Raw genomic sequence first — 72,089 nt, 5'->3', positions numbered from 1 at the left:
TTGTCTATGGCTGCTTTGGTGCTACAACAGATGGCAGAATTGAGTAGTTACAGCAGAGATTACATGGTTTACAAAGCCCAAAATATTTACTATCTGTCCCTTTAGAGAAGAATTTTGCTCATCTCTGCTCTAGATGGTTACAAGAGCTGAGTCACAGAGAGCACCAGGTCAGCAGCTGTGATAAAGACTCAACTGGAGAATAAAGCTTCTTTGGGCAAAGAGAGAGCTGAGGTGGGGTCTTCATAACAATCAATGCTCTCTTGTAACTCCTATGCACCAAGGCAGCCAAGATATGTCTACCTTCAAATAATGATCCTGTCTGGGAGTCCCTTGACATATTTTTAGTGGCTCTTCCACATCTACTTTCCCCTTATATGGTGGTAGCCTCCAAGGTTCTTGCCTTGGACCTCCTCTTTTCTAACTCACACTCCTGGGGCATTTTCATCAATCTTCTTAGCTTCAAGTAATTTGTATAGGCTGATGACCCCCAATTCCACATCTCCTAAACCTGAGATCTGCATACCCACTGCCTTTGGAACAACTCTACTCCTCAAATGCAATGCATATATGAACTCAACCCCTCTTTTTGTAAATGAAATTATCAATTAGTTCAGACTGCTTTAGTTAGGTTCCTAGCACCACCCTTACTAGCTACTAGTAACCCTTGGGCAGGTTACTTAAACTCTCAAATACTTGGGTTTCCTCGTGAATAAAGTGGAGATAATAATAGTGCCTACTACACAATGTGGTGACAAGGATTAAATGAGACAGTGTATGTAAAGGACTTAACACAGTGCTTGACACAAAGGAATAATAGCTCAATAAATATTAGGAGTAGTGAAATTATCAATAGACTATTTTATGTCCAATATTAGTAAGGAGCACTTCCATTAAATGTCACTGTAAGAGATACTAGATGAGACTTAAAGAGGGACTTTTAAACCAAATCAGTGGGAGGGAGGATGAAAGGAAAAGAAGAATTTCAGAAAAGTTTAAAAGAAAGAATCAATAAAACTTGTCGATGATTAGATGTCAGGGGTGAGAGTAAATCATCCATTTTACCTCCCACCATCCACAAGTTTATCCCCTCTTCATCAAATAAGAATATTCTGCAACAGAGCAAAGAGTGCTGTTCTGAGCTAGGACTGGTAATAAGAGTGAGAATTAGATGCTTCTTCAGATTTCCTCTCTGTCCAGCTTTCATGTATTTGTCCTCACCTAGTTTCTTCATCAGTTTTCTTATTCATCAACTAGTTTAGCAAAAAGGATGAGAGCACAGGCTTTGAAGCCAGGCAAACCTGGACTTGTGTTTCAGCTCCTCCTTGATAAATGTGGACCACAGTTACCTAACTCCTCCAAATCTCAGCTTCCTCATCTTTAAAATAGGAGTGATGATTGTATATAACTTGTTGGTTTGTGCAAAACTTAAGTAGACAATGTATGCAGAGCTCTGGGCACAGCACCTGGAAAATAGCAAATGTTGCATATATGCTATTTTTATCTTATAAATAAACATAATAAAATAGATAATCTTTGAAACCCACAAATATAAAAATGTCGAGAGGGGACCTTCAAGGTGGTGGAAGAGTAAGACGTGGAGATCACCTTCCTCCCCACAAATACATCAAAAATACATCTACATGTGGAACAACTCCTACAGAACACCAACTGACTGCTGGCAGAAGACCTCAGACTTCCAGAAGGGCAAGAAAATAATCACGAACCTGAGTAGGGCAAAAGAAAAAACAGAGACAAAAGAATAGGGACAGAACCAGCAACTCTGGGAGGGAGCTGTGAAGGAGGAAAAGATTCCACAAACTAGGAAGCCCCTTCACGGGCAGAGACATGGGGAGGGGGTGGGCAAGGGGAAGGCTTCAGAACAACGGACAAGAGCTCAACAACAGGGGTGCGGAGGGCAAAGCAGAGAGATTCCCACACAGAAGATGGTGCCGACCAGCACTCACCAGTCTGAGAGGCTTCTCTGTTCACTAATCAGGGCAGGTGGGGGCTGGGAGCTGAGGCTTGGGCTTCGGAGGTCAGATCCCAGGGAGAGGACTGGGGTTGGCTGCGTGAACACAGCCTGAAGGGGCTAGTGTGCCACAGCTAGCCAGGAAGGAGTCTGGGAAAAAGTCTGGAACTGCCTAAGAGGCAAGAGACCATTATTTCGGGTTGCATGAGGAGAGGGGATTCAGAGCACCATCTACATGAGCTCCAGAGATGGACATGAGCCGCAGCTATCAGTGTGGACCCCAGAGACAGGCATGAGATGCTAAGGCTGCTACTGCAGCCACCAAGAAACCTGTGTGCAAGCTCAGGTCACTATCCACACCTCCCCTCCAGGAAGTCTATGGAGCCTGCCACGGCCAGGGACCCATGATACAGGGACAACTTCTCCGGGAGCTAACACCTACCCATCTCAAACTTTTCCAAAATATAGCAGAGGGAGGAACACTCCCAAACTCATTCTACGAGGCCACCATCACCCTGATACCAAAACCAGACAAAGATGTCACCAAAAAAGAAAACTACAGGCCAATATCATTGATGAACATAGATGCAAAAATCCTCTACAAAATACTAGTGAACAGAATCCAACAGCACATTAAAAGGATCATACACCATGATCAAGTGGGGTTTATCCCAGGAATGCAAGGATTCTTCAATATATGCAAATCAATCAATGTGACACACCATATTAACAAACTGAAGGAGAAAAACCATATGATCATCTCAATAGATGCAGAAAAAGCTTTCAACAAAATTCAACACCCATTTATGATAAAAATCCTCCAGAGGGAACTTTCCTCAACATAATAAAGGCCATAAATGACAAACCCACAGCCAACATCATTCTCAATGGTGAAAAACTGAAACCATTTCCACTAAGATCAGGAAAAAGACAAGGTTGCCCATTCTCACCACTATTATTTAACAGAGTTTTGGAAGTTTTAGCCACAGCAATCAGAGATGAAAAAGAAATGAACAGAATCCAAAACAGAAAAGAAGAAGTAAAAGTGTCACTGTTTGCAGATGACATGATACTATACATAGATAACCCTAAAGATGCTACCAGAAAAAGACTAATCAATGAATTTGGTAAAGTAGCAGGATACAAAATTAATGCACCAAAATCTCTTGATTTCCTATACACCAATGATGAAAAATATGAAAGAGAAATTAAGGAAACACTCTCATTTACCAGTGCAACACAAAGAATAAATTACCTAGGAATAATCCGACCTAAGGAGAGAAAAGACCTGTATGCAGAAAACTATAAGATGCTGATGAAAGAAATTAAAGATGGTACAAATGGATGGAGAGATATACCGTGTCTTTGATTGGAAGAAACAACATTGTGAAAATGACTATACTACCTAAATCAATGTACAGATTCAGTGCAATCCCTATCCAACTACCAATGGCTTTTTTTCACATAACTAGAACAAGAACAAGAAACTAGAACAAGTTTCACATAACTAGCACAATTTGTATGGAAACACAAAAGATCCCGAAGAGCCAAAGCAATCTTGAGAATGAAAAATGGAGCTGGAGGAATCAGGCTCCTGGACTTCAGACTATACTACAAAGCTACAGTAATCAAGACAATATGGTACTGGCACAAAAACAGAAACATAGATCAATGGAACAAGATAGATATCCCAGAGATAAACCCATGCACCTACGGTCAACTAATCTATGACAAAGGAGGCAAAGATATACAATGGAGAAAAGACAGTCTCTTCAATAAGTGGTGCTGGGAAAACTGAACAGCTACATCTAAAAGAATGAAATTAGAACACTCCCTAACACCATACACAAAAATAAACTCAAAATGGATTAGAGACCTAAATGTAACACCAGACACTATAAAACTCTTAGAGCATAGAACACATAGGAAGAACAATCTTTGACATAAATCACAGCAAGATCTTTTTTGATCCACCTCCTAGAGTATGGAAAATAAAAGCAAAAATAAACAAATGGGACCTAATGAAACTTCAAAGCTTTTGCACAGCAAAGGAAACCATAAACAAGACGAAAAGACAACCCTCAGAATGGGAGAAATTATTTGCAAACAAATCAACAGACAAAGGATTAATCTCCAAAATATATAAATAGCTCATGCACCTCAATATTAAAAAATCAAACAACCCAATCCAAAAACGGGCAGAAGACCTAAATAGACATTTCTCCAAAGAAGACACACAGAATGCCAAAAAGCACATGAAAAGCTGCTCAACATCACTAATTATTAGAGAAATGCAAATCAAAACTACAATGAAGTATCACCTCACACCAGTTAGAATGGGCGGCATCAGAAAATCTACAAACAACAAATGCTGGAGACAGTGTGGAGAAAAGGGAACCCTCTTGCACTGTTGGTGGGAATGTAAATTGATACAGCCACTATGGAGAACAGTATGGAGGTTCCTTAAAAAATGAAAAATAGAATTACCATATGATCCAGCAATCCCACTACTGGGCATATACCCAGAGAAAACCATAATTCAAAAAGACACATGCACCCCAATGTTTATTGCAGGACTATTTACAATAGCCAGGTCATGGAAGCAACCTAAATGCCCATCGACGACGAATGGATAAAGAAGATTTGGTACATATATACAATGGAATATTACTCAGCCATAAAAAGGAAAGAAATTCGGTCATCTGTTGAGATGTGGATGGATCTAGAGACTGTCATACAGAGTGAAGTAATTCAGAAATAGAAAAACAAATATCGTATATTAACACATGTATGTGGAGCCTAGAAAAATGGTACAGATAAACCAGTTTGCAGGGCAGAATTTGAGACACAGATGTAGAGAACAAACATATGGACACCAAGGGGGAAAAACCATGAGGGGTGGGGATGGTGGTGCGCTGAATTGGGCGATTGGGATTGACATGTATACGCTGATGTGTATAAAATTGATGACTAATAAGAACCTGCAGTATAAAAAAACAAACAAACAAAAAACAACTAATACTAAACTTTTGGGGGGTTATTTGTATGGAAATATGTTAATATAAATGTTTCAGACATTACATGAAATTTCTAAAAATCTTGTATGTTCTGGTACAATGTTATAAGTCATAATTCTAGGTATTACTTTAAAATGTATATCTCAGAAATAATTAAATTTCCTTGTCAATTGCATTATTATGAACTTTCATCAAATCTTTAACCGTGGTCATTTTAAGTCTTTTGTCATTTCCAGACAGTTCTGGGTGTACTCTGATGCTTTCGCAAAAATGTTCCTATAAAACGGTTTCATATTCAAGGAATTCATGGAAAAGCCTCTGACAAGTACAGGTTTCTGGTAACTGACTATACTTCTGAACTGAATGAATAAGCATTTTCAGAACTCTTATGGAAAACTAATGAATTCATAAAACTGCTAACAAAAGTCAAGATGAAAAAAATTAATTACATGGGACTGAGTGAACTGATGAGGATGATTATAATTTTTGTGACTTTCTGTTTGAATAAAAGAAAACAAAAAAAGTCCCATAAGGACTCAGAGGCAAAAAATATACAAATCAATTTTCACTGAAAAGTAAAGGAGCTGTTACAGTGGAGGATTACTGGACTGAATGTCAAAATTATGACATAGTATGAGTGTGTTTCTCATTTGGTAATTGTAATCATTGTTGCTTTTGTTGTGGTCATACATTTACAATGCTTGGTGTCAGTTTATTTATCTCTTGTAAAAATAAAATACAGTGTGTGTGTGTGAGTTGTGAAAAAAGAAATGTACGCTTAAAATGGGTGAGTTTTATATAAATTATACCTCAATAATTCTTTAAAAAACTAAATGAAAAAAAAAAAAACTACAATGAGGTATCACCTCACACTGGTCAGAATGGCCATCATCAGAAAACCTACAAACAATAAATGCTGGAGAGGGTGTGGAGAAAAGGGAACCCTCTTGCACTGTTGGTAGGAATTTAAATCGATACAGCCACTATGGAGCACAGTATGAAGGTTCCTTTAAAAATAGAACTCCCATACGACCCAGCAATCCCACTACTGGGCATATATCTTGAGAAAACCATAATTCAAAAAGAGTCATGTACCACCATGTTCACTGCAGCTCTATTTACAATAGCCAGGACATGGAAGCAACCTAAATGTCCATCGATAGATGAATGGATAAAGAAGATGTGGCACATATATACAATGGAATATTACTCAGCCATAAAAAGAAATGAAACTGGGTTATTTGTAGTGAGGCAGATGGTCCTAGAAACTGTCATACAGAGTGAAGTAAGTCAGGAAGAGAAAAACAAATACCGTACACTAACACATATATATGGAATTAAAAAAAAAAAAGGTTCTGCAGAACCTAGGGGCAGGACAGGAATAAAGACACAGACATAGAGAATGGACTTGAGGACACAGGGAGGGGGAAGGGTAAGCTGGGACGACGTGAGAGTGGCATGGACATATATACACTACCAAATGTAAAATAGATAGCTAGTGGGAAGCAGCCGCATAGCACAGGGAGATCAGCTCGTTGCTTTGTGACCACCTAGAGGGGTGGGGTGGAGCGGGGTGGGAGGGAGACGCAAGAGGAAGGGAATAGGGATATATGTATAGCTGATTCACTTTGTTATACAGCAGAAACTAACACACCATTGTATAGCAATTATACTCCAATAAAGATGTTAAAAAATTAATAATAAAAACATTAAAACGTCATTTCACAGAGCTACAGGTATCACACATCATAAAATATAATCATATCTCTAGTGTGGAATTAAGTAAGAAAGTAGGTATTGAATACCCATGAGGCCAAAACATAAAATCTCATCCTATAAAATCTCATAAAATCCTAATCTCATTCGGCTAGTGGTGAAAGATATCATTAGGGACAGGATTAAAAGAAAAGAAAGTTAACCCTCTGAAGTCATTTGACCTCACTAATTTGTTTCATAATAATAAGAATCTGTACTTTTGTTTGAAGAATAAATGGTGAATTCCTAATCTAAACTCTATCATATCACTACTCAAATTCCTTTACCTGTCAGTTATGAATTAATTGATCATCAAGGCTTTAAATTTCTACATTCTTGTTAAGTACAGAAAAAGCAAAGACAGCTAACACATTTAATAATTTCTTCCTGTTAGCAAATAGAAAGTAAATGTTCTTAGTAGCATATTTTAGTGCTATAGTCAATTTAGAAATGATTGGTTTACAGTTTTTAGTATTTGTTTTTGCTAAAGCAAACTATCAAATCTAGATGGAATATCAAGATCCTAATTGGAAAGTATTTTATTTACACAAGTGACTAATATGACACTGACAGTAGTTGGTTGGCCCTTAGTTTTCTCATCATATCAGTCATCACATTACTGCCAGTATAGTGCCTTAAGAAGAGAAGTGACTTCTAAAATAAAAGCTACAAAAACCTAAGGGTACGTTCTCCCTAACTCTACTCACCCTCCAGCCCCATCACTGCTACTTCTGGGGCACAAACCTGCATGATATTGCAACTTAACAGGTTAAAAAGACAAGGGCAAGTTTTCTAAGCAAAATTAAAAAGACCTGCAGCTGAAAATTTATTATCTTCAGGTAGAAGGATTTTGTGGACATCACAAATACTACTTTCAAAATCAGACTGAAGGTAGGTGAAATGAAACCCATTCCAGATGGGGTTTTGATCCTCTGTGTAGCTTCAATCAAGTCAGTTCTTTCTGTACCTCTTTTTCTCTATTTCTGAAGCAATAATTGCCATTTCTCTATCTTGAAAGTGTGATTTAAGAACTAAATTCTAGGAATTTCCCCTGGCCTCATTTTGCCATTTGAAAAATAATGGAATTTTTTAGAAAATTTTATAACTTTTCTTTTAGCTTTAAAACACTATGACTCCAATAGGTCATAGGTTATTTCCATTAAACTTAAAGACATTTTATCCAAAAGGTCCCTGGCCAAGTACAGCTATGTTATCTATACAGAATAAACATTTCAGTATTAACAAGAACAGCGTATCAGTATGGATTTCTTCAGGTCCCTAAGGAAACAGAACATCTGACTAGCAAATTTTGATGGAAATTTGGGAAATGGAAAGACCAGGACCACGAAGACCTATCTAGAGGGAGGTGAGCCATGTAGAGGTCAAGCCAAGAGGTCAAGGTTGATAGTGCTTTCTTTGTGGTAGATGCTCAACAGTGATGGTAAACTTTCTTGGAAAGCAGGAGTGGAGATCACCAGTGCAAAGAAGGGGGAGACTCAAAAGGGGAAATTTGTGGAACAGTAAAAACTATTTATCATGTTGAGTTATTTTGTCTCAAGATATCATCATTTCAATGATGATAAGAGTTTTATAAGAGTATCTCCTCAAAAATGAAAGTTGTAATCACATGTAAGAACTCTCACCATATGAACAAATATATTATATAGGTTAAAGTTGCTGTTAAAAATATTCTTATACTCATGACTTGTTCTAACTTCCAAACCTTCCTTTAGAACACCACTTAGAAGCAAGGTGCAGTAGAATGAGCATGGGTTTTTAAGTCAGGCAACATAGGTACAAATCATGGCACCCTGTGTACGTGGGGAAATTACATACTTGCCAAGCCTTGACACCTAAAACTGCTGTGAAGTTTAGAAATGATAATATATTTAACACACCGACAGAGTTCCTGGCTTGAGTGAATGCAAGATAGGAGATTGCTCTTCTCCTTGTTTCCAGAATGGAGAGTCCCCCAGTGGAGTACCAGCATGATTGAAAAATCATCTGATAACTTAATTTCCAGTGGATATTAATAACTAGTGGGAGTTTAATGAGCTATCACTTCCTTAGTCACACAACAAAAATAAATTCTCAGAGACCCCATGCAGTAAGTCCCCCACATACGAACCTTCAAGTTGTGAACTTTCAAAGATGCGAACGTCAGTTTGCATGTCCAATCATGTAAGTTAGTTCACATGTCTGGCATACTGTCACGTGCGTGCATCCTCTACAAGTGGTTGTGCTTTTCTGTACTTTACACTACTGTATAGAGTACAGTAGTACAGTATCTTTATTTCAAGCCCAGGATGCCCAGAAGCAAGCATAAAAGTGGTGATGTAGCTGGTAATGCTAAGAAGTGCCAAGTGATAACAATGGAAACAAAAGTGAAAATAATTGAGAGTGGAGCAACCAGAGGAAGAAGAAGTCACTAAAGAACCAAAGAGATTCACAACACAGGAAATGGCAAGAGGATTTTCTTTATTTGAGGAGGCACTGTTAGTTTTTGAGGCACAGGATCCGAACATAGAATGGTACACGAAGGTTGCAGCAGCCATTCAGAATGAAATCCAGTGCTACTGTGTCATCTATGACAAGAAAAAAAGGAGCTACTACGCAGACATGGCTGGATCGTTTTTTCAAGAGGGTAAATAGAATTGAATCCATCAAGGAACCAGAATCTGTGCTTCAACATCAGGCGTGAGTGAGATTGCAGCTTGCCCTCCATCTCCTATTGTTGATGATCCTTCAGCTCTACCATCTCCCACCTCCTCTCCCTCCTCCAGTCACTAACTCTTCTTGCCTGTTCACTTGATGCCAGCCCCTGTATGCCAGCTGCTGTACTGTACTACTGTACTTTTCAAGGTACTGTACTGTAAGATTAACAATGTTTTCTTTATTTTTTTGTGTTTGTTTGTTTTTTATGTATTATTTGTGTGAAAAGTATTATAAACCTATTATAACACAGTACTATATAGCCAATTGTGTTAGTTGGGTACATAGGCTAACTTTGTTGGACTTACAAACAAATTGGACTTATGAACAAATTGGACTTAAGAACGTGCTCTCGGAACAGAACTCGTTCCTATGTCAGGGACTTACTGTGCTTTAAACACACAAGAAAGAAAATAGAATTTCTAGTTGGGTGGCAGGTAAACAGTAAAGTTGAATCTTTAGGTGTGCAGATAAATAGAAAAGTTGAATTTTTAGGTTTTCTGTCGCACAGGTTATATATTTTCCAGAAAACTTTGCATGGTATCTCTTTTGCTAGTGCTTAAGAAACCAAGTTTGCATTGTCCATGAGAAAGTTGAAAAGTTTTCAGCTAAGAAATAAAAGTTACTCAGCACGTACAACTCAATAACAAAAAAAACAACCCTACCAAAAAATGGGCAGAAGACCTAAATAGACATTTCTCCAAAGAAGACATACAGATGGCCAACGGGCACATGAAAAGATGCTCAACATCACTAATTATTAGATAAATGCAAATCAAAACTACAATGAGGTAACACCTCACACCAGTCAAAATGGCCATCATTAAAAAGTATACAAATAACAAATGCTAGAGGGGGTATGGAGAAATAGAACCCTCCTACACTGTTGGTGGGAATGTAAGTTGGTACAGCTACTATGGAAAACAGAATTGAAGGTCCTCAAAAAACTAAAAATAGGGACTTCCTTGGGGGTCCAGTGGTTAAGACACTGTGCTCCCAATGCAGGGGCCATGAGTTCAATCCCTGGTTGGGGAACTAAGATCCTGCAGGCTACATGGTGAAGCCAAAAAAGAAAAACAAAAAAAAAACTAACTAAAACTAGAGTTGCTATATGATCCAGCAATCCCACTCCTGGGCATATATCTCAACATAACTTAACTATAATTCAAAAAGATACATGCACCCCTATTTTCATAGCGGCACTATAGCCAAGGCATGGAAACAACCTAAATGTCCAATGACAGATGAATGGATAAAGAAGACGTGGTATAGTTATACAATAGAATACTACTCAGCCATAAGAAGAATGAAACAATGGTGCTTGCAGCAACATGGTTGGACCTAGAGATTATCATACTAAGTGAAGTAAGTCAGAAAGAGAAAGACAAATACCATATGATATCACTTATATGTGGAATCTAAAATAGGACACAAGTGAACTTATCTATGAAACAGAAACAGACTCACAGACATACAGAACAGACTTGTGGTTGCCAAGGGGGAGTGGGGTGGGGGAGAGTGAGATTGGGAGCTTGTGGTTAGCAGACACAAACTATTATATATAGAACGGATAAACAATAAGGTCCTACTGTATTATACTGGGAACTATATTCAATATCCTGTAATAAACTATAATGGAAAAGAAAAAGAACTAAAAATTTCTAATCTGACAGAACAAAAAGTAAGAGAAGCCAAAGAAACTTGTTTCAGAGGCAGTTCTAAAGTACCAAGATTTTCTTGATAGTTTAAAGAGGTCTTTCTATTCTTATGTAGAAGAGAGATATTATATGAGAAAACCTGTTACTTGTCTTTGTGGGAAATGATAAGTGAAACTGAGGCCCACAAAATATCCTGACCATAGGGTATCAAGAATAAGACTTAATGGCACTGGTGATTTTATAATACCTTCCTTGCTGTGAGAGTATGATGATTCATTTTTTAAAAAATACTGTGGAAAAGAGAAAATAAAAAAGGTGAATCACGACCCAAAGAAAATTTCATTTATATCATAGAGTACTCATTTGTATGGATGGAATCATTCTTCCCAAAGTTTAAGTTAGTCATAATTAATCTATGACTATAGGGTAATTCTATAAGTTTCCATTGAAATGGGAGTTGGTGTAATTATCCAAGAAATTCAGGAATATTTTAAAAACCACAATTTTGGCCTAAATTACCCAGATAAGACATTGACTGCTCAGCTTGCTCTGCGGGGGAAGTGCGTTAAGTACCACCATATGGAAGCTGGCATTATCCCTGGAGCTTCTTTAAATGTTTCTGAACATCTGATTACTCATAGTCTATGACTCACAAATTATATAAATCATTGGAGAATTGAGAGTCAGTGCTTTCTTTTCATTCCCATTATATTAGAAAGTAATAACACTATCTCTGAAAGAAATTAGAGGACCACAGCTAATATTTACTGTTGACAATCTTACTCAGAGTAATCCTCATTAAATGTCAATTGTATGCACAGTCTACTAATCAGAGACAACAGCAGCCCTGAAAGGGAATTATGACCCAGCAGACTTCAGTCTATATGCCTGTCCTAGAGGGAAACACTCAGTGATTTCCCTAAGACTAGAACCTGGTTTCTCAACTTCAGGCAGGGCTCTTGCCCTTGTTCCATATTTCTACACTAGGAAGCAGGTTGCAGTATAAATACTTTGACCTTTGGGTTAGATTTGCCACTTTCCAGCAATGTGACCATGGAAAAAAAAGACTGAACCCCTATGACACTCTAATTTCCTCATCTGTGAAATAAAAACATTATATCTAGCTTATATGATGGCCATGAAGCTTAAGTATATAGAGATAAAACTTTCTTAAGGTTATATTGCATCAGACAACCTCAACATCTAAATGGCTTCCAAGAACAAATATTTATTTCTTGCTTTCCTCACTCAGCTGGTGCTCTGTGTGTGTTATTATTCTGGAATCCAAGCCGAATCCTGGGTTCCAGAATAATAGTTCCAGGATGGAAGTAAGAGGTTGACTGAATACCCACAAACTCTCTTAAAATTTCAGATCACCAAATGCTTTTATTTCTGCCCATATTCCAATGACCAAAGCACCTCATGTGGCCAAGCCCAAAGTCAACAGGGAAGAATATACTACCTGTCAAGAATAAACAAATAATTGAGAATGATAAACCAATCACCAGAGTACATAAAACATCAAATATAATCAGTGCTTCCTAAATATTGATTCTACACCCTACTACCTCTCTAAGCCTGTATCCCCAAGTTTGTAGATTATAGGCGTTCACTAGTGAATTACTGATTCATTAAATGGCTGGCTAATAATTATCATCATACAAGTAGTAGAAATAATAACACAGGTTTTATCTGCAAATATAAGCAATTTTCTTTTGGACACTTTAATCACACAGTTTAATCACATGGATTTTAAACTGTATTATTTTTTCCAGTTTTCTATTTTTTAGTTTTAAATGTTTTCTAAGGCTTTAGAACTTACTCTATGCTGTCCAGTGCAGATTCTCAATATATTAGTAAAAGGTTGAAATCACTAATATCTCCAGCAATGACTTCTTAATTACATTAAGTTATAGTTTAATAACAAAGTTAAAGTCTTTAAAATAATAATTGTCATAAATTGGATAGCTGTAGTAAACTACTATAGTCTTAACCTACCTTCACAGATAATATAGATTGAAATAACTTTAGGAGTAGCTTTGCAGTGGTCACAATTATAAAAATCTTGAAAAACAACTCCAAAGGGGAAGGATGCCTCACAAGAATTTGTTTAATATCACACAATATTAACTTTCACCACCAGCATCTTGTGTCAGAACTCGTAGGACTACAGGAAAAATGCAGTTACTATGATTAAGAAACAGGAGTTCTCACTTTCATCCAAAATTGCCATTTGCATGAAGGTGACTTTGTATAAATTATATTCATCTTTGTTCAGAATCCTTGACTATATATCACAATGAAATATTAAGTTGTGTACTCACAGAATGCCTGGTTAAGAAGAATATTCTCTTGGACTGATTTCAGTGATGAATGTGGAGTTACTGTCTCTCTCTGTGAGAGTCTATATTGTATAGGACAGCTTCATTTATAAAATGCCTCATTATTAAAGTGACCCTGAAACAATAAAAGATGGACATGTAATACATGAAAAGGTCTGTTTGGAATGAATTTATGTATGTGCCATTTATCAAAAGGGATTAGCTATTCTCCAGATTAGTGCTATGCCATCATTACTGCCCTGTATGGATAAGACTTTCACAGTGATTTTCCATTTTCACTGATCTTTTGAATTAAATTGATTTTTAGTCTATAAGAGAAGGAAACAATTTCCCAAGGGAATCAGTTTCAGTCTAAGGACTGCTCTTCAAGCCACACTCTCAGATCCAGGGCTTTATGCATTCACTCTCCTTTGATTATCAGGAGCACATTGATTTCAAGTTTGAGAAATATTGCATGGGAAATTCCTTAGGCAGGAAACATTACAGAATTTATTTAAGGGAACAGAATGTTTAGGGGAATTTGCAAGAATGGGCTTAAATACAAGAAAACAGGCAGCCGAAATATTTGTAGGAGTTTAGACAAACCAATATACATCTCTTGCCCAGCCCTCCAAAATCTGTCCCACCTAGTTGTTAAAACTTAAAATGTCTTTCACACTAGACTCTTCAACCCATATACAGCAGTAAGGCTTAAAGTACATATAAACTTGAGAATGACAGCACAATATATTCCCAACATATATACAAGTAATTGAAATTAAATTTTCCCTGAAAGCAGGTTTTAATTGAGGGAAAGAGCAAGCAAGTTTGGGGTACATGAAGTACAGAAGAACAAGAAGGGAATCCATGCAATAGAAAAAGGAACCAGAAAAAGCAAGCTAAGAATATCAAAACAAGCTTCACCTACTTCAAAATTTTCCCTAGAGTTGCAATGAGCGGTTGACTTACATTTCTTTATCCAGCCTCTGAATTCTTCCCTCCTAGACCTTCGACTTGCTATCCTGAGGGAAGACTAAGCTATTCCAGCTGGCCACATACATGATGGTGTCACCTGCTGCAATCCAAACCAAACTTAATACTATTTTGGTAGAAAGACGATTTAAGTTGTGCGTATGAGATTTACTGGGCTCCAACCCTAAGAAGAGAGCAATCTCATTGTATACACTAGTTTAAAATGGGTAAATTGAATAGTGAATTCTCATGAAATGATATCGTAGGCAGAGCTGTCCTGAAAAAGAGATAGTATAGGAAGGACATGACAAAACAATGCAAAAGGAGTTAAACTAAGCCACCAATGATAGTGAAGCACACTTGGTTTCAGTATAAGAAAGAATTTCCTAAAAATTGGAGTGGTCCAAATGAAAAGGGCTGCCCTTCAAGTACTCTTTGGTACTTAAATGTTCAGTTAAGGGCAATGAAGAAAGGATGCCTGAATAGTGGATGTGGAAGGAGTTTGTACCAACAACTAAAACAAAATTTAATGCTAAATACCTCTAATTTTCTATAGAAAACGTAACTTCTAAGGCCATAAAGAAAGGTAGTTTGGGAGACATTAATATAATAACCCAGTTTGCAACAGCCAAGACATGAAAGCTACCTAAGTGTCCACCAATAGGTGAATGCATATAAGAAAATGTGTTTTATACATATATATATATAATGAAATATTTTCCAGCTATTAAAAAAAAGAAGGAAATTTTGCTATTTGTGATAACATGGATGGAACTTGAGGCTATTATGCTAAGTTAAATAAGTCAGACAAAGACAAACACCATATGACCTCACTTACATGTGGTAAATAAATAAATCATAGATACAGAGTACAGACTGATGGTTCAGAGGCAGGAGGTAGGGCGTGGGTAAAATACGTGAAGGGGGTCAAAAGGTACAGACTTCCAGCTATAAAATAAGTGCGTCATGGGAATGTAATGGACAGCATGGTGACTACAGTTAATACTCTACTATATATTTGAAAGTTGCTAACACAATAGATCTTAAAAGTTCTCATCATAAGAAAATAAAACTGTAACTGTGTGGTGACAGATATTAACTAGACTTATTATTGGTGATCATTTCACAATACATACAATTAGCAAATCATTATGCTGTACACCTGAAACTAATAGAATATTATATGTCAATTATATCTCAATTAAAAAAGAAGTATGACAGAAGTATATATCTAATAACCCAGAAAATAAGGGGTTAGAGAATGAACCACATTTCCTAAAAATGAAAAAAAATTAAATGTTACCATTAAATCTGGAGGCCAGAAAGGACATGAACAAAGACATCACTGGCAGTGACAAGAAAGGACAGGAAGCAGAACGTGTGGGAATAAGACAATCAGGTAGAATTAAGAAAAAACTAGGATGGGGAAATTGATGCTACTTTACCAGAGCTGAGGACACTTGGAATAAAGACACAGGGATATGCAAATCAGGAGAATGAGAAATTAGCCTGAAGTGGAGTTTCCCAAAGTGGGGGGAGGTTTTAATATGTGTTTCAGGGTAGGAGGAATTTCTAATGTCAAATATGTTTGGAAATACTGAGTTAAACACCATTAAACAGATTTTCATAGAGGCTTAGCTATTTATCACAATTCTAAGTCTCCAAGAGATGGGGATAACATGTAGTGCCCCCATTAAATAAGTTATTTACAGAAATCTTTGAGAGCTAGCATCCTAAATAATACATAATGAAAAAGAAATACTAGACTTAGGTGTCTGGAATTAGTATCTGCTGGTTAGGGCAAGTTTGGACATATAAAAAGGACTTTGGACTTATACGTAAAGGCTAGTCATAATGAACCTAGCTAATTCAAAGACAACAGAGTCCTTAGCCAATCTGGGGAGAAAGGAGAGTCTCAAAAACTTTCCTCATGCTTTAAACCCTATTTTAGTATGTGCCCCAACCTGTAAATTATTTTGCCCTGTAGTTTGAGAGCCCTACACTGCACCAGATCTGTATTCCATTGCTGGCCACAGAAATAGGATTTGGATAGTTCATTTAGAAGTAAGGTAAGAAACATGAGTTGGGGATACCTCAGAGGGCCCATTTTCACTATTTAAAGAAAATAATCATCATCAGGAAACTTGCATAAGCCTCTTAGATAGCCTCATCCACCAAAGGGCAGACAGCAGAAGCAAGAAGAACAACAATCCTGCAGCCTGTGGAACAAAAATCACATTCAGAGAAAGAGAGACAAGATGAAAAGGAAGAGGACTATGTACCAGATGAAGGAACAAGATAAAACCCCAGAAAAACAACTAAATGAAGTGGAGATAGGCAACCTTCCAGAAAAAGAATTCAGAATACTGATAGTGAAGATTATCCAGGACCTCGGAAAAGAATGGAGGCAAAGATCGAGAAGATGCAAGAAATGTTTAACAAAGAACTAGAAGAATTAAAGAACAAACAAACAGAGATGAACAATACAATAACTGAAATGAAAACTACACTAGAAGGAATCAATAGTAGAATAATTGAGGCAGAAGAATGGATAGGTGACTTGGAAGACAGAAAGGTGGAATTCACTGCTGCTGAACAGAGTAAAGAAAAAAGAATGAAAAGAAATGAACACAGCCTAAGAGACCTCTGGGACAACATTAAACGCAAACACATTCGCATTATAGGGGTCCCAGAAGGAGAAGAGAGAGAGAAAGGACCAGAGAAAATATGTGAAGAGATTATAGTCAAAAACTTCCCTAACATGGGAAAGGAAATAACCACCCAAGTCCAGGAAGCTCAGAGAGTCCCAGGCAGGATAAACCCAAGGAGAAACACACCGAGACACATAGTAATCAAATAGGCAATAATTATAGAAAGGAGCAAGAAAAAAATGACAAATAACCCACAAGTGAACTCCCGTAAGGTTAACAGCTGATTTCTCAGCACAACTCTACAAGCCAGAAGGGAGTGGCATGATATACTTAAAGTGATGAAAGGGAAGAACTTACAACCAAGATTACTCTACCCAGCAAGGATCTCATTCAGATGCGATGGAGAAATCAAAAGCTTTACCGAGAAGCAAAAGCTAAGAGAATTCAGCACCACCAAACCAGCTCTACAATGAATGCTAAAGGAACTTCTCTAACTGGGAAACACAAGAGAAGAAAAGGACCTACAAAAACAAACCCAAAACAATTAAGAAAATGGTCATAAAACATACATATCGATAATTACCTTAATCGGGAATGGATTAAATGCCCCAACCAAAAGACATAGACTTGCTGAATGGATACAAAAACAAGACCCACATATATACACTTCAGACCTAGAGACACATACAAACTGTAACTGAGGGCATGGAAAATGATATTCCATGCAAATGGAAATCAAAAGAAAGGTGGAGTAGCAATACTCATATCAGATAAAATAGACTTTAAAATAAAAAATGTTCCAAGAGACAAGGAAGGACACTACATAATGATTAAGGGATCAATCCAAGAAGAAAATATAAAAATTATAAATATATATGCATCCAACATAGGAGCACCTCAACACACACGGCAACTGCTAACAGCTATAAAAGAGGAAGTCGACAGTAATACAATAATAGTGAGGGACTTTAACACCTCACTTACACCAATGGACAGAACATCCAAACAGAAAACAAATAAGGAAACAGCAGCTTTAAATGACACAATAGATCAGATATATTTAATTGATATTTATAGGATATTCCATCCAAAAACAGCAGATTACACTTTCTTCTCAAGTGAGCACGGAACATTCTCCAGGATAGATCACATCTTGGAACACAAATCAAGCCTCAGTAAATTTAAGAAAACTGAAATCATATCAAGCTTCTTTACTGACCACTAAGTTATGAGATTAGAAATGAATTCCAGGGAAAAAAACGTAAGAAAACAAACACATGGAGGCTAAACAATATGTAACTAAATAACCAAAAGATCACTGAAGAAATCAAAGAGGAAATTAAAAAATACACAGAGACAAATAACAATGAAAATACGATGATCCAAAACTTATGGGATGCAGCAAAAGCAGTTCTAAGAGAGAAGTTTATAGCTACACAAGCCTACCTCAAGAAACAAGAAAACTCTCAGATAAACAATCTAACGTTACACCTAAAGGAACTAGAGAAAGAAGAACAAACAAAACCCAAAGTTAGCAGAAGGAAAGAAATCATAAAGATCAGAGCAGAAATAAATGAAATAGAAAAAAAGAAAACAGTAGCAAAGATCAATGAAACTAAAATCTGTTTCTTTGAGAAGGTAAACAAAATTGATAAAACATTAGCCAGACTCATCAAGAAAAAGAGATAAAGGAACCAAATCAATAAAATTATACATGAAAAAGGAGAAGTTACAACAGACACCACAGAAATACAAAGCATCCTACGAGATTACTACAAGCAACTCTACACCAATAATATGGAAAACATGGAAGAACTGGACAAATTCTTAGAAAGGTATAACCTTCCAAGACTGAACCAGGAAGAAATAGAAAATATGAACAGACCAATCACAAGTTATAAAATTGAAACTGTGATTAAAAACCTTCCAACAAACCAAAGTCCAGAACCAGATGGCTTCACAGGGGAATCCTATCAAACATTTAGAGAAGAGCTAACACCCATCCTTCTCAAACTCTTGCAAAAATTGCAGAGGAAGGAACACTCCCAAACTCATTCTATGAGGCCACCATCACTCTGATACCAAAACCAGACAAAGATACTACAAGAAAAGAAACTAACAGACCAATATCACTGATGAATATAGAGGCAAAAATCCTCAACAAAACAGTAGCAAACAGAATCCAACAACACAGTAAAAGGATCACACACCATGATCAAGTGGGATTTATCCCAGGGATGCAAGGATTCTTCAATATATGCAAATCAATCAATGTGATACACCATATTAACAAACTGAAGGAGAAAAACCATATGATCATCTCAATAGATGCAGAAAAAGCTTCTGACAAAATTCAACACCCATTTATGAAAAAAACTCTCCAGAAAGTGGGCATAGAGGGAACCTACCTCAACATAATAAAGGCCATATATGACAAACCCATAGCAAACATCATTCTCAATGGTGAAAAACTGAAAGCATTTCCTCTAAGATCAGGAACAAGACAAGGATGTCCACTCTCACCACTATTATTCAACGTAGTTTTGGAAGTCCTAGCCACAGCAATCAGAGAAGAAAAAGAAATAAAAGGAATACAAATTGGAAAAGAAGAAGTAAAACTGTCACTGTTTACAGATGACATGATACTATACATAGAGAACCCACCAGAAAACTACTAGAGCTAATCAATGAATTTGGTAAAGTTGCAGGGTACAAAACTAATGCACAGAAATCTCTTGCATTCCTATACACTAATGATGAATAATCTGAAAGAGAAACTATGGAAACACTCCCATTTACCATTGCAACAAAAAGAATAAAATACCTAGGAATAAACCTACCTAAGGAGATAAAAGACCTGTATGCAGAAAACTATAAGACACTGATGAAAGAAATTAAAGATGATACCAACAGATGGAGAGATATACCATGTTCTTGTATTGGAAGAATCAATATTGTGAAAATGACTATTCTACCCAAAGCAATCTACAGATTCAACGCAATCCCTATCAAATTATGAATGGCATTTTTTACGGGACTAGAACAAAAAATCTTAAAATTTGTATGGAGACATAAAAGACCCCAAATAGCCACAGCTGTCTTGAGGGAAAAAAACAGAGCTGGACGAATCTGACTCCCTGACTTCAGACTATACTATAAAGCTACAGTAATCATGACAATATGGTACTGGCACAAAAACAGAAACATGGATCAATGGAACAGGATAGAAAGCCCAGAGATAAACCCACACACCTATGATCAACTAATCTATGACAAAGGAGGCAAGGATATACAATGGAGAAAAAACAGTCTCTTCAATAAGTGGTGCTGGGAAAACTGAACAGCTACATCTAAAAGAATGAAATTAGAACACTCCCTAACACCATACCCCCCAAAAAACTCAAAATGGATTAGAAACCTAAATGTAAGACCAGACACTATAAAACTCTTAGAGGAAAATATAGGAAGAACACTCTTTGACATAAATCACCGCAAGATCTTTTTGCTCCATCTCCTAGAGTAAAGAAAATAAAAACAAAAATAAAGTGGGACCTAATGAAACTTCAAAGCTTTTGCACAGCAAAGGAAACTGTAAACAAGACGAGAAGACAACCCTCAGAATGGGAGAAAATATTTGCAAATGAATCAACGGACAAAGGATTTGTCTCCAAAACATATAGACAGCTCAGGCAGCTCAATATTAAAAAATCAAACAACCCAATCAAAAAATGGGCAGAAGACCTAAATAGACATTTCTCCAAGGAAGACATACAGACGGCCAAGAAGCACATGAAAAGCTGCTCAACATCACTAATTATTAGAGAAGTGCAAATCAAAACTACAGTGAAGTATCACCTCACACCAGTAAGAATGGGCATCGTCAGAAAATCTACAAACAACAAATGCTGGAGACAGTGTGGAGAAAAGGAGCCCTCTTGCACTGTTGGTGGGAATGTAAATTGATACAGCCACTATGGAGAACAGTATGGAGGTTCCTTAAAAAACTAAAATAGAATTACCATATGATCCAGTAATCCCACTACTGGGCATATACCTAGAGAAAACTATAATTCAAAAAGACACATGCACCCCAATGTTCATTGCAGCACTATTTACAGTAGCCAGGTCATGGAAGCAACCTAAATGCCCATCTACAGACAAATGGATAAAGAAGATGTGGTACATATATACAATGCAATATTACTCAGCCATAAAAAGGAAAGAAATTGGGTCATTTGTTGAGACGTGGATGAATCTAGAGGCTGTCATACAGAGTGAAGTAAGTCAGAAAGAGAAAAAGAAATATCGTATATTAACGCATATATGTGGAACCTAGAAGAATGGTACAGATGAACTGTTTTGCAGGGCAGAAATTGAGACACAGATGTAGAGAACAAACGTATGGACACCAAGGGGGGAAAGCGGCGGGGGGTGGGGTGGGGGTGTGATATGATGAATTGGGCAATTGGGATTGACATGTATACACTGATGTGTATAAAATTGATGACTAATAAGAACCTGCTGTATAAAAAAATAAAATTAAATTAAAAAAAATTTTAAATAAAATAAAATAAATTTAAGACCACAAATCTGAAAAAGAAAAAAAAATCATAGCCATCATGTTTCAAATACAAGCAGTTTCCAGACAATTTAATCCTCAACAATGTTCCCACTTTAAAGGTGAGGACATTGGAGATCAGGAAAAGTAATTAACGCTTCCAAGATATCTTTGCTAGTGAGCTGTAGAGCCAGGATTCAAACAGGCCTGGCAACTCCAAATCCAGAACTCATAACAACTGCTGCTATTCAGTGATGCAGGAAGCATTAGAGAAACAGCAATTTAGAGTGGGAGATGAGAATAATGATTTTACATGTAGACTTGTTACATTACATATACCATAACACTGGAAGCCATTCTCTCTCTCACTCATACTGCTCCAGCCACAATTATTCTGACATTTTCTAGGTCATGCCATGCTCTTCCTTGCCTCGGGCCTTTGCACTTGCTGTTCTCAGTGACTGAAACAGTTTCTTCCCCCATCTTTCACATCTTATCCCTCCAGTCTCAGCTTAAACGTCATTTCTTCAAAGAGTTCTTGTTTTCCACTGCATCTAAAATAGCTAACCCTCTCCTCTCCCATCACACACTCCCATTATTATTATCACAGCAGTATATTTTTTATTATACTTACTGCAAGCTATACAAATTTTCTTTCTTCATTTATTTATTTTCCTCCTGCTTCATTAAATTTCAATCTCCATGAGGGCAGGAGGCCTGTCTTCTTTACCCAGAGTAGTCTAAGGCCTGGTTCCTAGTGCCTACTCAGTAAATAGCAGTAGGATAAAATAAATTTCAAATAGGTATTATGCACTGGGGTCTGAAGAACAGAAATCAAGACTTACTTATATATTTGAGAGTAATGGCCTTAAAGGTGGCATGTGAAACTATGGATATGGATGGGTTTGTCCATAGAAAATGTGCGTAGTGACAAAAAAAAAGCAAAAACCTTGACATGGTAACCATCACCCAAGGTAGTCCACATGATTCTCAGCTCCTAGTACTCTAGCACTTGGGTGGTCCCCTCCCAAATTGAATAGGACTGACCTGTATGACTAATAAGATGCTGTAGAAGTGGCAGTGTTTGACTTACAAGGCTAGGTCATAAAAGATATTGTGGGTTCCTCCTTGAGCTATCTTGGAGAGAGTCAAATGCCATGTTATAAAACACTGAAGTAGCTCTAGGGAGAGATCTGTATAGCATGGAATTGATGTCTCCTAATAACAGCCAGCACCAACTTGCCAGCACATGTGTGAACCACTGTAAGCAAACCCCCCAACCCCAGTCAAACTTTCAGATGGCTGCAGCCCTGGCTGACATCTTATCTACAATCTCATAAGAGACTCAAGTCAGAAACATCCAACTCAGTTGCTCCTAAATTTGTGACCCACAGAAACTGAGTGAGATAATAAATATTTGTTGTTTTAGACACTAAGTTTTGGGATAATTTGTTATACATCAGTAGATAACTAATACATGCAAGGAACAACAATATACTCTTAAAAATTTCTCCAACAAAAAAATACTGATAATTCATTTTATGAATTTTATAAAATGTCATGCCACAACTCATCTTTTCAGACATTTTCTTAGAAAAAATTATTCATCACATATAGCCTGGCTTGCATTTTTATTGAGTGATTCCTTATTATTTAAACAAACCAAAAAAAAAAAAGGCAATCTGTTCTTTGCTACATTTATTTGAGACAAACGTCTGTTCTTAGCCTTTTTTTTAATGGCTCTGTTAAATATAACGGACACACAGTAAACTGCACATACTTAAAGAACCAATATAAGTTCTGAAATATGCATATACCCATAGAACTGCCAACACAATCAAGAAAAGGAACATATCCATCACTTTCAAGTGTTTTAATGCCTCATTCATAAACCCCCTTTTTTTCCCCACATTCCACCCCTCCACATCCCCAGGTGACCACTGATACGCTTTCTATTGTTATAGATGTGTTTGCATTTTTCTAGAAATTTATATAAATGGATTCATACAGTGAGGACTCTTTTATCTGGCTTCTTTCACTCAATGTAATTATTCTGAGAGTAATTCATGCTTTTGTGGGTATCAATAGTTTATTACTTTGTTTTGCTGAGTAGTGTTTCACTGTATGAGTATACCACAGTATGTTTATTCATTCACCTGTTGATGGGTGCTCAAGGTTGTTACAATTCTATTAAAAATAAAGATGCTATGATGATCCATGTACAAAAAAAAAAAGGCAAATTTGACAATATAAGAAACCAGGCAAAAAAAAAAAAAAGAAACCAGGCAGCCAGTAGTTATCAAACATACATACATATCAGAAGAAATATGATATATTTAATAACAATCAATTAGTGTAAGACATTTAAGATTTCAGAAACTTTTGTAGAAATAGCAAAGTATTTTGTGAAATTCTATGATCAAAATTTTACATTTCAAGCAATTAGTCTGGGTTGCTTCTCAAGAAAAAAAAGAACAACAACTTTTGTTGAGTATCTGCTAAATTCAGACCCCAAACTATGGGCTTTACATGTGAGGTAAATATTATTGGTCCCATTTTGACTTGCCCATCAGGACTTCCTCAGCTCAGCTTCTAGTTTTTTGTTTGTGGCTTTAGATTTAGGTTGGAGAATTGTCATCAATTGGAAAGCATCAGATAGAGACCAGGTGAGCTTTACTTTTAACTTTTCTTAGGAATGAAATACTCTCTACAAACGAAAGAACATTCAAATAATGAAGGGAGGAGTCCTCGGGGAGGGGCAATGAATATTTGGATTTTCAAATGGAGCAGCTAAAGTTTTAAAGTCATGAATAATATATTAGAGCTGAAAGAACCTGAGAGAACATTTATCCAAGCCCTCTCATTTTACAGATGAGGAAATGGGACTCATTAACACAGAATAACTTGTTAAATACCCCACAGTGAATTAGTAGCTCAAGCAGTGCGAGAAACAGCAAAGCTGCCTCCATTAGAGCTACACCTGTGCCTGGAATTTAGTAGACGCTCAGTAAATTAGATTAGTCTGTGATACATCATCCTAGAACAAGTACAGTTCCACCAATATTTAGTGAGAACTGGGAGCCTCCCTTGGAAACCTGGTGTGTTCACTTTCTTCCTTTACGAGCCAGTAGTATCAAGGGTTGAGATTTAAAATAGTACCTAGCTTTTGCTGTGCAGTAGAGAAGGGAGCTAGGAACATTACCATTTCCTTAGAGCATGTTCCAGTTATTTACTGTTGTGTAAAAAAATCACCTCAAAACTTAGTGGCTTAAAAACAGCAATAATCATTTGGTTTGCTTATAAATCTGTAATTTGAGCAGGGATCAACAGAGATATCTAATCTGTGTTCCACACAGCATCATCAAGGGCAACTCCCTGAGGGCTGGAGGACCCACTTTCAAGATGGCTCTCTCATGGCTGGCAAGTTCAAACTGCCCATAATCTGGAAGTTTAGCTAGAGCTGTGCGCTGGATACCCCTTGAGGGCTGCTGCACTGGCTGCTTAGGCTTTCTCATGGCATAGTGGCTGGGTTCCAAGAATAGGCATCCCAAGAGACAAGAAGTAGGAGCTGCTAGCTTCTAGAAGCCTGGGCCAGGGATTAGCACAGTGTGACTTCCAGTGCTATTGATCAAGCAGTCACAGAGCCCTGATTCAAGGAAAGAGGACAAAAATCCATCCTCTTAATGAAGGAGTGTCAGAAATTGGCTGACCATGTTTTAAAGCCATCAGAGAAGTTATCTTTTTACTGCAAATAAGATTCAATTATTTTGATAATGGTAAAGAATTGATCATTATTGGACATGAGTCATAGATAAAAAAATTATAATCTATTCAGTTAGTAATCTCTTCATAATATGCTAATCAGCCTAGGCAGAAAACAGACCTACTAGTAATGCTCAATCTTTGCTTCCATTTACTCTTCCACATAAGGGGATAATAATATGCTCTTAAAGGAAATGGGAAGGTTTATTTGTAGCTATAAAAGCAGAGTGTACTTTTAATTGCCTTAATAAATGCCTATTAATGGGGAGCTATCTATAAAATGTCCTCACAGGTTAAAGGTATAATCATTATGTGCTTTAAAAATTTTACAGCATGAAGCCTTTGCAGGTTCCTTGGACAACTGTCCATCCCTGAACTGCAGAAGCCTCCAATTAATTAATTTTGCTGAACATGCACTTAAATATCAAATCCTACTTTTTTAAAGGATAGTTATTGTACAATCCTCTTAAGTACTTGATTATATGACAAGAAAAAAGATTTATGGGTTTTTACTTTTGACAAAAGAAGCAACACCTGATGGATACCACAGAATTTTGCAAATAAATCTTGTTTTCACAATATATGCTTAAGTCAAGATACAACATATTCAGTCAAATCTCCCAGCAACAGCCGTATTCAGGAATTGAACTATATCCAAAAGCAGACTCTTTTTAATAATATTTTAAAACAGCTGAATTGAATTGCCTTCCTTGCTATAACAAATAGGAAATTTTCAAGTTTAAGTGAACGCCTGTGAGTGAAGATCTTAAAACTAGTTCTTGTGAGGAGGAGCCAGTCAGCACCTTATTTAGTCCACAGGCATGGTAAACAGTTGGGATTGTCCCACAAGGGTCCTAGGATTTAGGTTAAATTATTTTCTAACAGGCAATTGAGACCACAGAAAGCAATAACTTCCTCAACTCAGCCACTTCTGGAAAGAATGGTTAAATAAGATGAGACTTGTCCTAGCTAAAAATGGGGCCTGCAGCTGGGAGGTTGGTTTCTCAGGGACTCTGGAAGAGAGAGCTCTATTATATAGTGAAGCTTTCTTAGTGCCAGAAAACGGTGAGTATTATCCCGGAATAACGCCCAGCCAGCCACTGGACCTTAATAGTGCATGTGAATTTTATGCGCACACAGAGATTTAAAAGGCAATGTTAGTGTTAATATGACCCACTTTACTCATTTATATTTGTTACACACATCTCCTACAGGGTTTTAAGTTTGTGGTCTAGAGAATTACCTGGATTAATACAAATTTATATTCAAGGATTTCTCAAAGAGTACATTTGGTGTAAGTCTTTTTTAAGCCAGCTGAAAGATGACACCATATGCCCTACATCAGAATCTGTGTGAGAGAGAATCCAAGTGGATGAGGATAGAGACCCCAGAAGCACGGCTTCTACCAGAACATAAGACAATAATGTCTATACTGGATCTTTCCTGGCCCACTGACACCTGCTCTGGCTTGTTTCTTGCCATCTTTTACTCACTATGATTTAGGAGATGTTGGTGAAATGCTGAGATTGGCCCTTAAAAAATGGAAAACAAGGGCTTCCCTGGTGGCGCAGTGGTTGAGAGTCCGCCTGCCGATGCAGGGGACACGGGTTCGTGCCCCGGTCCGGGAGGATCCCACATGTCGCGGAGCGGCTGGGCCCGTGACCCATGGCCGCTGGGTCTGCGCATCCGGAGCCTGTGCCCCGCAACAGGAGAGGCCGCAACAGTGAGAGGCCTGCATACCACAAAAAAAAAAAAAAAAAAAAAAAAAAATGGAAAACAAGAAGTTAAAGTTCAAAAATGATAATAGACTCAAAAATATAAATAGATATTCAAAAAAAGTTTAGGTGACTCTGGGTAAGACAAAAAAAGGCCGGGGTTGGGGGGCATTCTTAACACAGAAAGCAGATAACCACTCTAATGTAAATACAAGACTGACCCAAAATGATCTCAGTTACCCATAAAATTTCAACAAAACTGGCCTGGGTGTCAAACAGCCCTGCTATTTGATTACGACTATCTGCTCGGTACAAGTGGCCAAAACAGAAAGCCGTACTCATGGTTTGAACTACTTAAGGTATATAAAACATTTCATTTTGCTAATGTCATTTTGCTTCATTTGCTAATGTCAAAATATTCTGTCATTTGTTAAATTATAAATTAGGAGGCAATTTTTTAGCATGTCCTCACTAAGATTTAGAGAATAGAACAGATGTGAAGGGATTGAGAAACATGCATCGACTGTAGATTTCTCCAAAATCCATCCATAAAACAGTGAAAGGTTTTCTTTTTAATAAATTCCCCCAGAAAATCACATACTGTACTCACTGAAGCAAGAAGTAAAAAGAAATGATTGAGCAATATTAAAAGGTGGAAAGTCAGACCCTTTTCTCTATAGTGTTTTAATGTTGAAATAAAAGGCACTGAGTAACCGGTGGCTCCTCCAGCTGAGACACCAGCGCCCTACGCCTCTTCATGCTGCCAGGGCAAAGAGTCACTGGAGGGCCCATTTCCTCTCCATATTAAGACAATTTTTAAAGGCAAAACTTCCAAGTGGACTTTCCAATCTCAGATGATGTGGTTGGCTTGTCTACTAAAAAGGTTAGAGAAGCAGATTTTGTTTCAGAATTGTACTGAAGTTACTACTGCCTTAATCCATTTCAGGTTGGATGGGAGAGGGTTATTTTCTTCAACAACATGTTATTTTCCTACAATCCAGTGTTATTCAAATATTTTAAAAGTCTAGGCTGGACTTTGAAAGAGATAATGGTGTTGCAAAATACCCTGGATTCTCTGTAATTGTTGGACTCACAGTAAGATTTCCACACATCCCCCTCCACTGGGTATATTGTAGTCTCCCACCCTTTCAGTGTAAAGAGCACATAGGGACTTACAAATAAGCCCCACTGTCTGTATAAAGCATAATCAGTATCAGCAGGAAGCAGAGTATCTTCATACACTTGAGGTTTAAATTTTTCCAGTGGGAATCCTATCTGCCTGACTCCTGTCTGCCTCCTTTCCCCTCCACCACCACCACTAATAGATCACAAAAGAGGACCTGTGGCCAACTGCATTTCCAAAATTTTATATATTTTATATTTAGAGGATCTATGCAGCTCGTTAGGAACAGATACATTTAAATACATGCCAAATATATCTAACACTAACATATTATGCTTTTTTTCCCCTGTCTACGCTTTGTTTCTATACAGAACAAATTGTTTCCCCAAGCATAGTTGAAAATTGTCACCTGTCATGTGTTATACAGGTGCCTGTGCACACTCTCTTTTTCAGGTATCTTTATACAAAGACTTTTCTAATCACAACACAAGTTATTTTTAAACTGTCTTGTTCCTCAGGCAAAGAGAACGATTCTTTAGCAATGTAATGCACATAATATCTACAAACAGTAGGAAGATATAATTTAAAATAAAAAAGTATCTTTTTTCAGTACTTTTAGTGTAATTTTCAGAGTTCAAACGCTGGAGTTGCCAGTGAATAACAGAGATGAGTCTGAGGGTATATACAAGAAAAGTATGATAAAATGGATTGTTTTATTCCTGTCGACCTTAAATACAGTTCCATGCAGCTCTTAGAAGTGTCTGCCTGGGTCAGACATGCTGCCATGGTCAGCATGCTCTAAAATCCTCACAAGCTTTCCTTTTCTTTTCTTCCTTTCAACAATCTGAGAATCTTTCTCCTTTCATATCTATTATAGTATCTTCTGCTATTGAACTATTTCTTACAGCATGTTCTTTCTTTGTTCAGCTGGGTTCCTTTTAATATCAGAAAAAGTGATAGCCTTATTTTATTTATATTATGAAGACAGATTCTGGATTCAGACCTCCTGATTTAGAGTCCCAGTTCCAACATTTATTAGTTGTATGACCTTGGGCAAGTCACTCCAACTTTTTGTGCCTCAGTTTCCTCATAATAGGAATAAAAAGAGAACCTAACTCAGAAGGTTGCTGAAAAGATTCAATTTTAAAAAGTAAGCAAAGCACTTAAGAAGATACATTGCACTTAATAGATGCTTTATAAATATTTATAAATAATTAGAAATCATTTTTGGAAAACTAGTAGGATTGTTTTTGGCTGATGCTATTTTCTTAGTTACACTGCTCACACACCCTTTCTAAACTTCTACCCTTTAGATTTCTTCCACGTTTTAATTTTTAACTTCAATTTACCTGCATTGTTTCAATAATTTAATTATTTAAAATCTTATCTCTTACTTGTGGTCTCAGAGCTGCAGCTTTCCTATTTGCAACAAGAAGAAACCTGGACAGACAGCAAATTAATGACTTTTCATGAAGACACCAGAGGATTAAAGTCACAGGACAGTCACCCTCAAATCTGGAGAGATGTGGGATGTCCATGTAAAAATAAGAGGGGTGTGCTGGGCACAGGGATCCTAAAAGCAACCAGTCCTTCTGCTGAACTACTTTTGTAGCAGTGAGTGATTCAAAAATAGTCTTGGTCCTTTTTTTTCCCATGCACACTCTGTCTTCTCTTCTCCATGCCATTGGAAGAAGAATAGAAAGGAGAGAATCATTAAGAAGATGCTGGATGAGGGGCAGCCGAACCACTGATAATAAAGGTTTGCTCCCTCCAAACCAGACCTAATACTCAGACTCAGGTGTTGTTAATCTAGAGTTTGGAAGTTATTTTGTGACAAAACAGCAAATAGAAGAACCAAAGGCAAATGTGCAAGGGGAATCAAACAACCTACACTCTTTCCTGCTTTATCCCATCCCTTGGGCCTCCAGAGCCCCCCTGTGACATATACAATGATCCAAACTGTCATCCCATCCATATCTGCTTTCCCAAAATGTACCTCTCCATGCTTTAACTCCCTATTGTAACTACCAAAGTTTCTCTTCCCTCCTGGTGTTGGGCTGCACCACACAGGCCTACAAGGCCTGTGCTTGCCCAGTTTCAAGACCAAAGAAAGAGCCTGACGTCAGCAAGAAAGACGTCAGTGGTTTAATGGATGGGGGAAGCTTACAAGTCTGAAGTAAGGTCCTGGAGCGACAACTCACCGTGTAAGGTGGTCTGCAGGCAGGACATGCTGGTAGTCTTCGCTCTCCGCGGAAGTGGTGGCTGCGGGGAAGAGTACAAGTTAAAGGGGAATTGACTTCACCTGGGCTCATTAGTTACCAGGGAAACCAGTAGAGAGGCACGCCCCTCACTGCCTCTTGGATAAGAACAATCACCAGCTGGGGCCTGGGGCAAGTAACTAGCAAGGTCAGTCCTGCACGTAAGGTTTAAGTGAAGCAGGCACTGGCTGGGCAGGGGATGTACAAGAGAGCAAGGGAACAGCCATCTTGAGCGGCCTGACTATTCAGGTGGCTTCTTACCTCAATGAGAGGACTAATTATCTATTTTTAAAAAGTATTCTTAGTTATAAGTTATTGATAGAATAAGGGCTCACCACTTAGGGGGACAACTAGTTCTCTGTGACCACACCACGAAAGTAGTATCCTTCTCCCCAGCTTTTCTACCAGAGCTATAAAGCTGCACTTTCTAGGATAAAGTAGAACACTACTATTCCTGGACCATCACCACCACGTTTTTATTTAACTTTTTATTTAAAAAGCAAAGAAAAAGTAAAAATTACCCACAATCCCATGTTTTTATGATTATATAAGAAATAAAACCATCCCTCATCTTATCCAATTCCTAGAATTAACTACTGTTAATACTTTGGACTATAGCCTTCCCAGGTTTTCCAATATACATGCATATATGTCTCTATCTACATATCTGCATGTAGGTATATATAGAAATGTAAGTATCTGGATCTTTACAATAATATATTTGTACTTGCATTTATTTACTCACATCTATTTTCGTATTGGTCTGAAACATTTTTTACTTATCATGTATATATTACCGTGTTCACATTTATAAACCTGCCTTTAAACAAGCACTTAAAATTGTGTCTGGAACATAGTAAGCGCTCAATAAATCTTAGCTTTGTTTTATTACTATTTCCTCATTCTTCTAATATATGCATACTATTCAATTTTATGGCTATGTTTTTCCCTTATTGAGAGATTAAATTGCTTCTAATTTTTTACTCTTACAAACAGTGCTGCAACGAGCCTCCCTGTCCTTTCTAGGAGATTGATTCCAAGAAATGGAGTAGCCAAGTTAAAATATATTGACATTTTGACATTTTAAAAATACATGCCACAAAGGGTTATACTACCTTACCCACAAAGGATTATACCATTATACTCTTCACCAACAGTGAGGAATGTCCATTTCCCCCACTCTGTCAGCACTGAGATTTTACATCTTTTCATATGTTCATTGGCTGGGGGTGGAGGGAGTGTGGGTATGGGTATGTGAGTGCAAAATGCTTGTTCATATCCTTAGCCCATTTTTCTGACTGTATTTCTTCTTATTAGTTTATGTGATCCCTCTGTATAGTAGTTATATAAATCCTTTGTCTATTTTTATTCCTTGCAAATATTTTTCCCAAAATGTCATTTGGTTTAAATATTTTTGTGTTAATTTTTACTATAATTACACAACAAACATGTACTTCTATACCAACCAAATAAAAATAAATCCATGAATACCATAGTCACTAATAATATATATTTAACATATATGTGAAATAAAAAGCTAGAAGGAACTTGATATATCAAATCATTTTACAGATAAGGAAATTGAAAATCAGAAAAGTTTTGTTCTATCCATGATCATAGTGCACAATATATGAAACTACAGTAAGATCATAAGCTATAAAAACTAGATGATATAATCCTCCAAGAAGATAAGGTTCAAAATATAAAAGAAAAACAAGAACAGTTTCTGATGGGTCATAAGATCCAGACTGAATATGGCAAAAATATAATTTCAAGGTTAATATTTTAGCAAAATTCAAGCATACTAAGGTAAAGATAGTAGAAAAACATGAAACTAAAAAGTCCAAATCATAAATGAAACAATATACCATGTACCAACATAGGAGTTTCAGGTGGTCACTAACGTTATTCACAAATATCTCTGGGTTTTTCTCTTTCTGGCATATGGTAGGATTGTAATTTCTTCCCCCCACTGAGATCCTATGATGCTATAGGACTTGCTCTGATGAATGAAATATGAGCAGCAGTGACAGCTGTGCAGGAGACTTATGGATCATCTTGCTCTCCTTTCCCCTCTGGCATAGTGACAGATAATACTCCAAATGGTGGCTACTCCATTAACTTGGATCCAGGAGTAAAGATGACACAGAGCAGAACCTCTAGCAGAACCACAATGAACAACTATCATAAGCAAGAAATAAACTGTTGTGGTTCTAAGACATTGGTATGTGGGGGTTGTTCATTACTGCAGCAAAATACAAAGTAATTTATTCGTAAATATTTATTGAGCACATTCTTTGTGCCAGGCACTATCCTAGGTGGTAGGACTATAATAATATTTAAGAATCAGTCCATGATGTTAGATTTACAATCTAGCAGGTGGGAAAGAAAAGTGGTAAAATGTATAATTATAACATTGTATGATAAAGTGTTGTAATTAGGATAAGCACTATAATGCAAAGGATCCCAAATAATGGGTATATGGGCATGCCTTTTAGAGAATGTTACTTCTAAGTTGAGAAGTATCAGACAAATGGGGATTTTTTTCAAAACTGTTGGTACCTCTCCAAATTAAGCTAAAATATGGAAAATATAATGCTGTTTTAGAAAAAGAGAATAATATATATGTAAATAAAATGACAATAAGGAATCAACAGGTACTCTTCAACTGGTCAAAATTCAAGAGACATTGCAGAGAATTGCCAAATTGTACTAGTTTACAAGGGATGTGATAACAAAGTACACAGATGGGGTAATTAAACAACAGAAATTTATTTCCTCACAGTTCTGGAGGCTCAAAGTCCAAGATCAAGGTGTAAGCAGGGTTAGTTTCTTCTGAGGGTCTCTCTCCTTGGCTTGTGGATGGCCATCTTCCCCCTGTGTCTTTACATGGATGTCCCTCTGTACATGTCTGTGTCCTAATTTTCTCTTCTTATAAAACACTAATCATATTGGATTAGGCCCACCCTAATGACCTCATTTAACCTTAATTACCTCTTAAGGAGCCTATCTTCAAATATAGTCACATTCTGCAATACTTAGGGTTAGGATTTCAATATATGAATCTGAGGAGGGATACAATCTAGCCCATGACACGAAGTAATTTCTGGCTGCTATAATAAGACACCATAGAGTGGGAGGCTTAAATGCTTGTTTCTCACAGTTCTGAAGGCTGGAAGTCTGAGATCAGGGTGCCAGCATGACTTCTTGCTGTATCCTTACATGGCTGAGAGATTATCTCTCTGGTTTCTCTTCTTTTAAGGGCACTAATCCCATTCATGAGGGCTCTGTCCTCATGACCTAATTACCTCCCAAAGGCTCCACCTCCAAATATCATCATATCTTGGATTAGGGATTCAGCATATGAAGTTTGGGGAGACACAAACATTCAGTCCACAGGATTGGTAACTAATTGAATGACGGATGCAAAGAAGGAAAGCAGCACAAAATCACACAAAAGTGTAACTCTGAGACCCTGTAAAGATGGTGACCCTGGGCAGTTAGACAGGGGTACCTATTTATTTAGGAAGAAGAACTCTATTCTCAACCTACAAAAACTCAGTTGAGAATAGGACATTTAACTGGAGATATCCTGAGGGCACATAGAGAGGATGCAAAGCCTAGGGTGAAAATATCCTAAATATGGAGGCCATTTATTTTAGAACTAATAATACCAATAAAAGTTAATTAACATCCTGAGGGAAAGAAAATAGTATTAGACGCTTAGAAAATAGTCAATATATTTTCTTAAACTGCACACAAATATCATAGTTGAAGAACCAAAATCAATTTATGATAAACAATTAGCCTAGATACTGAACAGCACAGGAATAACCTTGCAATAAAAAGAAATGAAATGAGCAATACTAAAAAACAAAGGGGCAGTTTGAATCCATAGAGACAATTATTTTGTGATGAATACAAATTTCAGAACAAGAGTCTCACATGAAAATCATACCTAAACTAAGTTTACCTTCAAAATAAACTCAACAAAGAAAGAAAAGAATATTTCCCTGAATATAAAAATCGTATCCACATTTTAGAAGCAACACAACAAGTAGAAATCCATAAAGTGACTCCGTCTTGTGAGAGCACCAGAATCACAACTAACTGCTGAACAGTCACCTACAGGAAGATACTGGAACTCACCAAAAAAGATACCCCACATCCGAAGACAAAGAAGAAGCCACAATGAGATGGTAGAGGGGCACAATCACAATAAAATCAAATCACATAACCACTGGGTGGGTAACTCACAAACTGGAGAACAATTATACCACAGAATTCCACCAACTGGAATGAAGGTTCTCAGCCCCACATCAGGCTTCCCAACCTTGGGGTCCAGCAATGGGGCGGGGGGAATTCCAAGAGAGTCAACTTTGAAGTCTAGTGGGTTTTTATGGCAGGACTTCGACAGGATGGGGAAAACAAAGACTCAACTCTTGGAGGGCACACACAGACTGGTGTGTGCATCAGGACCCAAGGGGGAGGAGCAGTGACCACATGCGAGACTGAATCAGACATGCCTGCTAGTGTTGGAGGGTCTCCTGCAGAGGCAGGGGGTAGCTGTGATTCACTGCAGGGAGAAGGACACTGACATCAGAAGTTCTGGGAAGTATTCCATGGCATAAGCCCTCCCGGAGTCCACCATTAGCCCCACCAAAGAGCCTGTAGCCTTCAGTGCTGGGTCGCCTCAGGCCAAACAACCAACAGGGAGGGAACACAGTCCCACCCATCAGCAGACAGGGGATTAAAGTTTGACTGAGCTCTGCCCACCACCATTCCCTCCCATCAGGAAGCTTGCACAAGCCTCTTAGATAGGCTCATCCACCACAGGACAGACAGCAGAAGCAAGAAGAACTACAAACCTGCAGCCTGTGGAATGAAAAACACATTCACAGAAAGATAGACAAATTAAAAGGCAGAGGACTATGTTCCAGGTGAAGGAACAAGATAACACCCCAGAAAAACAACTAAATGAAGTGGAGACAGGCAACCTTCCAGAAAAAGAATTCAGAAAAATGAGAGTGAAAATGATCCAGGACCTCAGAAAAATAAAGGAGGCAAAGATTGAGAATGCAAGAACTGTTTAACAAAGAACTAGAAGAATTAAAGAACAAACACCTAGAACAACTAAAGAACAAACAGAGATGAAAAATACAATAACTGAAATAAAATATATACTGGAAGGAATCAATAGCAGAATAACTGATGCAGAAGAATGGATAAGTGACCTGGAAGACAGAATGGTGGAATTCACTGCTGTGGAACAGAATAAAGAAAAAGAATGAAAAGAAATGAAGACAGCTTAAGAGACCTCTGGGACAACATTAAACACACCAACATTTGCATTAAAGGGGACCCAGAAGGAGAAGAGAGAGAGAAACGACCTGAGAAAACATTTGAAGTGATTATAGTTGAAAATTTCCCTAACATGGGAAAGGAAATAACCACCAAGTCCAGGAAGCGCAGAGAGTCCCAGGCAGGATAAACCCAAGGAGAAACACACTGAGAGACACAGTAAGCAAATTGACAAAAATTAAAGACAAAGAAAAATTATTAAAAGCAACAAGGGAAAAATGACAAATAACATACAAGGGAATGCCCATAAGGTTAACGTCTCATTTCTCAGCAGAAACTCTACAAGCCAAAAGGGAGTGGCATGATATATTTAAAGTGATGAAAGGGAAGAACCTACAACCAAGATTAATCTACCCAACAAGTATCTCAATCAGATCAAGGGAGAAGTCAAAAGCTTTACAGACAAGCAAAAGCTAAGAGAATTCAGCACCACCAAACCAGCTCTACAACAAATGCTAAAGGAATTTCTCTAACTGGGAAACACAAGAGAAGGAAAGGACATACAAAAACAAACCCAAAACACTTAAGAAAATAGTAATAGGAATGTATATACCAATAATTACCTTAAATGTGAACGGATTAAATGCCCCAACCAAAAGACACAGCTCACTGAATGGATACAAAAACAAGACCCATATGTATGCTGTCTCCAAGAGACCCTCTTCAGGGATAAATACAGACTGAAAGTGAGGGGATAGAAAAAGATTTTCCATGCAAATGGAAATCAAAAGAAAACTGAAGGACCAATAATCATATAAAATAAAATTTAAAATAAAGAATGTTACAAGAGACAAGGAAGGACACTATATAATGATCGAGGGATCAATCCAAGAAGAAGATATAACAATTATAAATATACATGCACTCAACATAGGAGCACCTCAATACATAAGGCAAATGCTAACAGCTATAAAAGAGGAAATTGACAGTAACACAGTAATAGTGTGGGATTCTAATACCTCACTTACACCAATGGACAGACCACCTAGACAGAAAATTAATAAGGAAACACAAGCTTTAAATGACACAATCGATCAGATAGATTTAATTGATAACTGTAGGACATTCCATCCAAAAACAACAGATTACACTTTCTTTTCAAGAGCACCTGGAACATTCTCCAGGATAGATTACATCTTACGTACATATCAAGCCACAGTAAATTTCAGAAAATTGAAATCATATCAAGCATCTTTTCCGACCACAATGCTTTGAGATTACAAATAAATTACAGGGGAAAAACATAAAAAACACAAACACATGGAGGCTCCACAATACGTTAGTAAATGACCAAGAGATCACTGAAGAAATCAAAGAGGAAATCAAAAAGTACCTAGAGACAAATGATAACAAAAACACGTTGATCCAAAACCTATGGGATGCAGCAAAAGCAGTTCTAAGAGGAAAGTTTATAGCAATACAAGCCTACCTCAAGAAACAAAAAAATTCTCAAATAAACAATCTAACCTTACACCTAAATGAACTAGAGAAAGAACAAACAAAACCCAAAATTAGTAGAAGGAAAGAAATCATAAAGATCAGAGCAGAAATAAATGAAGTAGAAACAAAGAAAGCAAGAGCAAAGATCAATAAAACTTGGTTCTTTGAGAAGATAAAATTGGTAAACCTTTATCCAGACTCAACAAGAAAAATAGGGAGAGGACTCAAATCAATATGATTAGAAATGAAAAAGGAGAAGTTACAATGAACACCACAGAAATCCAAAACATCATGAGAGACTACTACAAGCAACTCTATGCCAATAAAATGGACAACCTGGAAGAAATGGACAAATTCTTAGAAAGGTATAACCTTCTGAGACTGAAACAGGAGGAAATAGAAAATATGAACAGACCAATCACAAGTAATGAAATTGAAACTGTGACTAAAAATCTTCCAATAAACAGAAGTCCAAGATCAGATGGTTTCACAGGTAAATTCTCTCCACATTTAAAGACCTAACACCCATCCTTCTCAAACTCTTCCAAAAAATTGCAAAGGAAGGAACACTTCCAAACTCATTCTATGAGGCCACCATTACCCTGATAACAAAACCAGAGAGAGATACTCAAAAAAAGAAAATTACAGACCAATATCACTGATGAATATAAATGCAAAATCCTCAACAAAGTAGTAGCAAATAGAATCCAACAGCACATTAAAAGGATCATACAACATGATCAAGTGGGATTTATCCAAGGGATGCAAGGATTCTTCAATATATGCAAATCAATCAATGTGATACACCATATTAACAAATTGAAGGATAAAAACCATATGATCATCTCAATAGATGCAGAAAAAGCTTTTGACAAAATTCAACACCCATTTATGATAAGAACTCTCCAGAAAGTAGGCATAAAGGGAACCTACCTCAACAAAATAAAGGCCATATATGACAAAGCCACAGCCAACATCGTTCTCAATGGTGAAAATCTGAAACCATTTCCTCTAAGATCAGGCACAAGACAAGGAAGTCCACTCTCGCCACTATTATTCAATATAGTTTTGCAAGTCCTAGCCACAGCAATCAAAGAATAAAAAGGAATAAAAGGAATACAAATTGGAGAAGTAAAAGTGTCACTGTCTGCAGATGACATGATACTATACATAGAAAATCCTAAAGATGCCACCAGAAAACTACTAGAGCTAATCAATTAATTTGGTAAAGTTGCAAGATACAAAATTAATGCACAGAAATCTCTTGCATTCCTATACACTAACAATGAAAGATCAGAAAGAGAAATTAAGGAAACAACTGTATTCACCATTGCAATAAAAAGAATAAAATACCTAGGAATAAACTTACCTATGGAGGTCAAAGACCTGTACTCAGAAAACTATAAGACAGTGATGAAAGAAATCAAAGATGACACAAACAGATGGAGAGATATACCATGTTCTTGGATTGGAAGAATCAATATTGTGAAAATGACTATACTACCCAAAGCAATCTACAGATTCAATGTGATCCCTATCACATTACCAATGGCATTTTTTAAAGAACTAGAACAAAAAATCTTAAAATGTGTATGGAGACCCCAAAGACCCTGAATAGAAAAAGCAATCTTGAGGGAAAAATGTGGAGGTGGAGGAATCAGATTCCCTGACTTCAGACTATACTACAAAGCTACAGTAATCAAGTCAATATGGTACTGGCACAAAAACAGAAATATAGATCAATGGAACGGAATAGAAAGCCCAGAGAGAAACCCATGCACCTATGGTCAACTAATCTATGACAAAGGAAGTAAGGATATACAATGGAGAAAAGACAGTCTTTTCAATAAGTGGTGCTGGGAAAACTGGACAGCTACATGTAAAAGAATGAAATTAGAACACTCCCTAACACCATACACAAAAATAAACTCAAAATGGATCAAAGACCTAAATGTAAGACCAGACACTATAAAACTCTTAGAGCATAGAACACATAGGAAGAACACTCTTTGACATAAATCACAGCAAGATCTTTTTCACCCACCTCCTAGAGTAATGGAAATAAAAGCAAAAATAAACAAATGGGACCTAATGAAACTTCAAAGCTTTTGCACAGCAAAGGAAACTGTAAACAAGACGAGAAGACAACCCTCAGAATGGGAGAAAATATTTGCAAATGAATCAACGGACAAAGGATTTGTCTCCAAAACATATAGACAGCTCAGGCAGCTCAATATTAAAAAATCAAACAACCCAATCAAAAAATGGGCAGAAGACCTAAATAGACATTTCTCCAAGGAAGACATACAGACGGCCAAGAAGCACATGAAAAGCTGCTCAACATCACTAATTATTAGAGAAGTGCAAATCAAAACTACAGTGAAGTATCACCTCACACCAGTAAGAATGGGCATCGTCAGAAAATCTACAAACAACAAATGCTGGAGACAGTGTGGAGAAAAGGAGCCCTCTTGCACTGTTGGTGGGAATGTAAATTGATACAGCCACTATGGAGAACAGTATGGAGGTTCCTTAAAAAACTAAAATAGAATTACCATATGATCCAGTAATCCCACTACTGGGCATATACCTAGAGAAAACTATAATTCAAAAAGACACATGCACCCCAATGTTCATTGCAGCACTATTTACAATGATCATGGAATCAACCTAAATGCCTATCAACAGACAAATGGATAAAGAAGATGTGGTACATATATACAATGGAATATTACTCAGGCATAAGAAGGAATGAAATTGGTCATTTGCAGAGATGTGGATGGATCTAAAGACTGTCATGCAGAGTGAAGTAAGTCAGAAAGAGAAAAACAAATATCATATATTAACGCATATATGTGAAACCTAGAAAAATGGTACAGATGAACCGGTTTGCAAGGCAGAAATAGAGACACAGATGTAGAGAACATACCTATGGACACCAAAGGGGGAAAGTGGTGGGGGGGGCGGGGGAGGCTGGTGTGATGAATTGGGAGACTGGGATTGAAATATATACACTAATATGTATTAAATGGATAACGAATAAGTACCTGCTGTATAAAAAAATAAATAAAACTTTAAAAAAAATATATCCATACAAGGACATTCTTTTTTAAGGCACAAAACTCTCAGCCTTAAAATCAAGACTCTGTTACGCAATTGAATAGATCCAGAGCTAATGTCCAAGAAAAGTCTTGTCCTGTCTCCTGAGACCAAGTACAAGCAAAGTTGCGTGGCCCTCAACTAAGCCTGGAATACAAAGTAGGCTCCTATCAGCACCTTCACCATCTATGCTACTGTTATCTAGAACATACTGATATTCTTTCAGTCAACAGCAGAGAGCGTCTTCCTGTCAGACACTGACTACCCATCTCAATGGAGAATTATCTGTCTCATGGCTCCGATCCAAAGCCTAGTGGGGACTATTGATATTCTACAGGGAAAATCTAAATAAATGGATTTCAAATTATTCTAGCTATGCAACCCTGTCAATTAAAATTATCCACTCAATTCTAATATACAAAATAATATTTATTTAAATTTAGTTTAGTTCAAATTTATAGAAAATGAAGTTGCTCAGTTGAACCCCAAAGATTTTAAATTGGTGGTTATGGATGTCAACAGTAGCTTCACCAGCCTCAGAATCCAATTTTTGTTTTTGTTTTTGTTTTAATTAAGTTATTTAATTTTATTTTTGGCTGTGTTGGGTCTTTGTTGCTGTGCGTGGGCTTTCTCTAGTTGTGGCAAGCAGGGGCTATTCTTTGGTGCAGTGTGCAGGCTTCTCATTGCAGTGGCTTCTCTTGTTGTGGAGCACGGGCTCTAGGCACGTGGACTTCAGTAGTTGTGGCATGCGAGCTCAGTAGTTTGGCACGCAGACTCAGTAGTTGTGGCCTGGGGGCTCTAGAGTGCAGGCTCAGTAGTTGTGGTGCAGTGTCTTAGTTGCTCCACAGCGTGAGGGATCTTCCAGGACCAGGGCTCGAACCCATGTCCCCTGCATTGGCAGGAGGCTTCTTAACCACTGCACCACCAGGGAAGTCCTCCAATTTGTTTTTGTATATTGAGACAATCTAAATCAGACAAGAAATTAATTTCAAATGGTAAAAGTTTTGTAATAGCTCACTCTGCACTCTCAGAACTCTCTTCACTAAAATAGAGATCTCAGGAAAATATGTTATAACAACTGCTTTTTACCAGTGGTTAAAACATATTTTTAAACATTTCACACAAATTCAAATCAAACAGTTGTAGATTCCCTCCTCTGTCCTGCCATTTATAGAACACAGTTGGAAACATTGATCTAAGATATATTAACCTCCTTTAGCTTGTGTTATCCTGTATCAAGCCAGTTCATCAGAAAGCTATACACAGAGAACACATTATTAAGCAAAAGATAATAAAATAAATGCTATATGTAAAATTTATTTTTATAAAATTTATATTAAAGATATAATCCTTATATAGACATTTGAACAACTACAAAAAGGTCATCATCATAAATTCTCTGAGTTCAGGATCGCAAAAAAGTCTCTCTCTCCTTATAAACTGGTATATTTCTTTCAGCACTTAGAAAAAATATCTTAACACATAGTTCCTTTAGCTTTTTAAACTCTTGAATGTCTTAAATAAACATTTATTTCCCTTTAGCTCTCCTTTACTATGTTACTTTGTCTTTTTATTATTTCTTATCTTATTCGTATTTCATCTGGGTATATGTATGTATGAATGCTTCAATTGTCCAGATGTCAAACAGGGTTTGCATTTCATTAGGAATTAAACTGAGGTTTCACAGAAACCCCCAAAACAGGGGGGTTCAAACAAGATAGAATTATCTCTTATGGAATAGCCAGGGCCTTAACTCCAATACATACATCACTTTTGCTCATATCCCATTGGCCAGAACTTAAAGACATATCATCCAACATCGCAAGAAGACTGAAAAATGTAGTGTCTAGTTGGGTTGTGTGACTGCAGCTAAAACTCAGGCAGTTCTATTTCTAAATAGAGCAAAGGGAGATTAACTATTGGAAAGCAATTAGCAATCTCTACCATAAGGTCAATTTTCCCCTAAAATTCGCCAATTGTCCCCAAAAATGACATTTACAGCTGGTTTCACTAAACAAAGATCTAATCCAGGATCTTGCATTGTTATATTTACTTTAAGGTTGAGTCCTTATGCAGGTTTAACAGTCACCTCATTCGTGATACATGAGTTTTTTCTGACTTTAGTTTTTTTATTTCTAATATTATTATGAACTCAAGATTTTTACATATTTAATGTGTTTTACTATACTACAATCATTATTCTTTTTTTTTTTTTTTTTTTTTTTTTTTTTGCGGTACGCGGGCCTCTCACTGTTGTCGCCTCTCCCGTTGCAGAGCACAGGCTCCGGACGCGCAGGCTCAGCGGCCATGGCTCACGGGCCCAGCTGCTCCGCGGCATGTGGGATCTTCCCGGACTGGGGCACGAACCCGTGTCCCCTACATCAGCAGGTGGACTCTCAACCACTGCGCCACCAGGGAAGCCCTCCTGTGTCCTTTTTTATTAGTTGTGGTAAAATATATATAACATAAAATTTACCTTTTTAACTATTTTTAAGTGTGTAATTAAGTGGTATTAATTACATTCACATTGATGTGCAACCATCACCATTATCCATCTCCAGAACTTTATGTCCTTTTAAGACAACCTCATTATTCCTTGAAGGATTCCTTTCTGATATGAGATATCCAAGATTCACCTGTTACCTTCTTTGCCAAGGGTCTTCAAATCAGCCATTTGAAGAAAAGAAGTCCTGATGCCTTTTAATGAGAAATGGTATTAGACACTGTATCAGTCAAATTGTCATGATAATGCTGTTAAACAAATCGAAACACTTCAAAAGCATAAAATAAAAGCATTTATTGCTGATTCATTTAGAGTCAGCTAGGAGTAGATGAGATGGCTCTGCTGATCTTAGCCCAGCACTCTCATATGTTTGGGGGTTGGATGGTTGCCTGGTGGTTGAGGATTGCTTTGGCTGGGACAACTGGGGTGACTCAGTTCTGTTCCACTTATCTTCCCAATGGCTAGCCTGAGCATGTTCTCATGGATAAGGCATAGGAGCAAGCAAATCCAGTTGCGCATTGCTTGTCTTCACTGTAGTAAAATATATGTAACATAAAATTCATGGTTTCAAGTGTTTTAAAGTATACAACTTAGCGACATGTAGTTATAGAACAATGTTGGACAACCATTACCACCTCTAGTTCCAGAACATTTTCATTACCCCAAAAGGAAATCTTATACCCATTAAGCACTGACTGCCCATTTCTCCGTTCTCCCCAGTCCCTGGCAATCACTCACCTGCTTTCTGTCTACTCTAAATAAAAGTGAAAACTATGCAATATGTGGCCTTTTGTGTCTTAGCATAATGTTTTCAAGGTTCATCCATGTGTAGCATGTACTAAGATTTATGACTGATCAGTAAATTCCATTGTTTACATCTACAATGTTTTGTTTATCCGTTAATCAGTTGATGGAAATTTGGGTTGTTTCTACCTTTCAGCTGTTGTAAACAGTACTGTACCTTGTGTACAAGTTTTTGTTTCTATAACTGTTTTCAACTCTTTGGGGTATATACCTAGAAGTAGAACTGCTGGGTCATATGGTAATTCTATTTTTAACATTCTGAGGAAATGCAAAACTGTTTTCCACAGCAACCACACCATTTACATTTGCAACAGTCATGTATGAGGTTTCTAAATTCACCATATCCTCACCAACACTTGTTATGTGGTGTGTGAAGTGATATCTCATTGTGCTTTTAATTTGCATTTCCCTGATGACTAATGATGTTGAGTGTCTTCTCGTGTTTATCAGCCATTTGTGTATCATCTTTGGAGAATGTCTATCTGAGTCCTTCCGCCATTTTTTAATCGGGTTGTCTGTCTTTTTGTTAAGATGTAAGAGTTCTTTATATATTCTTTATATAAAGAATAAAGAGCTCTTTATATATTCTAGATTTGCAAATATTTCCTCCCATCTTGTCTTTTCACCCTCTTGATAGTGTCCTTTGATGCACAAGTTTTTAAACTTGATGAAGTCTAATTTATCCATTTTTTTCTTTTGCTGCTCATGCTTTATGCTGTCATATCTAAGAAACCATTGCTTACCCCTCCAAAAATTGAAAATCATATAGCTGATGAGGGACTTCTATCTAGACTAGCATTTGCCACAGTGTGGTAGAAGTGATGCTGTGCCAGTTAGAAGCCTAGTATTCAATACATACTACTTGAACAGAAAGTTAACCTGGAAGATAAAATAGTCACCCAACAAACAGTCAATACTGAGATCCCAAATATGTGCCAGAAGACTTCCTGGACCTTGCAGGCTAGACCACCTGCCAACTGAACAAACATACATGAGGAACCCTAGCCAACGCCATATATAGCAGAACCATCCAGACAGCCCAGAAATAAAACGTCATTGTTGTTTTAAGTCAAGTAGTGTAAATTAAATATTAGCAAGTTCTACCATTAAGAAAGTAACATTAGATACGTATACCGCCCACTTGGATATTGACATAAGTTCCAGAAAGGGAAAGTCTTATGACATTCCTAAAGAAATGGCAAACGTACCTTGACGTTTTGACTTTCTTGAGTTCTACATGCATAAGAGGGGAAAAGATACAGGGAAATACTTTCCCCAAAAGCTATTTGGCTCAGTTAATGAGAAAACTCAGTTACTTTAAGAAAATTAACTGTAAACAACAAAGTTCTATCGAAATAAAGTTTTTTTAAAAACAAACTTTAATTTGAATTGACTTAAAAATGCAGTCAAATATGAAATCCACAGATACAAAAAAATTAAAATGGATTAGAAAATTTATGACTTTATGGAAGTCTCATTAAGAGACTGCTACAAAGCATATAATGATAAAAGTAACAGAAATGTCCAACATGGTTTTCAGGAAGAGGATTATTTAAAACTGTTAATATTAATCTTTAAGGCTCTAAAATACCAAGTTATTTTGACTTATAAGGAGCAAGCTAAAAGCATGAATGTGCCTAAGGAAAGTCAAAAACTTTAGCACAGAAGTCTTCCCCCCCGCAAAAAATTGAGCCATTATAAGGTTTCCCAACAGAATTTTATGTGAAAGTTAATGTCACTTCAAAATCATTTCTCTGAATGACTGAAAAGGTTGCTCTTCAACTTTTAACCTTCAATTAAAGGTTGTTAACATTCTTCAAAGCATTGTTTTAAATGTTATTTGGCTGTGCTAAGAAAGACAATTAACATTAAGCCACAGTTAAGTGTTATATTCCAATTGGACAGCTTTGTTACTTACAAAGTGTCAAAGAGAAAGAGAAAAAGGGCTGTTGAAATCTAATGAAGAAGTGTAATGCTTAATAGTAATAGGATTTTTCAAAATGTTACTGGTAAGCCCACAAGCTGGAATGTCCCTGTAGAGATTTTTATTTAGTTCTTAAATTACTTTTAAACTCCATGCTTAAGAAGAAATAGAATCAAATCCCAAATTTTCAAACCTTTCACAAAATATCAGTGAATATCTTCATACAGCATCCTTCAAGGATTCCACATTCCATAAATTGCATTTTCAAAAAGTCAAGTAAATAATAAGCACATTCATTAAAATAGCTTAAAAGAAAGCGTGTGCTAGTGTTTCTTAACATGGAGTTCACTGTTAACTTACTGTACCAGATACCACCTAACAGACCTCCAGGAAAGAATCCCAAGATGTTATTACATGCCTCAGTATCAACCTATTATTATGAGATCTCTTTTATAACAATCTATCTCCAAATCAAAAGAAAAACACAAAGCAAAAAAATAATTTAAACTATTTAATATAATGTCAGTTCCTTCAACAGCTTTGTCAGCAGTTAAATATAACTGGAGTTACTTTTAATACAAAATATTATGTTATTAAATGTTCAGCATTTTCAAGTATTATATTGCTTTTTAAACAAGTAAATAATTTAATGTGATTAATAAATTAATTAAATGTTACCTTAATATCAATAAAAATTAATTATGTAAATTTAGCATTTTATTAACTGATAAAAAGAATGAGTCAAAGTTTTAATATTTAAGTAACTTAGCTATGAATAGATTGCTCCCTCAAAAGCTGTAAAATACTTCAATGTCATTGATTTGAGAAGTTAATTTATAAATATTTTCATAAATATATGTTTCTGAGTAAAAATAAGAAAGCATAGGTTATAATTTTTAAATGAAAGATATTCAAGTATATAAAACATTTTCCTAGAAATATGGAACAGACTGAAGTAGGCTGCATCTTCAAAATCTATGATCTCCCTCCCTATTGACTATGCCAACACATCCATTTTTTTCTATTCCATATTACATACCAAAAATATTAAAAATCCATTTGTTCAAAGCAGTCTCCTAAACAGAGAAGGAAAAAACAGTTATCTCCAAATAAAAGTTAAAGAACATTTAAGATACTAATGGATAAATAATTTCATTTCTATGTTAGTAATATAAAAGGAATGTGAAACCCATGGACGGGTGCTAAAGATTATACATAGGCTAACGTTCATTCATTGGGCAATTTGGAATAAGAAAAGGAGTGCGGCATTTAGAGTCACTAACTCTGGGCTCAAGTCTTGGCTCTGCTACTTAATAACAATGTGACCTGGGGCAAGGATAGTTAACCTCTCTACGCCTCAGTTTCCTTATTTTTAAAATGAAGTAATACTACTACAGATTTTATAGGGCTTTCTGAGGATTTGTTATTAGCACAAAGCTTTACACAGGCTCTAAATAGTAGTTATTTATTGCACAATTTCTTCTCAACTCAAGACTGCCATTCCCTTCCTCCCAGAGATATCAACAACTAGCTGTGTTCTCAACCCCACCTCCATCAGCCCCCACCTTTGCCCAAATAAAAAGCCCACATACACCCAAATGTAAGCACACATTCACCTTTCACCCTACACTGTACACAACCCAAAAGTCACACAAACATATCACACACACAAACACTCACATGGAGCTTAGAAGATAGGAGTTTGGAAATTAGGGGGACAGCTTTGAAAGGTTGATTGCCACATCCAAAATACAGTGGTCTTCAAAATAATCAAGCAACATCAATTATACAATATAACATTTCTTAATATATGAATCTAAATGTGAAATATATTAGTTCACGTGCAAACGTTAAAACTGGCCAAAACATCCAAAATTTAGCTTTCTTACATGTAAGAAAAATTATTTAAAAGTTTTAAAAGAATTAAGAATTTTTATCAACCTCCACTTAAAACACACTGACTATAACAACAAATAACCTAAGACTTCTGCTTCTAGCATTAAGTTGAACAAGATACTCTGAAAGATGTCCCCACTGAAAAAAACAACTATATCTCAGGAAAACGGACTTTAAATTCATTTGGGTGTTCCAATTAAGCAAAGGAACTCTCTGAGAGACACTCTCCTTGATTTAGGAAAAAAAAAAAAAACCTGAAACTAAAGCAGTGAGCCAAGAGCAGCAAGCAAACACCTAAGGACACATGCCAATACAGGCACTATGGCATGACAATACACTTTGGACTAATGACAACATTGGAGTACTTAGCTTGCACTTTCTACATTAAGAAGTATCCCAGAAGGTGGTTATCATCGCCCCAGATCAATAGTAACCCTGGTTCTCAAAAGAATACACAAACTCTCTTTGGAGGAAAGCATCTATGTAAGCTTCCTGGATTCCCAATATTTGAGAATAATACTGGCTCACAATCAATACCGTTATGAAATACAAGGGGAAATAAGCAATCACAACTGAAAGCCAGAACAAATAATGGATTTACAACATCAGGGACTTCAAAACTGGTATTATCATATAACAAAATATAAAATTACTATGCACAGAATGTTTGAGTTAATAAACAAATGAGTACAAAAATGAGCAAATACAAAGATCATTAAAAATCACCAGGTGGATTTAGAAAAGAGCCAAGTAGAACATCTAAAAAACTTTTTTAAATTATTAAAATAAAAAACTGGGGCTTCCCTGGTGGTGCAGTGGTTGAGAGTCCGCCTGCCAATGCAGGGGACACGGGTTCGTGCCCTGGTCCGGGAAGATCCCACATGCCGCGGAGCAGCTGGGCCCGTGAGCCAAAAAAATTATGTGTAAGTTTTGCTAACCTTAAAAAAAGCAGGTTATAAAAGTGTGTGATCCCATTTTATAAATTAGTTAATATAATATGTGTGCGACTGCACACATATATAATTGAATACATATACATATATACAAAGGACAGAATGAACAGTGACTCCCTCTGGTTTTTTGGAACTATAAGTGATTCTGAGTCTTTTTTAATGTATTTTCTAAAGTATATGTAATAAAAAATAAAGACATTTTAAATTTAATCAAAATACCTCTATACATTAAGAGTGACCCAAAATAAAATGGAGAGCTGGAAGAAGTTTTTGGTGTTCACCAGGTTTCATTTTGAAAGTAGGTTAAGCTCATAATAAAAGAACACTTAAAGACTTCCTTTCAAGTTATTTCAAGACTTAGTCTGCTTTGTTGAAATTTGCATTTATTTATATTGATATGTAAATGTGCCACTCAATTGTTCCAAAGCATAACCTAAATCTAAAGTTTCTTGAAGCCAGTGGCTAGGTTGCATATCTTCAATGTTTTCCTGCATAGCATTTTCAACACTGCAAGCACTCAATGAATATACATGACATATATGCCATTGGTAAATTCAGCCCCAAGTCACCATTGTCCTGTAGCTCACTTAAAGAAGGAACATAGGGCTTCCCTGGTGGCGCAGTGGTTGAGAGTCTGCCTGCCGATGCAGGGGACACGGATTCGTGCCCCGGTCCGGGAAGATCCTACATGCCGCGGAGCGGCTGGGCCCGTGAGCCATGGCCGCTGAGCCTGCGCGTCCAGAGCCTATGCTCCGCCACGGGAGAGGCCACAACAGTGAGAGGCCCGCGTACTGCAAAAAAAATAAAGAAGGAACATATACTGTGTTCCATAAGCCCTTTAAGCGACCTCTGTGAAATTCACAGAAATAGCATCTGATTGTGTATTCTGAGGAAAACTGGCACATTAGCTAAGAATAGTACTGCATAAATATTTTACTATAGTGTTTTTGGCAGCACATGGGCTTACTCATCTGTCTTAGTGCATTCCTGAAAAATAAAACTTAGAAGCTACTAACTTAAAGTGTTGCGTTCTTATAGTTTGATCATTAAAATGTTAAGAATGAAGAAATCTTAGAATTTCTGCTCTTTAATCTGTAACGTGAAGTTTAACAGCAATCATTTACAGGCAGCAGTAAATTAAAGGTACCTTTAATATTTCAACTTCTTCATGCTGAGATCTTTAAGACCCATCCACTTTGCAGAACTGCTTTCTCATTAAATATCAACCTTACTGACTATTAAGCAATAACTCATCTCCCCTACCTGGAAATTGTGGAGGTGGAGAAGAAACCTCAATAGATTTTGAACAATGAACTATTAAAATATTTAGTTGTCGTGAAATCTTTTTTCTTAAAAAGGACACATGGAAAAGTTAGAATAAATGCATTTTCTGTTTTCTGTTGCTCGGCACACATGTCATTTAGATGTTGTTTCTCATCTTGCTCCACAGCCCACAGCGTCCACTATTTAGTCAGGGGGTGCTCTGTGGTTAGACCAGCTTCACAGGAGACAGAAAAAGTTATGATCCTTTGATGCCTTAAAGATAAAATACTGTACAATTCAAAAAATAGCATAAAAGAAATGGAAGATGGTAGTGATAAGATAGTTTTCTTTGCTGTGCCACCTTCTTCTATTTGAATTAGGGGATAATGATGTTTCGTAACCTTAAGTACTAAATAATCCATATGCATTCTTCATATTTATTTCTTCTTGCCTTGTTGAGGCAACAGTAGCTTTATTTCAACCCTTTGTGACTTCATGCTAGCTATCCCTGGATTTTCACTACACAAACAGAAAGAGGAGTACAAAGCTGGTTTGGCAACCATAACTTCCTTGTCCTCAGTGTAACACCTTTCATCAATCAGATTCCTCCATCAATCAATGAAAAAAAATAATTGACATCTATATGTCATAAGTTTCCTTTATAAACTTATCACTCTGCCTGGCATGGTGACTGCTTAGTAGAATTTTATGGAATAAAGGAATGACATCTAATACACAACGTTGGTAGCCTCCCATAATGTACCATTTCACTCTGCATGTGTAAGGTACCTTGGACTAAGAATGCCGCCCTGCCATGTTGGTAAACAAAAGATGTTGTGGCCATCAAGCTGTCAGCCACTGCAGCCACCCCCAGTAGTGCACCCTGAGGGGACTCAGGATGGGAAAGAGCAGGATACTGGTCCCAGAAAGCTAAGATGCCTATCAAAGGAATGACTTCAATGAGCCCAGACTCCTGCATCTTTCCGTACACAGAAAAGTGCTAAATTCATTAAATTGAGATATTTGGTTTTCTTTAATTAACAGTAATCTTTTGATGTTCAGACTACCTGGTTTTTGTTACAAAACTCCTACATACCCTGGCTCCTCCCTTACCTCTTCGGAGCTGCCTATGGGCTTGAAGTTCTCAGAAAGTTTGCTGAATAAAACATGATTCTCAACTTTTAGGTTGCGCAATTTTTTTTTTAGTCAACAGTACATATGACACTATTCCTGCTTTCTACAGACTAGAGAGAGAAGTAGAAAAGGAGAGAAATGAATGAGACAAAGTGGTGGCCTAAAAGCGTATTGCTGACTTAGAAAAAGTGCACAACATGAGAGCTGCGAGTTAAGTTTTATTTGGGGCAAAATGAGGACTGCCGCCCGGGAGACAGCATTTCAGGCAGCTCTAAGAAACTGCTCTGAGAACGTGAGGGGGGAACTAGGATATATAGGAGTTTTACAACAAAGGTCAGGTAGTCAGGAACATCAAAAGATTCCTGTTAATTAAGGAAACCAGGTATGTCAAGTTAAGGAATTTAGCACTTTTTTATGTATGGGAAGATGCAAGAGTCTGGGCTCACTGAAATCATTCCTTTGATATGTACCTCAGCTATCTGGGGCCAGGATCCTCTGTTTTTACATCCTGAGTTTCCTCAGGGCTTATCATAGGGAGTGGCTGCAATCTGATGGCTGCTAGATGGCAGGTCTTCTTTTCCTTCCTGAGTTCCCTCAGGGCTCACCAGCTCACCATTGGCAGTGGCTGTAACCGCTGATGACTGTGACATCCTTTGTTTACTGATCTGGCAGGCAATATTCCATTTATCAGTCTCTCCTCTTGGTCGGAAATTCAACCAATGTTTGGGAGACATTTCATGACCAATTTTTGTCCCATGGTGCTGGGAGGTTAGTCCCAGATCAGGTGAAAATTGTTGTTGATATTCCATTCCAGGTGCTAATTTTCAGTTAGGCCCTGTTGACAATTAAAGATTCTATGGATCCTCTGTCTTACTAGTCTATTATGATCCAGGAGATAGTTTCCCTTATTGCTTCTTCCCATACCTAGAATCACACTATTACAATTATTGTATAAGAGTCATAAATGTGATCTATTTTGTTTTCAAGATGTTTAGCCATCATCAATTTTGTTGGAGGCCTGGTTACACATTGAGCACTGTAAGAGACAACAATCTTATAAAATAGGCAGGATATAAGTAATGCAGCTAGTAATATTGACAAAGTCATAGTGCAGCAGAGACACAAATCATAAACGATTTGGAAACAAAGAACAATATTGAAACTATCATTAGTATAACTAGCTGTAATCCAGCTGCAATAAACCATCAAATCCACAGGAGAGCCAGCTGGAGAAGCCAAATTCTGGAAGGACCAGGTAAAGAGAAAAAGATAAATGTTTCATCTTTGTTTACAGAGGTATACTTTATCAACTTGTTGTAGGTCATAGCATAAGAGAAAAGGTTTTTCTGAAACACAAGATTAAACCTAGTATATTTCCAAATTCATAAAGTTATAAATCATATTCATCAGTTCATTCATTCCCATGTAATTAATTCTGCTGATCTGGATGAACTAATCAGGTTTTCCATTAGAATTTTATTATTTGTTACATAGCTCAGTGGTATTACCTAAATGCTATATCAGAAACTTATATTTGTTTAAAAAAGAAAGTTCTTTTTATGAGTCTTCTTGATAATCTTCATTCTGTAAAAGCATCAGGACAAAACTTAAAATAGCATGGTTAAAGATTTGAGTATAATGCAATTAGTAGGAAGCTTGGATATTTCTGTGACATATAACATTTTAGGATAATAACTAGAATCATGACTGATAACATTATATCAGAGCATATCAGATGTTAGGAATTCCATATAAATTTTGGAATATCTATATTGATAACATTTATACATACACTGTAACATAAGGTTCATCTCCAATCACTTGACAATGTTTCTGAAGTAATTAAACATACCAAATAAACTTAGTTAGCTTAACATTCTTCTCTGAGATGTCTCAGAGATGTTCCTTCAAAACATCCAGAGTCAGCTGGAAGCTAAGAGAACTTTAGTTAGATTTTGACATTTGGGAAGTTTGTTAAAAACATCAAAAAAGTTTTAAAACACAAAGGATCATAGCTCATTGTGAAATAATACTTATCCATTTAACCAAAGTACCAAAATGATTAAAAGAAAACAACAAATGTAGATCACTTAAGGGCGCAGAAGCTCACACAATCTGTTATCAAAAAGGAGCACTCTTTTTTTTTTTTAATTAATTAATTTATATTTGCTGTGTTGTGTCTTTCTTGCTGCACAGGCTTTCTCTAGCTGCGGAGAGCGGGGTCTACTCTTCATTGTGGTTCGTGGGCTTCTCATTGCGGTGGCTTCTCTTGTTGTGGCGCACGGACTTAGTTGCTCTGCGGCATGTGGGATTTTCCCGGACCAGGGCCCGAACCCGTGTCCCCTACTTTGGCAGGCGGACTCTCAACCACTGCGTCACCAGGGAAGCCCAAAGGAGCACTCTTACAGAGAGAGAAATCAAATTCCAGTCTTATATTAGCTTACTTAACAAAATCCATTTACTTAACTTCAGTCTAAATTTAGTTAATCCTGACCATGTATAAACTTTTTTTTTCTCAATTCCTTTCCACAGCCTTTCATTGCTTTCTGTATCCGTATCAGCCTGTCCCTTTTTTCCATCCAAATAAAACCAACTAGTTCTAAGACATACTTTCTTTCTTTTCCCTCAATAAAATGTAATTCCATTCCTCATACCTTCTTTACTGAAAACACATTCTACTTTCCTACTGTACACTGAAATGTTTCCGTATTATTCCGATTAGCTTTAATTACATGTTTAAATTAGAATCCTCAGCTCTTAAAAACCTTAATTTGTAGTGAAAGTTAAGACGTAAGCAATTATGTACCGTCTTTTACATTAGCATTCTGTAGATTGGTGAACATAAATACAAGTGATAATTTCTAAAAACATTTGTTTTCTTATAGAGAGCATCTCAGGGTGGCACCAAACATTTTCATTGATAGTCCTAAATGCTGTTAGTTTCTCTATTTAGTAATTGATGTCTCAGTGTCTTTTTTGGGGGGTGTGGGGGGGAATTATCTAGCTATTCAAAAAACTTCCATCACTTAAAATTAGCACAATTCCAGAACTTTAAGTTACCAAATATCTGGAAAGCTCATTTTAAGTAGACATTTCTAAAATATATTTTTAAAGAGTTTACCTAAAATCTCTTATCTCATTTACATTTACTTTATAAAGTCTCATCATATCATTTTCCTTGCAACAGATATAATAAGGTCTTATTTGACTTCTATTAAACCTAGGTACAATAAAGTATTATACTTAATATTGATGACTCTAAAGATATGTCTATATTAATTAGATTAACAAACTTAAACTTTAATACCAGGTATCAACTTAACATTGAATATTTCCCAGTTCATGTGAACCTGAAAGTCATTTTAGCTGGTTTCTTTATTTGTAAGTGCTTTCTTTTAAATTAAATAGAGCTCTTTATAAATTCATTTTTGATATTATTCTCCAGAGGTAGAGATATCTCATATGTATAAATCTGTACACAGACATGAACAGGCAAAACAAGAGATTTCATGGCTTCACTTAAAAACTTAGCTATGACTCAGTTATTACAATATAAACTTACTATTTTACAAACAGTTGATATATGTTAAAGTTGCTTGCTCAGGTGACTAAGGTTTTACTGTTTGTAAAGTTTGGCTGAGGGAGCATTCCCAGCGGTTTGAATTTTAAAATTGCCACTTTGTCATTTTTTTTCTCTTGATTTCAGGTCTTGCCTGATTGAGCTAATTAGGCTCAGTCTCAGGTCCTTGTGGCCTGTATTTACATTTCTGGTTTGTAGAGATTTGCAAGAGAAAAACAGTTGCTTTTAGTTCCCCAAAGAACAGGTCTGTCACCTAAACAATACAAAAAGATTTTATCAGTGACAAGAATTCTAACTAAACTGAAATTTATTTTACAAGTTCTATGTTCTAGAACTTTAGAATTTAATTTATCATGCCTTCAAAGTTTGTATAAGGCATTCAGCAAAGATCTTCATTTTGAGTTCACAAGTTAAGCCCAGAGCAAAATCACTCTTTTTATTTATATTAGCCCTTGAATGTTAGTTCCCAGCTTTTACTTATTTGTATGGCTCAAGTAACCCTATTGGTTTCCTTTAGTATGTTTAATACTTCCTAAGGGGCAATCTGTATGCCTTGTCTTAGAACACCACGCAGGGGAAGTATTTCCCAGTGAAATATGTCTATCCCACGATATAATTAAATAAAAGAGATGGAATCATCTTATATAAAGCCCATTTAAATATACCAGTTTTATATACTTTCATCTCAATTCCATCAACTTTATACCTTTAACTTTACTTTTCATTAGGATCCAATCAACAAGATTTGATCTTACAGGAGGAGTTCTAGAAGTTTTTCTTCATTTTGTTCCCTGTCCATTTTATCTATTTTTATATAAAAGGCTCTGGGATGCCTATGACGCAGGAGGTAGATGCCCCACCACCACCACCACCACCACCCAGGGTAAGCAATTGGTTCCCTGTGGACCGATACTCCAAGATGACAATAGCAGGACAATTGAGAGAGGAGGCTGGGCCCTGCCCAGATAGAAGATAAGAGACCACATATTTCTCATTCTTAAAGTCAAGGAGAACTTCCCAACTAGAAAGCTCCTTGGAGGTCAAAGGGGAATGATGTTAAGCTACCCATAGGCCTCTTCAGTGGACTCCATCTTGGCTGAGAGATGTGCACGCACACACGGAAAGATCCTGAGATATACCAAATATGGATTCTGAACCAGGCAAATCAAAATGATTGGCCATAGGAAACCTGGAAGAAATGCCCCATATAAGTGATTTAAACTACCATGAGGGTGCGACTCTCTCTCTGTGAGTCCGCCTGTGTATCTAGCCACATGTTCTGTACTTTTTTCCGCCTAATAAACGCTTTACTTTTTTCACTACTTTTGTCTTTGTGGGAATTCTCTTCTGCAAAGCCGAAGGGCCAGGGCCTTGTCACTGGTCACTGGTCACTGGTCCCTGGAGGTCTAGTGGCTAGGATTCTCACTGCCATGACCTGACCTCAATCTCTGGCCGGGAACCGACACCCTGCTTCAAGTTGTGGCAGGCCGAGGCCACCCGAGATCACCCAGAGCGGGGTTGAGCCAAGGAACTCAGACCCTTTGGCCTAACTGTTGCCCCAACTAATTGTTGGTCAGGTAACTCAGTGTACATTTTTTTTCTAGTCCCTTAAATATATATTTTAAAACTGGGCTAAATAGAACAGACACATTTGGCTTTTAATGTTGGGGACAATTGGGGGTCCCTTTTGGCCCATTTAACCTTAGGTAGTGTAGGAATATCAAAACCTTGTGTTTTAATGACATAAATGTCCATTTTATTTATTCCATTTTAAATAACTATCTAAAGATTTCTTTATTCATTTGAGATAATTCAATTTAAAATTTCTACCTTGTTGGAAATAGTATCTAGACTTTCCTTACAGGATTATTCCTGTTAACATTAATTATTCTAATGCTTTTATTAGCATATGTTAAGACTTGTTGAGGGGAAGGAAAGACTACAAATAAAGCTTCCCAAACCAGTTTTTCTTACTTGTTTTAAACTAAAGAAGTTCTTAGATTAATCATTAGATATATTTTTTCCACCTTAAATTTGATTTTTGTTCCTATAGGTACAAATAAAACAGCTGTTTATAATGAGAGTGCTCTAGATTCCCAATTTGTTACTTTCTCCAATTTTAAAACATCCATCATTTGGCCATAAATAAAAAATATATAATAGTGATTCAAACCACTAAGACACAAGAGGCTTCCCCATAAGACAGTGGGGGAGGATGCAACCTAAGTAAAATCCAGAGAGTTTATTCTCAAAAATAACACATACACACACACACATACACACACACAACGTCCTAGGAAGATCAGGTAGAACGTTTACATCTCAAAGACACAGAGAAATGCAAGTTTCCCCCAGAAGGCCTCTGTTTAAAGTCAGAATTCTGAAAAGATATTTTTACCAAGTCGGCTTTTTCAACTTAATTTAACTTAACTGTGTACACCATAAAAGAGCCCCCTCATTTTTAGGGTGAGATTTCCTTAATTCCCAATTAAGTAAGTACTTGTAAGTTTCGCACGTACATAAACCTGGCTGGGGTATTAGTTGGAGGCTGGCAATCTGTCGTTTCTTTTTAAAGTTGAACTTGTCAGGGATAAAATTTACTAGTGAAATTGTATGGAGGGCCAATGTGCTGCTTGTGAGCTTAACTCCTCCAGGCGTTACCCTAGAGCTGTTTCAGCCCTCTTACGTGTCTCAGTTTCTCCCTTCAGTGGTTTAAGACCACTGCGGGTGCTCGATCGCTGAATGGCCAATTCTTATTTGTGACCCCCGGACAAGCAAGTTTTTAAATTAATGACTAGGTTTCCCTATGGGACCACTGCACATTATAAGGCCTCTGCGTCCATCACTCTTGTAAATTTCTCAGTAGCCTGAGAAAGCCTTAATGGTCCAGGAGGAGTCTTGTCCCTTTTCTTCAGAGCAAAGCTCTCATGTAATATCTTCACTTTTATCCCAATAAATTCTATTAAGGCAGCCAAACTGAGGAAAAGCGTCAGATCAGCCTCTTACCTAACCATTCAGCGCAGACCACTCAGTCTTCTGCAACTGAGCAAACCCTGGTAACTTTCACCTGGGTGGGTATTTACCTGGTATCTTTCAACCAGGAGAGACTCACCCAAATTCGTCTGGACTTCCTGATGAGGCAGATCCGCACAAGAGGCCTCTGCTGGTACCAAGGTTACGGATACTTATAGAGTTCAGGAGAAGGAGAGGAATCTGCTCTGGTCCCTACATCAGTCGCCATTACTGTTGACTTAGAAAACATGCACAATGTGAGAGTTGCAAGTTAAGTCTTATTTGGGGCAAAAAGAGGACTGCAGCCAGGGAGACAGCATTTCGGATAGCTCTAAGAAACAGCTCCAAGGAGGCAAGGGGGGAGCTAGGATATACAGGAGTTTTGCAACAAAGGGCAGGTAATCAGGAACATCAAAAGATTCCTGTTAATTAAGGAAACCAGGTATGTCAAGTTAAGGAATTTAGCACTTTTTTATGTATGGGAAGATGCAAGAGTCTGGGGTCACTGAAATCATTCCTTTGATACGCACCTCAGCTATCTGGGGCCAGGATCCTCTGTTTTTACATCCTGAGTTTCCTCAGGGCTCACCACAGGGAGTGGCTGCAGTCTGATGGCTGCTAGATGGCAGGTATTCTTTTCCTTCCTGAGTTCCCTCCAGGCTCACTAGCTCACCATTGACAGTGGCTGTAACTGCTGATGACTGTGACATCCTTTGTTTACTGATCTGGCAGGCAATATTCCACTTATCAGTATAATCAACTCTCCAGAAGCTTCCATAGGGGAGGTAGAGCTTGGGTTATGACTTGAAAGATGAGAAAGAGTTGACCAAGCAAAAGGGTCAGAATAACCTGCCAGGCAGAAAAAAAACAGCACGTTCAAAAAGCATGGAGCCAGGGATTGGAAACAAGATGGCAGAGTAGAAGGACGGGCTCTCACTCGCTCTTGTGAGAACATCATAATCACAACTAGCTGCTGGACAATCATTGACAGGAAGAAACTGAAACTCACCATAAAAGATACCCCACATCCAAAGATAAAGGAGAAGCCACAATGAGATGGTAGGGGCGCAATCACAGTAAAATCAAATCCCATAACTGCGGGGTGGGTGACTCACAGACTGGAGAACACTTATACCACAGAAGTCCACCCACTGGAGTGAAGGTTCTGAGCTCCACATCAGGCTTCCCAACCTGGGGATCCAGCAATGGGAGGAGGAATTCCTAGAGAATCAGACTTTGAGGCTACTGGGATTTGATTGCAGGACTTTCACAGAAGTGGGGGAAACAGAGACTCCACTCTTGGAGGGCAAACACAAAGTAGTGTACACATTGGGACCCAGGGGAAGGAGCAGTGACCCCAGGGAAGACCGAACCAAACCTACCTGCTAGGGTTGGATGGTCTCCTGCAGAGGCAGGGGGTGGCTGTGGCTCACTCTGGGGACAAGGAAACCAGGAGCAGAAGCTCTGGGAAGTACTCCTTGGCGTGAGCCCTCCCAGAGTCCGCCATTAGCCCCACCAAAGAGCCCAGGTAGGCTCCAGTGTTGGGTTGCCTCAGGCCAAAAAAACAACAGGGAGGGAACCCAACTCCACCCATCAGCAGGCAAGCAGATTAAAGTTTTAATGAGCTCTGCCCACCAGAGCAACACCCAGAACTACCCACCACCAGTCCCTCCCATCAGGAAACTTCCTCAAGCCTCTTAGATAGCCACATCCACCAGAAGACAAAGAGCAGAAGCAAGAAGAACTACAATCCTGCAGCCTGTGGAACAAAAACCACATTCACATAAAGATAGACAAAAAGCAGAGGGCTATGTACCAGATGAACAAGATAAAACCCCAGAAAAACAACTAAATGAAGTGGAGATAGGCAACCTTCCAGAAAAAGAATTCAGAATAATAATAGTGAAGATGATCCAGGACCTTGGGAAAAGAATGGAGGCAAAGATCGAGAAGATGCAAGAAATGTTTAACAAAGACCTAGAAGAATTAAAGAACAAACAAACAGAGATGAACAATACAATAACTGAAATGAAAACTATACTAGAAGGAATCAATAGCAGAATAACTGAGGCAGAAGAACAGATAAGTGACCTGGAAGACAGAAAGGTGGAATTCACTGCTGCAGAACAAAATAAAGAAAAAAGAATGAAAAGAAATGAACACAGCCTAAGAGACCTCTGGGACAACATTAAACACAACCACATTCGCATGATAGGGGTCCCAGAAGGAGAAGAGAGAGAGAAAGGACCCGAGAAAATATTTGAAGAGATTATAGACGAAAATTTCCCTAACATAGGAAAGGAAATAGCCACCCAAATCCAGGAAGCACAGAGAGTCCCATACAGGATAAACCCAAGGAGAAACACGCCGAGACACATAGGAATCGAATTGGCAAAAATTAAAGACAAAGAAAAATTATTAAAAGCAGCAAGGGAAAAATGACAAATAATGTACAAGGGAACTCCCATAAAGTTAACAGATGATTTCTCAGCAGAAACTCTACAAGCCAGAAGGGAGTGGCATGATATACTTAAAGTGATGAAAGGGAAGAACCTACAACCAAGATTACTCTACCCGGCAAGGATTTCATTCAGATTCGATGGATAAATCAAAAGCTTTACCGAGAAGCAAAAGCTAAGGGAATTCAGTACCACCAAACCAGCTCTACAACAAATGCTAAAGGAAATTCTCTAGGCAAGAAACACAAGAGAATGAAAGGACCTACAAAAACAAACTCAAAACAATTAAGAAAATGGTAATAGGAACATACATATCGATAATTACCTTAAACGTGTATGGATTAAATGCCCCAACCAAAAGACACAGGCTTGCTGAATAGATACAAAAACAAGACCCATATATATGCTGTCTACAGGAGACCCACTTCAGACCTGCGGACACATTCAGACTGAAACTGAGGGGATGGAAAAAGATATTCCATGCAAATGGAAATCAAAAGAAAGCTGAAGTGGTAATACTCATATCAAATAAAATAGACTTTAAAATAAAGAATGTTCCAAGAGACAAGGAAGGACACTATGTAATGATAAGGGGATCAATCCAAGAAGAAGATAAAAAAATTATAAATATATATGCACCCAACATAGGAGCACCTCAATATATAAGGCAACTGCTAACAGCTATAAAAGAGGAAATCGACAGTAGCACAATAGTAGTGGGGGACTTTAACACTTCACTTACACCAATGGATAGATCATCCAAAATGAAAGTAAATAAGGAAACAGAAGCTTTAAATGACACAATAGACCAGACAGATTTAATTGATATTTATAGGACATTCCATCCAAAATCAACAGAATACACTTTGTTCTCAAGTACGCAAGGAACATTCTCCAGGATAGATCGCATCCTGGGTCACAAATCAAGCCTCAGTAAATTTAAGAAAACTGAAATCATACCAAGCATCTTTTCTGACCACAACGCTATGAGATTAGAAATGAATTACAGGGGAAAAAATGTAAAAAACAAAAACACATGGAGGCTAAACAATACATTCCTAAATAACCAAGAGATCACTGAAAAAATCAAAGAGGAAATTAAAAAATACCTAGAGACAAATGACAATGAAACACGATGATCCAAAACATATGGGATGCAGCAAAAGCAGTTCTAAGAGGGAAGTTTATAGCTATAAAAGCCTACCACAACAAGAAAAATCTAAAATAAACAATCTAAGCTTACACCTAAAGGAATTAGAGAAAGAAGAACAAACAAAACCCAAAGTTAGCAGAACAAAAGAAATCATAAAGATCAGAGCAGAAATAAATGAAATAGAAAAAAAGAAAACAATAGCAAAGACCAATAAAATTAAAATCTGTTTCTTTGAGAAGATAAACAAAATTGATAAAACATTAGCCAGACTTATAAAGATAAACAGGCAGATGACTCAAATCAATAAGACTAGAAATGAAAAAGGAGAAGTTACAACATACACCGCAGAAATACAAAGCATCCTAAGAGACTACTACAAGCAACTCTATGTGAATAAAATGGACAACCTGGAAGAAATGGACAAATTCTTAGAAAGGTATAAACTTCCAAGACTGAACCAGGAAGAAATAGAAAACATGAACAGACCAATCACAAGTAATGAAATTGAAACTGTGACTAAAAATCTTCCACCAAACAAAAGTCCAGAACCAGATGGCTTCACAGATGAATTCTATCAAACATTTAGAGAAGAGCTAACACCCATCCTTCTCAAACTCTTTCAAAAAATTTCAGAGTAAGGAACACTCCCAAACTCATTCTATGAGGCCACCATCACCTGATATCAAAACCAGACAAAGATACTACAAAAAAAAGAAAATTATAGACCAATATCACTGATGAATATAGAGGCAAAAATCCTCAGCAAAATAGTAGCAAACAGAACCCAACAACACATTAAAAGGATCATACACCATGATCAAGTGGGATTAAACCCAGGGATGCAAGGATTCTTCAATATATACAAATCAATCGATGTGATATACCATATTAACAAATTGAAGAATAAAAACCATATGATCATCTCAACAGCTGCAGAAAGAGCTTTTGACAAAATTCAACACCCATTTATGATAAAAAACTCTCCAGAAGGTGGGCATAGAGGGAACCTACCGCAACATAATAAAGGTCATATACTACAAACCCACAGCAAACATCATTCTCAACGGTGAAAAACTGAAAGCATTTCCTCTAAGATCAGGAAGAAGACAAGGATGTCCACTCCCGCCACTATTATTCAACATAGTTTTGGAAGTCCTAGCCATGGCAATCAGAGAAGAAAAAGAAATAAAAGGAATACAAATTGGAAAAGAAAAAGTAAAACTGTCACTGTTTGCAGATGACATGATACTATACATAGAGAATCCTAAAGATGCCACCAAAAAACTACTAGAGCTAACCAGTGAATTTGGTAAAGTTGCAGGATACAAAATTAATGCACAGAAATCTCTTGCACTCCTATACACTAATGATGAAAAATCTGAAAGAGAAATTAAGGAAACACTCCCATTTACCATTGCAACAAAAAGAATAAAAAACCTAGGAATAAACCTACCTAGGGAGACAAAAGACCTGTATGTAGAAAACTATAAGACACTGGTGAAAGAAATTAAAGGTGATACTAAGAGATGGAGAGATATACTATGTTCTTGGATTGGAAGAATCAATATTGTGAAAATGAGTATACTACCCAAAGCAATCTACAGATTCAATGCAATCCCTATCAAATTACCAATGGCATTTTTTACGGAACTAGTACAAAAAATGTTAAAATTTGTATGGAGACACAAAAGACCGTGAACAGCCAAAGCAGTCTTGAGGGACAAAAACGGAGCTGGAGGAATCAGACTCCCTGACTTCAGACTATACTGTAAAGCTACAGTAATCAAGAAAATATGGTACTGGAACAAAAACAGAAATATAGATCAATGGAACAAGATAGAAAGCCCAGAGATAAACTCATGCACCTATGGTCAACTAATCTATGAGAAAGGAGGCAAGGATATACAATGGAGAAAAGACAGTCTCTTCAATAAGTAGTTCTCGGAATACTGGACATCTACATGTAAAAGAATGAAATTAGAACACTCCCTAACACCATACACAAAAATAAACTCAAAATGGATTAGAAACCTAAATGTAAGACCAGACACTATAAAACTCTTAGAGGAAAACATAGGAAGAACACTCTTTGACATAAATCACAGCCACATCTTTTTTGATCCACCTCCTAGAGTAATGGAAATAAAAACAAAAATAAAGAAGTGGGACCTAATGAAACTTCAAAGCTTTTGCACCACAAAGGAAACCATAAACAAGACAAAAAGATAACCCTCAGAATGAGAGAATATACTTGCAAACGAATCAATGGACAAATGATTAATCTCCAAAATATATTTCTCCAAATATATTTGGAGAAATATATTTCTCCAAAAACAGCTCATGCAGCTCAATATTTAAAAAACAAACAACCCAGTCTAAAAATGGGCAGAAGACCTAAATAGACATTTCTCCAAAGAAGACATACAGATGGCCAGGAAGCACATGAAAAGCTGCTCAACATCACTAATCATTAGAGAAATGCAAATCAAAACTACAATGAGGTATTACCTCACACCAGTTAAAATGAGCATCATCAGAAAAGCTACAAACAACTAATGCTGGAGAGGGTGTGGAGAAAAGGGAACTCTCTTGCACTGTTGGTGGGAATGTAAATTGATACAGCCACTATGGAGAACAGTATGGAGGTTCCTTAAAAAACTAAAAATAGAATTACCATATGATCCAGCAATCCCACTACTGGGCATATACCCAGAGAAAACCATAATTCAAAAAGACACATGCACCGCAATGTTCATTGCAACATTATTTACAATAGCCAGATCATGGAAGCAACCTAAATGCCCATCAACAGACGAATAGATAAAGAAGATGTGGTACATATATACAATGACATATTACTCAGCCATAAACAGGAACAAGATTGGGTCATTTGTTGAGACGTGGATGGATCTAGAGAAAGAGAAAAACAAATATCGTATATTAACGCATGTATGTGGAACCTAGAAAACTGGTACAGATGAACCGGTTTGCAGGGCAGAAACTGAGATACAGATGTAGAGAAGAAATGTATGCACACCAAGTGGGGAAAGCGGCGTGGGGTGGGGGTGGGGGTGTGATGAATTGGGAGATTGGGATTGACATGTATACACTGATGTGTATAAAATTGATGACTATAATCTGCTGTATAAAAAAAAATAAATTTTTAAAATTAAAAAAAAAAAAGAAAGGGTAAGTGGCAATCCAAGTTGTGATTTAAGATGTTTGATCTGAGGGCCAGGGAGTTTAGGAGGGAGGTTCCTAATCTAAGTGTCCTCGTTCTGTGAGATAGACAGGGTATTGTGAAATTATACTTTTTGTGCTCAGAGCATAGGCCAGGGCCATCAGCTGAGCTCTGCAATAACCTGCAGCTCAGAGGTTTCAACAAAGAGGCAATAGGGAAGAAAAAAAAAAAGCATGGAGCCTGGAGGTGCAAACATTTTGGCAAACTATTTGGCAGTTTCCTGTATAGTTAAGCATACACTCTGTCTACAACCCAGCAATCCTACCCCTAGGTATTTTCCCAAGAGAAATAAAAAGACAGGCCCACAAAAGATTCCTGAATAAGAGTGCTTATGGAAATTCTATTTATAATAGACAAAAACTGGAAATACCCCAATGTCATCACATAAAAATAAGACAAAATTACTGAGCAACATTCATGCAATGGAAACTACTACACAAGAAAGAATAAACTACTGACTCACTCAACGACATACATGAATTTCAAAAATATTATGTTGAGCTAAAGAAGCCAGGAACAAAAGAGTACATACTGTATGATTCCACTTTTATGAAGTTCAAGTACAGGCAAAACTAATCAATGATGACAGAAATCAAAACAGTAGTTGCTATGAGAGGAGGGGGGAATTGACTAGAAGAGGGCACAAAAGGAACATCTTGGTTTGATAGAAATGTTTTAAATCTTGACTGGGGTGGTGTTACACAGGTACTTACATTTATCAGAACTTACCAGATTGTAAACTTAAAATCAGTGCAATTCACTCTATGTAAATTTTTCCTCAATAGAAATAACGGGTCAAAAAATTAATGAGGCAATATTGAAACAAATAAACAAAGGCCTGAGGACAAAAACAGCATAGTACTGTATAGAAAACTGCTACTAGTACAGCAGCTGTGAAGCACAGTGAGCAAGGAAGCAAGAGCGCATAAGCCTGGAAAGGTAAGCAGCATGAAACCAGAGTGAAGATATTTTTATGTTTCTCACCAAAGATAATTGGAACCTGGGTTAAAAGATAAACCTTGGAAGTTAAAGAGTGATTGAATAGCTAGAGACCTCCAATTAGTTTAGAGACTTATTTCTCTGTTTCCTTATCTAAGGGTGATGAAACCCTGAGCCCCTCTCTCTCTCTCTCTCCAGCGGTGAGGGAGGTAGCATATAGACTATGTAAGTTCCCGGATTCATAATTTCAGGGTTCCTCTCCTGCGGTGTAGACTCTCCCATCCCCCAGCATACAGGAGAACACCTGGCTCTCATTGCATCACTTGTGAATTACTGAGTATGGGAAAATGAGTGCAGTCATTGCTGTAGTAACTCTCATTTCTGCCCCCCAAAACCTTGTGTTTGCTTTCAAGATAAATAGATATCAGACAGGAGCCAGATCATGAGAGCTTCCTGTAACATACAAAGAGTTTATTTTGTTGCCAGAGGGAAGGCAGATTTAGAAGGGTTTTAAAGACACAGAAAATATCATATCTGAGTATAGAATGATCACTTGGGCAGCACTATGGAGAACAGATCCAAGATGGTCAAGGCTGAAGGCAGCAAGATGATTTACAGGACAACTGCAATAGCCCTGGTAGGAGATGATGCATTAATAATGGGGAAACAGCAGAGGGAATAGATATGAGCAATGTCATAAAGGTAGGATTGAAAGGATTTTAGACTCCTACCAAATGTGGATTTGGGGAAGGGATTTTCATAATTCCCCCACAGTGGCTTGTGGATGCCACCAAAGACATCTGTGCAAAACACCTGAGACATCAACTTCTTGCATTTCTCTGAACTACACTTTGCCTTGTACTTGCTGGTTTTTAATGCCCTTCCTACTCATCCATCTTGTATTAATCTTCCACCGGTGTTTGTCTTCTACTGGGAAGACTCCTGAAGCCCTTAACCCACAAAGTTAACTAGGGTCCTGATGTTGGGCACTCCCACATTTGAGATACTACAATATTCAGCAGTGTCCCTACTTCAGCACTTACGTCTTTGGATTGTGATTGTGTTTTCGTGCCTGGCTTCCTCATTAGGCTATGATCTCAGGGACAGACCATATCTTGCTCATCACTGTATCTCCAGCACAGAGCAGGGGTTGGCCCAAAGTAGGAACTCAATAAATATTTGTTACTAAAATAATAACCATTGCTCTAACTCAAATGTATACAAGATCAAAAACCAGAATGTGTTACTTCATTTCCCAGACTTCCTACAGGACTCAAAGGACATTCTGTCCTCAATAAATTCAAACAAATCATTTGAGCCTCTCTTCTTTACTTCTCATTTTTTGGGTAATATGATATAAACTTTATAAGACTTTAATAAAGATAAAATAAAGAATGAACCTTAAACATATGAGTTTTTCAAGACATGTGGCTGATCAATCTGTTGCTCTCTTAGAGGGACCTAAATTTGGTATCTGGAAATTCTAAAGATACCTAATAGAGAGGTACCATCACCTTGATGCCATCATACAGGTGTTTATTTTCATAGTGCCTTTACTTTGGCATGGTGACATTACATGAGATAATATAGGTAAAATACAGTAACACACATACACAATATGCAGATAATAAGTGCAATTTCCACCTTTCCCACCATTCACATTTTTTATACTTTATCACCCTGCCCTAACTTTCACTTACAGGTGAATCTATGCAAACTGATGAAATTTTCACAGCCTCATTGAAAGTCACAAACATGGTCTGTTTCCTCAAATTAATGGGCACAAAAATTCATGACACAATTAAAATGTGCTTATACAACACAGAAAATAAGACAATGGCGGAAGGGAAAAAATGTCTTCCTCCTCTCAGGAAAATAGAAACATAAAATATATACTCGGTGCACATCTAGCCACTCTAATGATTTCAGTAAATAAGGTAAAAGATAAAAACTGTATGACAAGAACATACAAAATGAATAGTTCGTGATTCTAAATAAGGGAATGAGATAGAAAACATGTAGACTTTACCACCTATATCCAGTTCCAAAAGTTGAGGACATTATATGTATTTTCCATTGAGCACCTACCACTAACAATAAAGATAGAACTGTCGAACTTCATTCAGTACTCAAAAGCAGAGGCTAGAATTGGAGTTATGCAGAGAGTAGCACTGCATTCTAATGGTGTCAAGTGTTGTAACTTGAAACAATCTTCAAGTATAAAGCATAAATATGAGAGAAGCTGTTGATCTACACTGCTGTTTTCTTCAACTGCACAAGAATTTTATCAAAGCTCATATCCAACTAACAATGAGGCCAGCAAACCAGGACTTGTGAGACTAGACTACATATTGGAACTCTAGTTTCAGTCATTCAGGATGAAGGATGTCTTGGGAAAATTTGTCCCTAGAATAGAAAAATGCCTGAGAGGAGGGACTGTGGCAACAGAGGCAAGAGGTTGCACATGGAAAAGTCAATGTCAAAAGATTGTACAGTCTGTATATGATGTCCCATGAGTTCATAACCTCCAGCTCATAAAGGGACACTTAGCTTTCAGGGCTCAACACTTACTTAGTACCTACTCTGTGCCAGGATCTTTATTAGAATATTCCACTTCTTTTAGTTCATTGAAATTTCTTGCTAAACCAAAGATTTCTTATTATCTCCATGTTACAGATAAGGTAACTGAGGCCTAGAGAGTTAAAGGGATCCAAAATCATATAGTGAGGAAATAAAAAAGCTAGGCTTTAACTCTTTTACCTCTGTGAGCAATATTATATTCACAGTACCACAGTAGCATCACTCCAAAAAGTCAGGATATTCAAAGAGCCTTCCTCTAGGGAGGGAGAAGGAGAGTAGTAGTGCCTGTAGTGACTGGAAAGGGGAACAGCGGCGGGTGGTGCGGGGGGAGTGCTCCTGGAGTGCTAGTTATATTTTCTGCCTGGACCTGTGAGCTGATTACAGGGGTGTGTTCACTTCGTAAAAAATCATCAGGCTGTACACTCATGATATGTGCACTTTTCTGTGTGCACATATGCATGATATGTGCACTTTTTCCTGGATAAGCCTGATAGAATCAGTTGAAAGGCCTTACAAGTAGAGCTGAGGCTTCCGAAGAAGAATAAATTCTACGTGAAACAAGAACTTCAGCTCCTGCCCTTCTTGACAGCCTGCCCTATGAATTTCAGATTTGGCTAGGCTAGCCCACACATTGCATAAACCAGTTCCTTGTGGTAAATCTCTAATATATATCTCCTACTGGTCTGCTTCTCTGGTTGAACTCTGACTGATACAGATTGACTTAAGGTGCATTATCTTGGGCTCCCACCCTAAAAGATCCTGAGTCTAAACATATCCTTGGTTATATGTTTCCTCAATAAATAAAAAATGGTTTGGGGTTGGGGACATGGGAGGTGGGTTACATTTATTGAGGGTGTCTCAGGACCCAGTATTTCCACATGCCTTGTCTGTACTCATCCTTACCAAAATCCATGCAAGTTCACTATTAGTATCCCCACTGTACTTACAAAGAGGCTGAAACCCACAGAAATCGTGTAACTTGCTTAAGGTCACCCAGTTAATATGCAACAAAAGCAGGGTTGGAATGTGGATCCATTTAAGCCCAAAGGCAAAGATGACCAGCTGCTTCCCTAGGAAGATAAACATTTTATAATCTTGTCAGTTTATACTATAAAGTTTGCAACTAAGACACTACTATAGCACTAGAAAGTAAAGCGTAAATCAGTAAATAATCCAATTTAGCTAAAGGATTGGGAAATATCTGGAGGATAATCAAATTTTTCCTTAGGCTTTGACAGAAACATATAAAACTCAATTTATAACAGACTGTTGAATTTCTCAGAGGGATGCTGAAATAGATGCCTATGTGAACCAGAGGGTTAATTTAAGTATCTCCATTATAGGATTTGGGCTTCAATTTAAAGGGGAAAAAAAGTGACTCACATTAAACCAAACAAATCGGGGTCTGAAATGTAGCCGTATGCCAATCTGCCACTTAGTGGCTCATCCAGAAATACTTCACAGTTACTTTTCTATCCTCAGACTCCCTTCCTTTAAGAAATCCACCTTGATTATTCTGTGTCTTTAAAGTACTGAAATTGAACAGTCAAAAATCCCAGTTCCATTTAAGCCTGCTTCCCTTGGAGCCCAGGGCAACCTGTTATTTAAATAAAATGGATGAATTTTACTGTATTTCAATGATTTGGGTGACATTTCCTTGACATTCACAATATGTCTATAAATTAGAAGTGCTGTAGTTTTAACACAATATGAATAAAATGATCAAAAGAATCCTCCTTACTGCCTACCCTGGAGGAGGGAAGCCAATCTGCTATTCTCTGCATAGATCAAGCTACACACTGAGGCATGGGAAAAGCACTAATAAATTGCCTTTTCTCATTATATTTTGGTTTACTTTTATGTTTTGTAATTCATGTAATTACTCATTGTCTTCTATTGTAGCATATTATAGAAAACCTTGATTAATCCACTGAAACCCTCAATTTACAATAATTTAGTAACCAGAAATTTTTTCAGCTATAGAGAAGCAAATGACAACAACCTATATCAGGGTTCTTTTGTGTTTCTTTCTTTTCTTTTCTTTTTTCTTCTTTTATTATGTTTTTAAGCACACTATCTCTTATAGTGGCACATATAAACCCAGTCTAAGAACATTCATACATAAAAGGGCCAGACAATACCAAACTCTCTTTGTCTCTTCCAAAACTCGAGATTGAGGATTATGCTCTCCAAGGGAAATCTCCATCCTCTCTTGCTATAGTATGGACCCAAAATTCATATGCTAAAACCCTACCACCCCAAGTGATGGTATTAGGAGGTGGGACCTTTGGGAGGTAATAAGGTTTAGATAAGGTCATGAGGGTGGAGCCCATGATGGGATTAGTTTCCTTATAAGAAAAGGAAGAGCCTAGAGCCATCTTTCTTTTCACCATGTAAAGATAGAGCAAGAAGGCAACAAACCAGGAAGAGAACCCTCACCAATCCCCAACCATGCTGGCACCCTGATCTTGGGCTTCAGCCTCCAGAACTGTGAAAATAAATTTCTGTTGTTGAAGCCACCTGGTTTGTGGTGCTCTGTTATAGCAGCCCAAACTAAGACATCTCCCATGGCACAGGAGAAGAAGACACATTCTGGGGCCTAACCTCAAATAAAGGTATAGGGTGAGAACAATCACAGCAAGCATATGCATGGAGTATACTTTGCACTAGGCCCTGATCTAAGTACTTTAGAGATACAAAGTGCAACCCTATAACGTAAGAATTAATGTTATCTCTGTTTTACAGCAGAGGAAATTGAGACACAAATACATTTAGTTCTTACTCAAGGTCATACAGTTAGCCAGTAGCAGAGCCAGGATTCAAACCCAGGCAGTTAGCTTTTCAGCAGTACATGTCTCTCCCCTTATTGGGTTGTAAATTACTTATACATTTTAGCAACTTCAGAATCCAACCTACATCAAGTACCTGAGGGTGTAAAAATAGATTAAGAATAAAATAACATATTATATAAAATTGACAGGGTGGTGGAGAGAGGATGCCTGAGAACATATTGAACAGACCAATCACAAGGTCTAGAACAGGAAAAAGCAACCACCAGCCATGCTCTCCTGTGCACAGCCCCAAGGAAAATATCAAGAAAACAACTGCCTCCCTACCTTCAACAGGAATAGAGTCCACACTCAAACTCAACTTTTACACCAATAGGAAAATCACCAAATTAATAAAATGTGGCAACACATTTCTAAAACTCTGTGGTAACAAAAATTCAAATAAAAGGGTATTCTATTTAGCCACCTAATAAATAAGAAGAGAATTTAGTTACCCAGAACACCTGGTTCCATTAGCCTTGCATTGAATCAAGGTTTTGACTAAATCTACTTAGCTCTTGGATGTTGGGTATGACAGTTGCAGTGTTTGCTTCGGGAGCTGACATGTAGGGGCATCTGTAGATGCCTCATGCCTTTGTGAGTCAATGTCATAATGTAATCTTGTCGTTTTCACTTGGGAATTTTTATCTACTACTTCAAGTTAAAGAGGAAAGGCCTGAAATGTGTGTTTTTAAAATATATACAAGACAACACTTCTATTTTGGAACTCTTCACTGGTTAAATTAAAAAACCCACCAACAGCTGCTAGATAGGAGAGGAATACCAATCATTTCAGAAGCTGAGATATATATGACAAGCTACCACTTCAGTTCTTGAAAAATAAGCCCATTGAAAACTATCTAGGGCTGTGATACACCGAATGAAATGTTAAACCTAAGCTGTATTTCTTGTCATCGGTAAGAAAGAATGTGTAGAATGCCTCAAAGGATACAGTTTTCCTTGAATGTTATTATGAAATGCTTTCATTTTTGAGGGAAAGATTTCTTCTTGCTTACATAATATCTGTAGTCTCATTTTGGTGCAATGCCTTCTCAAGTTCCCTGGAATGATTATAACATTGTACCTCTACAAGCTCTTTTACACAGTGTACATGCCAGAGAAATCAGATATAGTGTTAAAATTCATAACGCACAATCTATGAAACAGGGGCTGTGCAACCATATCAGCACATGTTACAAGATATATTTCCATTTTTTTCATGTCCCTCTGAATTTATTTGACAGAATTTCAGAAGGGAAAATGTGTTTGCCGGAAGGCAGGTTGTTTTTGCTTCTTGGAGTCAGCAAAGATGCTGAGAGCCTTTCAACTTTATTTGCCATTATTTAAACCTCATCATCTCACACATCTAGCCATGATCTGCATGCAGCAGCAGTGGGGATTCTTTCCTAAATCATCCTTTGTCTCAAGTGTTTCTCAAGGCACTTCTAG

This window comes from Phocoena sinus, chromosome 2, assembly GCF_008692025.1.
Source record: "Phocoena sinus isolate mPhoSin1 chromosome 2, mPhoSin1.pri, whole genome shotgun sequence".
In the NCBI taxonomy this organism is placed as follows: Eukaryota; Metazoa; Chordata; class Mammalia; order Artiodactyla; family Phocoenidae; genus Phocoena; species Phocoena sinus.
This window is presented reverse-complemented; position numbering follows the sequence as displayed.